At 43.2% G+C, this 60948-nt stretch overlaps 1 long non-coding RNA gene and 2 pseudogenes across 2 annotated transcripts; 1 reads left to right on the plus strand and 2 right to left on the minus strand.

The window, feature by feature from the left end:
• Window positions 1–6979: 6979 nt before the first annotated feature.
• Window positions 6980–13238, minus strand: LOC707659 (uncharacterized). Its single transcript, XR_013406226.1, has 3 exons — window positions 10285–13238; window positions 8482–8598; window positions 6980–7797 (listed from the first exon to the last, which is right to left on the minus strand). It is a non-coding gene; the product is annotated as an uncharacterized LOC707659 (long non-coding RNA).
• Window positions 13239–14877: 1639 nt separating this feature from the next.
• LOC114673006 (leucine-rich repeat-containing protein 37A2 pseudogene) lies at window positions 14878–16156 on the plus strand (annotated as a pseudogene).
• Window positions 16157–25173: 9017 nt separating this feature from the next.
• LOC144329447 (keratin, type I cytoskeletal 18 pseudogene) lies at window positions 25174–53951 on the minus strand (annotated as a pseudogene). Its single transcript, XR_013406224.1, has 2 exons — window positions 53880–53951; window positions 25174–27388 (listed from the first exon to the last, which is right to left on the minus strand). The product of XR_013406224.1 is annotated as a keratin, type I cytoskeletal 18 pseudogene (transcript).
• Window positions 53952–60948: the final 6997 nt, after the last annotated feature.

The following is a 60948-nucleotide window of genomic DNA, read 5'->3' on the forward strand; positions in this document are numbered from 1 at the left end:
CCCCAGACTGATCATCCCACCCACCACCGCTACTCCTCTCTGCTGGGGGTGGCCCAAACCTGGCCTCTCAGGGGCTCACTCCTTCCTACCTGCCCTCCAGTGCATCTGGGGTGCTGGTGACGTCCTGAGAGAGACACAGAGAGAGGCCATTAGTTCGACTGCAGACCATGGAGAGCAGCTGGCCTAGGAGGGGCTTGACTGCCCTGTACAGCATCACTGCATGTTTTTAAAAAGTCCCATAGAAGACCTTTCCGCTTGGTGAGGGAGTGCCATGGTGTCCTGCGTTCTCCTCTCTAGACTGCATGCTTCCCGAGGGCAGCTGGGGTCTTGTTCAGCTCTGAACCTCCAGCATCTGGCACAGTGACCAGCTCACCATAGGCCTCCATGGCTGCTTAGGGGGTAGGTGGAGGCGGGAGGGAGGCAGGAGGAAGGGAGGAGCAGCAGAAGGGAAGGAGGGACTCATGGATAAATGGATGTGACCCACAAAGGGACAAAGGGACAGATGAATGAGCGAACAAATGAGCCAGGCATGGCCTGCCTCACGTCATCGGGCCTGGAAGCAGCTGCCGCCCATCCTCCCATGTTCATGCGCTTTGTTTCGCATGTGGGTGTGGAAGAAGCAGAGGGAGGAAACTGAGGGACCCCCCCATCTCATCTGTGGGCTCCTCCAAAATGGGCTTGTGTCTCCTCCTCTCTTGGATCTTCCTTGCTCCTTTGCTCCCCCAAACCTGAGGCTAGGCCACACCTGGCCTTCAACTGCCCCTTATTACCTCCCAGGACTCTTCTTACCTGGGACTGTGCTAGGGCAGGAAGGGCAGTGTGGCCTGGACACAGGGGCCAGGGAAGAGGAAAGAGTGGCCTCTCCCAGCCTCCTCCTCCCCCCAGCTTTCTTCCCCCAGCCCTCCTCCTCCCCAGCCCTCCTCCCCACCTCTCCTGAGGGGGCCCATCCTGCCCTCCAGGCTACAGTTTCAGCACTCATGACTGAACTGGGCCTCAGGATGGAACTCAGGACGGCACTGGAACTGGAACAGGCTGAGATGTGCGGCTTCCCACAGGGTCTCAACCAGGCCGGGGTCCCTCCAGCAGAGTTGCTTCTGCCGCTGGGAAAGCTTCAGCAACAGCAGGTCACACTGCCCTGTGCTGGGGCCACCGCGGTGCCCAATCCTGGGAATGGCATCAGGACCTCCCACCCCATCAGGTTAGAGAGGGCGAGAGGAGGGAGATGGGCGAGGCTTGGGGGGGGCGTGGGGCACGTGAAGGGGAGGGGGCCTTCTCGGGGGCTTCATTTACTACCCTTCTGGGTGGCAGGCTGACCCCATGGGGGTCCTGTCCCCATTTTACAGATTAGGAAACCAGAGTTCATGGAACAAGGGTTGCTGCGGGACCTTAAACCCAAGTTTTCCGGATTCCGGTCTCTGCTCTTCTTATCCACCCTGTTTCCCAAACTTGCCCAGTTAGAAAAATCATCTGGGGTGCTTATTAAAAATACACTTTCCCAGGATTCATGTTGGGCAATTCTGAGTCTATTGGTCTGGAATTGAGCCTGGGAATCTGTATATTTACCACATTCCCTGACTAGCTTTTGTGATCCAAGAAGTTTGGGAAATAGCGCACACTATATTGGTCACTGCCTGGCCAGGAGAGCCACATTCCTAAGAGGAGGCTGGTAGATGGGATGTGGACGTTGAGCAGATACCCAGCCAAGGTCCCCTGACATCCCTCTCTCCCTTACACTGTGTTGCTGCCCAGGTAATCCCATACCAATCTCACATGTTTCCGTACTTCCCAGATAGATCTTTAACCATCTGACCACTTGGTGCCTGGTACAAATAGATGTCTGGGGAGGGAAAGGGAGGAAAGGAAAGGGAAGGAAGGAAGGACTGATGGATGGTTAGATGAAGGTGAAGGAGCTGGATTCCCATCAGGCCATCAATCCCAGACTTCTTGTTCTCCTAGATCCAAAGTTCATTGATTCTGGAGCAAAGCTGCCAAATTCTAAGACTGACTTTCTAGCTGTGCGATTGCCTTGGTTTTTCTCTTCTGGAAATTGGGGACAGTGATATTTTCTACCTCCTAGGGTTGCTAGGAGGATTATATGAAATGGACTAACCACATGTAGGCCTACCTTCCTGCTAACTGGAGTTTCCCAAACTTCTCTCATTTTGCAATATGCTTTACTCTCCAACTAAGCGGAGTCTCCCCTTTGTCCAGATGAGGAAATGAAGGTTTCATGAGCAGGCCGCGACTGGCTCGGTCATTCAACATATCAACAGCAGGGTGGGAATTGGAATTAGAGCTCGCCTTCCCTCTTCCCCGAAGCTGTGAGATGGCGCTGCTGCTTCAAAATGTTTGCTGTCCTATACCCTGGTGCCCCAGTGTGGGTGGAATATACATCATTCCAGGACCTCCTGCCCATGAAAGAAGTAACCCATTCTGGGGCATCCTGACCGCATAGCCAGGGTAAAAGAGCAAAGGTGGGCTGTGTGTGGTGGATCACACCTGTAATCCCAGCACTTTGTGTGGCCAAAGCAGGTGAATTTCTTGAGTCCAGAAGTTTGAGACCAGCCTGGGTGACACAGCGAAACCCCATCTCTACTAAAAATACAAAAAGTAGCCGTGCATGGTGGCACAAGCCGTAGTCCCAGCTACTTAGGGGGCTGAGGTAGGAGGATAGCCTGAGCCTGAGAGGCAGAGGCTGCAGTGAGCTAAGATCGTGTCACTGCACTCCAGCCTGAGCAACAGAGTGAGACCCTGCATAAAAAAAAAAGAAAAAAAAAAAAAGAAAAGCTCTTAGAGCTCCTGCTTGGATGTAGCACTTGCCACTGTTGCTCAGGTGCCACTGGCCAAGGCAAGTCCTGTGGTCAAGCCAGGAGTGGTCAGAGAGGCCCACATCCCTCTGAGCCAAGGGCACAGCTCTCCTGTTTGGAGCCACCTGCCTTAGCCAGGACATCTGGCTGGATGCCACACCCTCTTTGTATGCCCCAGAAGTCGGAAGCCTCACCAGAGGGTATGCGGCCTGGCCAGGCCCCAGGTGCCCTCAGAAATCACTCGTAGATTCCAGACCCATCAGGTCCAGTCAACCCATCATGGAGCATATATCTGAAACCCCCAAGCAGAGATAGGTGCTATCTGGCCCAGTCTGGAGTTGGGCTCCTCTCCCAGACAGTGACGGTAGTAACCCGTTAATAATTAATCTGGGGGCAAATCGATACATTTCCAGTCCACCAGGTCTATACCGAAACCCTTCCCTACAGCCTGGCAGGAAACCCTCAGAGCTTGACCCTTGACGGGTCCAGAGCAGGACAGGATGTCAACCCCAGCTGAGGAGGCCACGCCTTGACTGGCTTCCAGTGTGGAGGGCAGCTGGGGGGCTGCGACTTCTGCTCACATATTTCCTGTGTTTCGGAAACTAGACCTCCCTGGTAGCAGCTGATTGACTGACAGAGGGGAGAACAAGCAGGGAGTGATGGAAATTTTGGTCAATGAGGCTGCATATCCTTCAAGACCTGCCTCAAATGCCATTTTAATAGCTATTATTATATCATTATAGCTACATAATATTTCATATGACATATGATATATAACACATTATTTTACTTTAAATCTGGGATACATGTGCAGAACATGCAGGTTTGTTACATAGGTACACATGTGCCATGGTGGTTTGCTGCACCTATCAACCTGTCATCTAGGTTTTAAGCTAAGCCGCATGCATTAGGTATTTGTCCTATTGCTCTCCCTCCCCTTGTCCCCTACCTCCCAACAAGCCCCAGTATGTGATGTTCCCCTCCCTGTGTCCTTGTGTTCTCATTGTTCAACTCTCACTTATGAGAACATGCAGTGTTTGGTTTTCTGTTCCGATGTTAGTTTGCTGAGAATGATAGTTTCCAGCTTCATCCATGTCCCTGCAAAGGACATGAACTCATTCTTTTTTATGGCTGCTTATTATTATTATTTTTGAGACAGAGTCTTGCTGTGTGGTCCAGGCTGGTGTGCAGTGGTGTGACCTCGGCTCACTGCAACTTCTGCTTCCCAGGTTCAAGCAATTCTCCTGCCTCAGCCTCCCAAGTAGCAGGACTACAGGTCCCCGCCACCATGCCCAGCTGATTTTTGTATTTTTAGTAGAGATGGGGTTTCACTTTATTGGCCAGGCTGGTCTCAAACTCTGACCTCAAGTGATCTGCCCACCTCGGCCTCCCAAGTGCTGGGATTACAGGCGTGAGCCACTGTGCCCAGCCCAAGCTGTACTCTTGCCTGGGACTCCACTATAATGTGGAGTGAAGGCTCAAAGTTGGTTTGTCTAACTAAAGGCGTCATCCTTGATTATGACCTCTGACATCTGGAGAGTACCAGAATTCCCTAGGCTGCCCTTGGGGGGCCTAGGGAACCTTGTCTCTACAAAAAAATATATAATCATTAACCAGGCATGGTGGTGTGCACTTGCGATCTTCTTCCTTTGCGGTACAAACTTTTATTGCCTACTCAATTGCCTACTGGCCAACTGGCCAGGAACATGCACCCCGGTGTTTCAATCTCCAAACGCTAACATTTTGCCTAACAACCAAACTATTCAGGTTCCTTTAGTAATCCCTATTTCCTCCTCCTCCACACACACCAGGTGGGCTGTACACTTCATTCTCTTCAGCAGGGCGAAACATCTCTGCTACACTCGGCACCAGGATAGCCAGTTGGCCCTTTCTTAGGACCCCACATTTTCCGCCTCATAATACTAACAGTTGGCCCATGTGTACTCACCTTCCTATCCCACTTTCTCTCTTGTCCTGGCAACCACCCAGAAACACATTAATACCATCACTCTCTTCTCCCAGGTCTGATATCAGCGCCTCAAGGAAAACAGCTCCGGGCAGGGTGTGCTGGCTCACGCCTGTAATCCCAACACTTTGGGAGGCCAAGGCAGGCAGATCACCTGAGGTCAGGAGTTCAAGACCAGCCTGGCCAACATGGTGAAACCCTGTCTCTACTAAAAATACAAAAAATTGCCAGGCGTGGTGGTAGGTACCTACAGGCTGGAGGCTGGAGAATCACTTGAACCCACTGGGGCAGATGTTGCAGTGAGCCAAGATTGTGTCATTACACTCCAGCCTGGGCAATGAGGGCAAGACTCCATCTCAAAAAAAAAAAAAAAAAAAAAAAGGAAACAATGATGAAGTTGAACACCCACTGCTTCAAAACCCAAACCTGAGTACAGCGCCCTATTCAGCAAGAAGCAGCCAGCCAATCAACAATGCCCCTCTTCCTTTGAAAGTAAAAGGCAAGAATGTTAGTCCAAACTGCACCATCTTGTAAGCTCCCTGCTATTTTGCAGACCTTGGTCAAAGTGAAACATTTCACAGGGGGTTGGGCCATGAGAAAACATCCTGCCTAACCAACTGACCACAAGGCAAAGGCCCAACTAAACAAACATCCCTATCATGTCTTGCTGGACAAAGGTCCAAGGAACACCATGATGATATCCTGCTGGAACAAGGGCCAGAACAGCCGCATCATGGGAACGAATATCTCATCAATATCCTGCTGGGCAGCAAGCCATACTGCCCAGACCCCTCCCACCCATACCTACAAATTGCCCCAGCCTGTAAGCAGTAGTGGACTCTGGCATTAGGCTGGTCCCACACTTCTGTAGGTTTTATGCTGGATGTAAAGCCTGCATTTGCGTTGAGCTGCCTTCTTTCTGTGTCTTTCTTTAGCCCTCGCCTTCCCTTCCAAACCTAACAGCAGTAACACATGGTACAGGTTTGTAGCCTAGGAGCCGTAGGCCATACCACATAGCCTAGGTGTGCTGTGGGCTACACCACCCAGGTTTGTGTAAGTATACACTGTGATGTTAGTGCAAGGTGAAATCACCTAATGATACATTTCTCAAGCTCCTCCTCATATGGCAAGCAACGCATGACTGTATATGAAAGCTCTTAAATACGGATTAAGTTTCTAAATCTCTAAAAGAAAAAAGTCATTATTTACTACATATGGAATTTTTTTTTTTTTTTTTTTTTCCGAGACAGAGTTTCACTCTTGTTGTCCAAGCTAGAGTGCAATGGCGGGATCTTGGCTCACTGCAACTTCTGCCTCCCGGGTTCAAGCAATTCTTCTGCCTCAGCCTCCCAATTAGCTGTGATTACAGGCGCCTGCCACCAAGCCCAGCTAATTTTTTTTGTATTTTTTGTAGAAATGGGGTTTCACCATGTTAGCCAGGCTGGTCTCAAACTCCTGACCTCAGGTGATCTGCCCGCCTCAGTCTCCCAAAATGCTGGGATTACAGGTGTGAGCCACCATGCCTGGCTGGAATGTTTTCTTAAAACATTCATTTCAGTGGGAACGTAATTTGGGGCTAGAGTCTTTTATTTAACTTTCACCCCAAAGTTGCAAGGTGTTTCAAGGTTTTTCCCTGTAAAATAATTATTTTAATTCAATTTAAATAAAACCCATCAAGGAAACTTTAACCTTTTAGAAGTCTAGCTTCCTGTGAAATGTGAGAGGAAGTCAACACTGATCTCAGAAATCTGATTACAACAATAGATCTACCCCTTAATGAGGCGAGTCTTGAATCTCTTCCACTTCAAACCGTTAATCTGCACTATGTGCCTATGCTAGGCACTGGAGTAAGAGGAAGCACCTTCTTGGAGTTCACATGCTATTGATTATGCCAGACAATGAGCAATAAAATAGGTAAGAATGGCTGTGGGGGAAGTCAGCTGGGTTCTAGTTACAGTCGTATTTCAGGAAATTATTTAATATGCTGACTTTAACAACCTAAGCCTCTTGTCCATGTGTGCACACAGGGTAGACCTCTGAAGAGTGGTGCTGTAATTTCTAGGGTAATGGCCATGTTAAGTCAAGGCAGGATGACAGTTCAGCCTCATCCAAGAATAGTGCAAAGGGCTCTTCACTCAGATTACAGCCTTCTCTCCCAGACTGAATTGCTCACCCCACTGTGAACCCCCTAAATTTGAGACAGGTCTCAGTTAATTTAGAGAGTTTATTTTGCCAAGGTTGAGGATGCACCCGTGACAGCCTCAGGGAAGTCTTGACAAAATATGCCCAAGGTCATCAGGGCACAGCTTGGTTTTACACATTTAGGGAGACATCATGAGACATCAGTCAATATATGTAAGAAGTACATTGCTTCATCTGGAAAGGTGGGACAACTTGAAGCAAAGGCAGGAAGACTTAAGTGGGGAGGAAGCTTCCAGGTCACAGATGGCTGACACACAAACGGTTCCATTCTTTTGAGTTTCTGATCAGCCTTTGCAAAGGAGGCAATTCAGATAAGCATCTATCTCAGTGGGCAGAGGAGTGACTGAATCGAATGGGAGGCAGGGTGCCCTAAGCAGTTCCCAGCTTGATTTTTCCTTTGTGATTTTGGGGGCCACAGATATTTTCCTTTCGCATTTCCCCCCTTTTCTTTTTAAAAATCTGTTGGAGAAAGCATTTTATAAGAAAATAAGTCTCTGGTCTCAGGTTTCATTTGATCTCTCATGGCTAGGATGGTTTATTACTTGATAAGTAGGTCCCAAAAGCTCATTTTTAGCAGGCTGTGAAGTCTCATGTCCTGTGAAGAGAAAATAGTGGGGAGGAAGAGAGGAAAAACAACAACAAACAAAAGAACAATCCTGGAAAAATTGATATAGGCCACATTACTCTGAAGTCCATGGTTTAGTAGGCAGGGATGAAAGTGGTTTATGTATGTAAACAGGTTGCTGTTATTTTCTTCTGAAGTTTAAGTTGTCTGACTTCAGTTCACAGGATTTTAAGAAAGCACAGCTTAGTTTCCAGTGACTCCAAATTAGGAAAAATGGAAAAAAGAAGGAAAAAAATTGAAAACATTATTTTGGAGACTTGTAACCAAGACAAATTAAATTTGGTGCAAGCTGTAGAAAGTAATCCAAATTGAAAAACAAATAGGCAAGACTAGAATCTAACAACAGGTATACAATCATTTGGAAACAAAAGTTTTTCTCCAGTTTCCCATTTTACTAAAGACAAATCATGGTAGGATTCATTAGCTTATTATACCTGGTCTATATATTTGTATACAATGCAGCAAGAATAATTATTGTTTTTTTTTTTTTGCATAGGCTTTTAAATTGCCTTTGATGGAACTTTGTTCCATAAGAGAAATCTAAGACTTTTTAAAGTCCAGCCCAGCCATGGATTGTGCCATCAAATACTCATGAGCTGGGTGAAATTTCCTCTCCTCTTGAGGTTCTAAGATAAACCTGGGGCTTCTGTGCCTGTCAGAAAGTGACATTCTTTACTTACCACAGGTCAGAAACCCTGTTCAGGGACTGTGTACACAAAATATGAGGCTAGTTTTCCAGGTTTGATTCCTTAAAGGAAAGCACACCATTCCAGTCAAAGCCTTGGTAAACTAACCAATTTCTCCAGTTGCATCCTGTTACAAGTGAAAACAGACTCTTAGTGCACTTATGCAAATAACTATATTGCCATAAGAATACTCACAAGTAGTTTCCAATTCTGGAGAAATCAGGTAGAGAGAAACAAATATGCTCCAAATTTTGTTGATAAGAGTATACAAAATTGTTAAAAGCTTTCATTATCTCAAAAGAAGTTAAGACTCTGAAAAACAAAACAAGGGATCAGTAAACATATTAAAGAGTCAGAAAGATTGGTTAAATCTATGCAGCTAATTCCTGTTCTCTCATGTAGTTCATCAGTATCAACTCATGAACATTTTAGCTCTCCATGAGTCCTGAAAGTTTTCCCTCTGTTCTAATGTCACAGTCTCCAAAGTTATCAGAAACCTGCATTCAAGAGCACCAGTTGGAGGCTGGGTGTGGTGGCTCATGCCTGTAATCCCAGCACTTTGGGAGGCTAAGGTGGGCAGATCATGAGGTCAGGAGATCAAGACCATCCTGGCTAATGCGGTGAAACCCCATCTCTACTAAAAATACAAAAAATTAGCTGGGCATAGTGGCAGGCACCTGTAGTCCCAGGTACTCGGGAGGCTGAAGCAGGAGAATGGCGTGAACCCGGGAGGCAGAGTTTGCAGTGAGCCAAGATCGCACCACTGCACTCCAGCCTGGGCAACACAGCAAGACTCCATTTCAAAAAAACAAACAAAAAAAAAGCACCTGTTGGAGATTTATAGCTGATTATAAGACCACCTTCTAAAGAGGACCAAAACAAGATAACAATTGTCCATGGATGAAAAAAAAGTTTTAAGGTAGCCATAGTTAAAAGACATAATTGACAAGGAAATTTGTTATCTCTGTGGCACATAATAATTGTAATATAACAATTATGATTATTATTGATAATGTACACTAAGTTATATCAGAATTACAGGAGTTTCCCATAATTTTGGAACACATACCAATAACATATTTATACATATACAGCCCAAAGAAAACCCAACACCACTTCATATTTGACAATGCCTCCTGTATAATTTTTTATACCAAATAAGCCAAATTATGTCTTTTTGGGCTTTAGGGAAGCTAATATCTTAAAGGATTAATTAGGTTAGAAAAATATATAATTCATAATTTGATTTTAGAAAGTTTGTCAAATATAAAAGGTTTAAAACACCTGATATTACAAAATAGGATCACAGGTCATTGTAAAGTCATGTATTTAATCAAAGTGATAATTCAAGGATTAGAAAAACACACACACACAAACTGGTCGGGTACAGTGGCTCATGCTTGTAATTCTAGCACTTTGAGAGCCCGAGGCAGGTGGATCACCTGAGGTCAGGAGTTTGAGACCAGACTAGCCATCATGGTGAAACCCCATCTCTAGTAAAAATACAAAAATTAGCTGGGTGTGGTGGCTGGTGCCAGTAATCCCAGCTACTCAGGAAGCTGAGGCAGGAGAATCACTTGAACCCAGGAGACAAAGGTTGCAGTGAGCCAAGATTGTGCCATTGCACTCCAACCTGGGTGACAAGAGCGAAACTCGGTCTCAAAAAAAAAGCAAAAACTTTCATTCTTTGAGGAGACAACTTTTTAAACAAAAAAGCCCTAATAAAAATAGCATGAAGCCAATTACATTTGTTTTCAAAATTTTACAAACAATCTATACAATTTAATCTTGATTATAAAATATAACTTCCATAAGCCTTTTATAATCTTTATAACCTTTATAATAGAGTTGGCTAATGTTTCTAGAAAACCTTGTTAATCTGACACAGGGGTCCATATACTGATTTTGCATCAATGTGCCTTTGACATTAATTAATTTACAAAGAAACTGAACTTATTTTATCTTTGAAAATTGGCCCTTACAATCTTACATGCCCACCTCTTCTGCCTCAGGAACTGACTGAGATTTTGATGAGACTTTGATTCCATTCCTGGACACAGATTCAACTGGAGAGCTGCCCCTGGGGCCAGAGGAGTTCACTGCTGCATACCAGGATCTGAATGACAAGCTGACTCAGCAAGAAAGGCTCCCAAAGGTGGTTCCAATGCTAGACTGGGACCAGAACCAGGCCCTAGCTCAGCCTCTTCACCTCAAAAGTAAGGTTCAAACTGTAGATCGAGATCAGGCTGCAGATCATCAGGCATATGAAATACTTGTTCCACCTCTAGACAGTCAGAATTCAAAAGCAACCAAGTTTATTGTGTTGATGAAAAGAGTCAAACTCTGTAAAATATTTGAAGAGGTTTATTCTGAGCCAAATCTGAGTGATCAGGGTCTGTGACACAGCCCACAGGAGGTCCTAAGAACATGTGCCCAAGGTGGTTGGGATACAGTTTGGTTTTATATATTTTAGGAAGGCATGAGACATCAATCAAATACATTTAAGAAATACATTGGTTTGGTTCAGAAAGGTGGGACAACCCAAAGTGGGGGCTTCCAGGCTACAGGAAGGGTGCCTGGCTCTTAGCTGGTTCTCTCCTGGATCTGGAAAGAAAGGAAGGAAAACAAAGGGGGCAAGGGGATTCTCTATAGCATGTGGATTTTTCCCACAAGAGACTTTGCAGGGCAATTTCAAGGTATGGCAAGGAAATATATTTTGGGTTAAATATTTTTTCCTTGTTTCATAATGTTATGCCAGAGTCAGATTGAAAAGTAAGTCACGATCTATAGGGTCAAATAAAACCCATCTGATGGGAATTTATGGTTTGTAGGGCATGCCTCCCTTAGACCCCTTAGGTAGGAATTTGGGCAAGATAAAAACTCAGAGCTTAGTCCTCAATTGTTTTGCCCAAGAACCTGAAGAAAGATCTAGCTCAGCATTGGAGGCTTGCTAAGGTTGTTGGAACTCCACGCTGATTTGTATCAAAACCTCAGCATCAGAAACAAATTTTGCAGGCTGAGTATTTAGATTCAGGTACGGATATGAGTGACCATGGCTCGTGACACAGCCCTCGGGGGGTCCTGATAACATGTGTCTGAAAGATTCTCCCTGGGGCCTGAAAGCCTCGGGAGATGAACAGCTCCTCCCTTCTCAGGCCCAGTCCCAAGGTGCAAGGCCACTTGTGCCAGCACCGTGTGCCAGCAAGATAGCAGAAGCAGGAAGGGGGCTTGCCAGAAAACATGTACCCCTGCAGATCGAGAAGGAGGCCACCCGGGTACCACGTAGCAGTTATATCAGACTGGGACACTTCTTGTTTATAGGAGACTATAAAACCCCAGCCCTGTCCTCACTTGGGGCTGTCGCCATTTTAGGCCTCAGCCAGGCTGCACCCAGGCACTCATTACCTTGTGTTGTTTGTTGATGCGCTCTCGGGGTTCAAACCAACACAAGAACCTTACAGTGCCCAAGGTGGTTGGGGTACAGTTTGGTTTTATGTATTTTAGAGAGGCATGAGGCATCAATCGAATACATTTAAGAAATACAATGGTTTGGTTCAGAAAGGCAGGACAACTCAAAGTGGGGGCTTCCAGGCTACAGGTAAATTTAAACATTTTCTGGTTGACAATTGGTTGAGTTTATCTGAAGACCTAGGATCAATGGAAAGGAATGTTCAGGTTAAGATAAAAGATTGTGGAGACAATGTTTTGTTGTGCAGAGGAATCTCTCAGCAGACTTCAGGGGGAAAGCAGGTTATAAATATTTCTTATCAGACCTAAAAGGGTGTCTGGCTTTTAGTTTATTCTCTCCTGGATCTGGAAAAAAAAGGAAGGAAAACAAAGGTGAAAGGGGATTGATTCTCTATAGAATGTGGATTTTTCCCACTTGAGACGTGGCAGGGCAATTTCAAGGTATGGCCAGGAAATATATTTTGGGCTAAATATTTTTTCCTTGTGTCAGAGTCAGATTGAAAAGTAAGTCATGATATATAGGGTCAAATAAAACCCATCTGGTGAGAATTTATGGTTTGTAGGGCATGAGACCCTAGACCCCTTAGGTAGGAATTTGGGCAAGATAAAAAATCAGAGCTTAGTCATCAACTGTATCCGGGCAGCCTGCCTCCAGAACTCCAGTGAACTCAGATAAGCCTCAAGGGCCCCCTGAGCAAGTTGGACTTTCTTAATTCCATCTAGAGCCTGAGACTCAAAACCCAGAGACCCTTGAAGAGATCCAGTCCTCTTAGCTCCAGCAAGAAGCCCCAGCACAGCTTCCACAAGCTCCCTGAGGAGGTAGAACCTTCTTTAACCCAGCAGGAGGCCCCAGCTCTGCCTTCTCAGTCCCTTGAGCGAGTCCAGTCTTCTTCTACAGAACAGGAGTCCCCAGCACAGCAGTTAACTCCCTCTGAAGAGATTGTAGCTCAGCCATCAATACATCATGAGGTAAATGTCCCATCGAAAAGTTGGAATGAAGCTTAGCACTCACGCTTGCCCAATGTCAAGCCAGGCTCAGACTGCCTCTCAGCCTCCAGAGCACCCCAAGGAAGTCAACTCTTCCTCAGCCCAATTAAAGGCCCCAGCTCAGACACCAGAGTTCCCTAAGGAGATGAAACCTTCTGCAACTCAGCAAGGGACCCCAGCTGAGCCGCCAGGTCCTCCTGTGGAGGTTCAACCTTCCCCCAGTGAGCAGGAGCAGCCAGTTTGGCCTTCTGAGTTTCCTAGGGGAGTTGAACCTTCTCAGACCCAGCAGGAGGCTCTAGCTTAGCCTCCAGAGTCTATGGAGAATGCAGCTCAAACTCCACCGAATCTTAGGGTGACAGTTCAACCTCCAGGCGAGGATCAAGCTCATTATAACTTGCCCAACATTACAATTAAACCTGCAGATGTGGATGTTACTATAACTTCACAGCCTACCAAGGAGACTGAATCTTCTCCAGCCCAGCAGGAGGCCCCAACCCAGTCTCCAGAGGAGGTGGAACCTTCTGCAATACAAGAGGAGGTTCCAACTGAGCCTCTATGTCCTCCTGTGGAGGCTGACCCTTCCCCCAGTGAGCAGGAACAGCTTAGCCCTCTGAGTCTTCTGGGGATGTTGAATATTCTCCAGCCAAGCAGAAGACCCCAGCTCAGCCTCCAGAACATCATGAAGTCAGTTTCACCTCTAGGTCACCATCAAGCTCAGCATTCTGATTTGCCCAATGTCACTGTTAAGCCTCCAGATATGCAGCTTACCATAGCAACAGAGCCTACTGCAGAGGTGGGAACTTCTCCAGTCTAGCAGGAGGGTACAGCTCAGCTCTCAGGGCCAGTTAATGATGTAGAACCTTACAGGGGCCCACCTCTGCCTCCAGAGTCATTGGAAGAGGCTAGGCCTTTATCAGTTCAACAGGAGACTTCAGTTCAGTCTCCAGAACCTATTAAGGATGAGAACCCCTCTGCAACCCAGCAGGAGGCTGCAGCTGAGCATCCATAGACCCCTGAGGTGGTTGAGTCTTCTCTAATCCAGCAGGAGGCCCCAACTCAGACTCCAGAACTCTCTCAAGAAGTTGTAGCTCAACCTCCAGAGCATCATGAGGTAACAGTTTCTCCTCTAAGTCATGATCAAGTTCAGCCTCCAACATTGCACAATGTCACTGTTAAACCTGTGGATCACATGGTTACCATGACTTGAGATTTCACTAATCAGGTTGAAATTTTAACCCAACACGGGGCCCCAGCTCAGCCTTTAATGTCCCCTGAGCAGTTTCAACGTTTGAAAGACCAGCAGCAGAGATTATAATTCAGCAGCTAAATACCCTTGAAAATGATGAACTTCCTCCAGTCCATCAAGAGCCCACAATTCAGCCTCCAACTGAGCTCTCCTCAGACTTTGAAGGTTCCTTGAAAGGTGGGATGATATTTTCACCTCTAGATCTTTCTTCAACATTCAAAAGTAATTCAACTTTGCCTAATACCACAGTTAAAAATGTGAATATGGAGCTTCCCATACCTTCAGCAGTCACTGGAGGTTGAAACTTCTCCAGTCCAGCAGGACAACCCTCCTATTCCCACTGAGCAGGCTGACTTTTCTCTAGCCCAGCCTGATCTCCCTTCCCCATCTCTATATTCTCCTGAAAAGATTGAACCTCCAGTCCAGTAAGAGGCCACAGCTCAGACTCCAGGTCACCCTAAGAAGGTAGAACCTTCTCCAGTACAGCAAGAGTTCCAAGCTGAGTCACCAGAGCCCCCTAAGGAGGTTGAACCATCTGCAACCCAGTAGGAAGCCTCAGATCATCCTCCAAAGTCCACTGAAGAGGTCAGTCCTCCACCGCAGCAGGAGATACCAGCTCAGCCATCAGAGCCACCTGAGAAGGTCGAACCATCTCCAGTCCTACAGCAACCCCCAACTCAGCTTTTAGAGCCAGCTGAAGAGGTAGAATCCTCTCCAGCCTAGCAGGCAGGCCCTGCTCAGTCTTCAGAGCCCCCTATGGTGATAGAAACCTCTCTGACCCAGCAGATGGCCCCATCTTTGCCTCCAGAGTTCCCTCAGGAGTTGGACCATATCTAACTCAGCAGAAGGCTCCAGCTCAGATTCCAGAGCCCCCTGTGGAGGCAGAAACTTCTCCAACCCTGCAGGAGGCACAGTTCAGACTCCAGAGTCCCCTAAGGACATAGAACTTTCAAGCCAGCAGATGGTACCAGCTCAGCTTCCACAGCCACCTAAGGAGGTTGCTGCTCAACCTCCAGCTCACTATGAGGTGACTGTTCCAACACAAGGTCAGGATGAAGCTCAGCACTCAATATTGCCCAGTGTCACAGTTCAACCTTTGGATCTGGGGCTTACCATCAATCCAGAATCCATGACAGAGGTTGAACTTTCTCCAACCATGCAGGAGACCCCAACTCAGCCTCCTAAGAAAATTGTACCCCAACTTCCAATATATCAAGAGGTAGCAGTTGCGACACTAGGTCAGGATCAAGCTCAGCATTCAGTGTCACCCAGCATTACAGTTCAACCTTTGCACCTGGGACTTACCATAACTCCAGAACCCAGTACAGAGGTTGAACATCCTACACCCCTGAAGAAGACTATAGTTCCTCCAAACCACCCTAAGGTGACATTTCCACATCCAGACCATGTTCAGACTCAGTATTCAAACCTGACTCAAGCCACAGTTCAACCTTTTGACCGGGGGTTTACCATCACTCCAGAATCCACTACAGAGATTGAACCTTCTACAGCTCTGACGACTACATTTTCTCCTCCAAAACATCCTGAGGTGACACTTCCACCTTCAGACAAGGGTCAGGCTCAGCATTCAAACCTGACTCAACTCACAGTTCAACCTTTGGATCTGGGCCTTACCATCACTCCTGAATCCACTACAAAGGTTGAAACTTCTACAGCCCTGACGATTACAGCTCCTCCTCCAAAACACCCTGAGGTGACATTTCCGTCTCCAGACAAAGGTCAGGCTCAGCATTCAAGCCTGACTCAAGTCACAGTTCAACCCCTGGACCTGGAGCTTACCATAACTACAGAACCTACTAGAGGTTAAACCGTCTCCAACCATAGAGGAGACCTCAACTCAGCCTCCAGACCTGGGGCTCGCTACAGAGATTGGACATTCTACAGCCCCTCATCCAGACCAAGTTCTAACTCAGCATCGAAACCTGATTGAAGTCACAGGTCTACCTGCTGAACTAGAACCTACTCAGGATTCATGGGTGCAGGCTGAAAGTTATGCTCAAAATAAGGCTTCAACTGCACAAGAGGGAACTGACTCAACAGCTCAAGTTTGAGGATTCTACAGCAACTCTTTTCCACGAAACAAATGATATGATTTTTTAAAATTAATTTTTGTATATATATATATTAGTTTTTTTGTAAAGATGGGGGTCTCGCTTTGTTGTCCAGGCTGATCTTGAACTCCTGAGGCTCAAGTGATCTGTCTGCCTTGGCCTCCTGAAGTGGTGGGATTACTGGCACAAGCCACCACGCCTGGCTCAAGCGCCTCTAGATTCACAGTAGACACTGCACTAGCTGATCCTTCCCATTTCTGGTTCAGGTCCTTCATTTCATACGTTAAGGTGTGCTGACTCCCAGTCCATGGCCTTTTTGATATCTTTATGGGAGTAGAATGTGGCAAGATTTTTATTAGCCTCAAAGACTCTCAAAGTTTAAGAAGTATTGCCCTAAATGATTTTTTTAAAATATCCCTTATTAGAAGAGGAAAACCCACTATTTTTGTAGAAGCCTTTTGCTGTAGAACAATGGGATGGAATAAAGGTAGCTCACAAAATAAGGGAATATTTCTAATCTTATTTTTTCTCTCCAAATTATTGTATACAGGTCCAGACAGATAGGCATTGTTTCCTTTCTATTAACTGAGGAGACAGGATGACAGGACTGGGGCATGTCATCACTGTCCTAAATGTACTGAAATCTTAACAACTTTAGCTGAAAAAAAGGCCAAAGCAGGCTGTGAAAATATATTTAAATGACAAACTTCAAAATGATCTATGCTAGAATCCCAAGGCAGGCAGGGAAAACTGATTCCTTGGAGGAAGGTAGTCAAAGAAATAAGCAAAGTGACCTAGACCCTCATCCAATTATGTGTGATGTACTTGGGGAGGGAGTAACCCCTTTCCTTTATTCATCTATGTATGTCCATGAGCCACGAGAACACACCTCTCCACATGAAGTTCCTCAATACAAGACCTCTGGCTGCATCACATAAACCCTCTTACAGGGACAAAGTCTAGAGAATCTGAAATGGTGAGCCTATATCTTAATTAAAGCCCTGAGAATAACATTGAAGAAGATTGCCTAGTAATGAGGAACAATGGAAGAAGCAAGGAGCCTGGAATCAGGCAGACCTGGGTTTGAATTTGGCTCTGTCAGTTTCTGGTGAAGTGACTTGAATAATGAACATGACCCTTTCTGGGTAGCATTTACAGCACAAGGGCATTTGGGAAATAAATGAAAGACAATGTATATAGCACCTAGCAGGGGGCTGGACACAGTGCCGGTGCTCAGCCATCATGATGTCACATGTACACTGGCCAGTGAGCGTAAACCCTTGGGATGTCCAGAGGTGGTAAAGCCAGGAGTTCCAGAAGTGTGGGATTCTCAGAAGGAAATGGAGCTCTCTTCTCTAAAGGTCCTGTTCAAGTTAGAAAGTAAGATACAATGCACACAAAGCCAAATTGTCATCATTCAGCTCCTATTACAGGGGAATGAAGAGCTTCATAGAAAATTACTTGCAAAGCTTGTAAGTGGTTTTGCCACTTATTAGCCATGTGAACCCAAGCAAATTACCCAGCATCTCTGAGTTTCAACTTCCTCATCTACAAAATAGGAATGATAATAGTATCCACATCACAAGAGTTATTGGAAAAATGAAAATGAGATCTCATAGGAGGTAACATGTATTGAGCATTTACCATAGGCCAAGCACTATTCTAAGAACTTCGGACATGTTATCCTGTTGGAGGCCACACAAATGTTTCTTATGATTAGGCATAATTGAAGTCTGTCAGTAACAACATGAACCTGTGATCAGTTAAGCAGCTGACCAATCATTACCTCCTCCTCCTTGATCTTGTTATCCAATAAATACAAAGGGCTGTAGAAGCTCAGGCGCTGCCTTTGCTCACTAGAAGCAGGGAGCTCTCTTCTTCTTCCCCATGCTAGCCTTTCCTTAAAACAGTTTATTTTGTCTTAAGTTTTCATTTCTACGTTCATCCCTTCGTTCAGTCTTGCAATGACAGTCTCAGGCAGTAAGAGTAAGTGCTGTAATGATGATCTCAAGCACTTGACAGTAGTAACTGCTATAATGATGGTCTCAAGCAGTAACAGTAGTAACTTCTGTAATGATGGTCTCAAGTAGTAGCAGTGGCCGCCGGCCACAAGTGGCACCCAAACAGGGATATCAGGGGAAAAAAGAGACCTGAAGAGACCCAAAGGGACCTGAAGAAACCTGCAAGGATAAATAGAGATAGAGACAAATAGAGATAGGTATAGATGAGTAGGTAGAGATGAGATGAGAAGGGAGAGTTGAGAAGGGAGAGTTGAGAAGGGAGAGATGAGAAGGGAGAGATGAGTAGAAAAAGAAAGGGACTTGCAGGAACTTGCAGAAACTAACAGGTACCATAGGAACAGACAGGGATAAAGACTAGCAAACACTAGCAATATAAGGTCAGTGCCCTAAAGAGGTACAAAAGTAGAGACTAGTAGAGACTAGCAATGACTAGCAGAGATTCTCAGGGACAGATAGGGTCCTATAGGGACTTGAAAGAGGACGGTCTGCTGGAGGAAAAAAAAAAAAAAAAAACCCTAAAGCCCAGAGGAAAAAAAAAAAACTAAAAACCAACCAGAACAAGAAGTCTGCCAGCAGCAACATAAGATCAGTGCTCTAAAAAGGTACTGGTCAGTGCCCTAGAGGTACAAAGAATGGGAAATTTTTGAATCAGGGTAACATGAGGAAGAATTTGGTTATTTTCTCTTTTTTGTTTGGAGTTTGGTATGTACCATCTTTTTGTTATTTCAGGGTCTGAGATAATTTTTGCCCCACCTACAGCACCTATCAAAAGTGGTGAATAGGAGAGGGAGGATGGAAATTGACTTGTACCATCTTCTTTTGTGGCTACAGAAAGGCTAACTTTAGCTTTGGCTTTCACGGATTGTAAACATGTGCTGGCACCTGTGAGCTGTGCAGACGACTTGGGAGGTTTTCCCACAACTTGTCAAGATGTGGGAACTGAGCTTCATTGCTCTGCAGTATTGACTCAGGTAATGGCTAATTTGGTAGCTGACAGATCTAAAGGAAGCCAAGGGTCAAGCCCTAAAGTGGGAAAGTGTTATAAGTGCAGAAAAATTGAACCTTTCAAAAAAGAACACCATCAGACCTCTGGGCAGAAGGGATTTTATAATGCAGCTTCCCACCCCACAACAGAAAAAATGCCAGGACTTTGCCCTCATTGCAATAAAGGAGATCATTTGGGCTAATCAATGCCACTCAAAATTTCATCAAAACAGCACCCCCATCAGGAAGCAAAAAGGGGGCCTGGACCTGGACACCTCAAACTATGAGGGCATTCCCTGTCCAGGCCACAACTCCGTTTCAGGGGTGGGTTTCTGGAGGCATATTGACCCCCTCTCCCCAGGAACACCTGGAAACACAGCATTAGATCTCCCAGCTAGAGAACAAATTACATTAATTGAAAGAAACAAACTCACTAAGATTCCCATTGGTATCTGGGGACCTCTGCCAACAAGATACATGGGATTGATTTTGGTAAAAGCTGTCTTAACTTACAGGCCCAGGAGTTGTTGATTCTGATTGTGAAGGAGAGATTCAGGTAGTGGTAATGTCACAAGATCTTTGGGTTTTTCAGCTGGGAGAATCTGTTGCTCAACTGTTGCTTATTCCCTGTATATTGTACCCTTCTCTACGTAAGAAGAAGAGAGGTCAGGGATTTGGAAGTGCAACTAGGAGAGATATTTAGCTATCACAACCCATAGCATCTAGTGGTCCCACCTGTACAGTGCAAATTGAAGGTTTAAGGATTGCTTTTTGCTATACTGTTGTACAAAAAGGATAAGCCTCAATTTTCATTCTCTGTGCCTTCTGTTAATCAGAAAGAGCCTAGTTCTCATTATCAGTGGAAAGTTTTACCCCGCAGTAATTAACCAAAGAGGCAGAAGCTGAGTTGCAGCTTGTAGAACAAATGCTTAGCAATGGCATGCCTCCTGGCTACAGCCACAAAAGTTTTCTCGCTTCTGTTTCGCTAGATTTACTGATGTGGGGTTGGAGGTATGCTTGTGCCTTTACAGAAGATGAACAAACCATGTGGGTGCCCTCAAGGTGTCTTGGACCATGGAACAGGAGACTGGAGGGACCCATGGATCCCAACCATGGACCTGGTTCCCCAGTACAAGCCATGAGCCCATTGAATTTGAATGTGAAGACAGAACAAGAACCGACCGGAGTCACACTGACATCAACCCCCATAATATGGGGACAGATCAAGAAAACCACACAGGAAGCTCAGAAACTGCTGGAGCACCAGGGTTTCACCTTTTGCTGGAACTCAGAGGTACAATCAATGTTTAACAGACCAATGCTTTCTGACTGAGCTCCTCTCTACCCTGAATACAAGAGACCCTAATAGTTAGGCAGGAATATCATCACCCCATTCAGCATGAAGAAGTTGCAGAAGATGGACCTTCGTCCCTCTGCAACCCTTAGGATTAAAGGTCCTCTTGTAAAAGGGAAGGGGGACATATGTAAGAAGCATTCAGACCAGAACAACTCCATTTTGAATAAGGGCTAAGAAAAATGAAGGTGGATCACCAACTGGTAATTAAGGCTCAGCCTGCAATTAACTTGCTCAATTAATTTAAAAACAAAAAGGGTGAGACGTTGGAGGCCACACAAATGTTTCTTATGATTAGGCATAATTGAAGCCTGTTAATAACAATATGAACCTGTGCTCAATTAAGCAGCTGACCAATCATTACCTCCTCCTCCTTGCTGTTGTTACCCAATAAATACAAAGGGCTACAGAAGCTCAGGGGCTGCCTTTGCTCACTAGAAGCAGGGAGCTCTCCTTCCCCGTGCTAGCCTTTCCTTGAAACAGTTTTGTCTTAAGTAGCCTTTCCTTAATACAGTTTATTTTATCTTAAGTTTTCATTTCTACATTCCTCCCTTAGTTCAGTCTTGTAATGAGGGTCTCAGGCAGTAACAGTAACTGCTGTAATGATGGTCTTAAGCAGTAACAGTGGTAACTGTTGCAATGATGGTCTCAAGTAGTAGCAGTGGCAGTCGGCCACATTATCTCACTTGTATAAGTATGCCTAGAATATAAATAGCACCTAATAAATGTAAGTATTGAAAAAATGTTATGGGGCAGAGGAAGAAATGCTAAGCTTCTGTGAGAAGGGAGTACAGCTTGTTACACAGGTGAGAAGAATAAGCTGCAGCTGAGAGAAGAAAAGCATGAGTTTCCGGGTGCGACACTCTCAAGACTTTTCAACCATTACAAATTTAAACAGCCACCCTAAATCACCCCAAAGGACAGACCCGAGTTGTTCTTTTCATCTTTAATGTTTACGCCTCTCTGAATCAGAGAAGAAGCTGCCAGGATTCCAGTATATACCAAAACGTGATGACAATACCCTCAACTGTGCAAACTTTTGCGCATTCACTGCTATGTAAAGGAAGCTGATGTCAGTAGACTGTGGGGGCAACAAGGCGTGTTTGTGACCGAAGCTCAATTTGCCATCACAGTGTGGCCACACCTACCTCACTAATATTCTAATATTGGGATAAATAATTCAATAGGGATAAAGCCTGGATTTTCCTCTTGTTCTCTCTTGGTGGTTACATTCTTGGGATGATATTGATGTGCCACAGACAAACCAGCAGGTGACTGTGCTCTATCTGAATAAGGTATAGCCTTTCTACATTGCAGAGTCATTCAGTTTCTAAAATTATGGAGCTTTGTACTGTTAGAACCAATGAAGTGACTGATAATTTTTAAAAAACCATCAGTCTGGACCTGTGTAGCTAAATGAAAGTGAAGCATTTTAAAGTCAGGGAAAAAATATACACAATACTTAACATTTAGGATTATCAGCCACTGCTGGTTTTCCATAAACCATTTCATTCCTCATTTCAACTGTAAGAGATATGATTACTGCTCCCATTCAGAGGGGATCTTGATTGTTAGCTCCTTAGTCCTCCTTGCTTGGCATCCTGAAAACAAATGCCCCTTCTCCCACTGGAAAACCTCCCACTGCAAAACCAGTGCCAATGTGAGAGGATAGCTTGAGGCCAGTAGTTTGAGACCAGCCTGGGCTACATACAGAAACCCCTTCTCCACAAAAAAGTTTGTTTCTTTGTTTTTGCTTTTTTGAGACAGAGTCTCACTCTTGCTCAGGCTGCAGTGCAGTGGTGGGATCTCAGCTCACTGCAACCTCCACCTCCTGGATTCAAGCAATTCTCCTGCCTCAGCCTCCCGAGTAGTTGGGATTACAGGTGCGTGCCACCACGCCCAGTTAATTTTTTGTATTTTTAGTAAAGACAGGGTTTCACCATGTTAGCCAGGATGGTCTCAATCTCCTGACCTCGTGATCCGCCTGCCTCAGCCTCCCAAAGTGCTGGGATTACAGGCATGAGTCCCCGTGCCCAACCTTATTTTCATTTTTTTGAGACAGGGTCTCACTCTGTCACCCAGGCTGGAGTGCAGTGGTGTGATCTCGGCTCACTACAACCTCTGCCTCTTGGGTTCAAGCAATTCTCATGCCTCAGCCTCCCAAGTAGCTGGGATTACAGGTATGCACCACCATGCCCAGCTAATTTTTGTATTTTTAGCAGAGACAGGGTTTCACCATGTTGGCCAGACTGGTCTCAAACTCCTGACCTCAGGTGATCAGCCACAAGGTTTTTTGAGACGTGTCACCCAGGATGGTGAACTCCTGAGCTCAAGAAATCTGCCATCTTGACCTTCCAAAGTTCTGGGATCACAGGCATGTACCACTGCGCCCAGCCCTAGCAGTGCTGTTTTTACCACCTAAACACCAGTTTCAATTGTCACAAAGAAATTATGCCACTGTTTCTTTGCTGCTCGGATTCAGAATCGTTTTGCACATGTGCGTTTTCAACTGCCCCTGCTAACAGGGGAGCTCCTCACAGGTAGAAGTCCGTTCTGTTAATTTCCTCGTGTGCTTTACTCCTAGTGCCTTAACTAGTGTTCTGCATGCAACTAATGCTCAGTGCATCAAAAGACACTAGTGTTTGAAAGACTCAATTAGAGACTTCTCTTCAGTAATTTGCCAAGCACTTACAGAATGCCATTTATATACAAATCTTTCTTACCCTCCCATCTGAAAAGGTATGGCTGATGGTCCATTATCTCTCAGAAAAATGTATTATAGCTCCAGATGGCAGAATGACCAAGAAGTTTCATCTTCTTGGTCATTCTTAATAAACAAGTCAGTGTTTATTAAGAACCCACTGTATGCACAGCATCACACCAGGCTGGCAAGAAACAAAATAATCCTGAGCAATCATCCTTGGTGGAAAAAAGACTTGAATCATAATTGTAACAATCTAAAATCCAAACATCATCTTTTAGTGTGTCTTATACTTCATTAATTTTTTGAATTGTTAAACACTGTGACTTGGCCAGGCGTGGTGGCTCACGCCTGTAATCCCAGTACTTTGGGAGGCCGAGATGGGCAGATCGCTGGAGGTCAGAAGTTTGAGACCAGCCTGGCCAACATTTAGTAGAGACAGGGGAAACCTGTCTCTACTAAAAATACAAAAATTAGCCAGGCATGATGGTAGGCACCTGTAATCCCAGTTACTAGGGAAGCTGAGGCAAGAGAATCACTTGAACCAAGGAGGCAGAGGTTGCAGTGAGCTGAGATCACACCATTGCACTCCAGTCTGGGTTACAGAGCGAGACTCTGTCTCAAAAAACAAAAACAAGCAAAAAAAAATTGTGACTTGATTGCTTACTCTGGAGAAGCAAAAACTACATAGGCACATTTTGAAACACTTGGGGAAATTTACTGCAAAGCAAGGATGAAGCATTGAGAATTAAACATCTGCAAAGTGGGAAATGATGTGAATTCTAACAACAGGCTTAGAAAGCTAACATCTCTAGAAAACAAACCTCTAAAAAACAAAACACAAAAAGCTAAAGCACACTTCACTTAGTGGAATATATTATGACACAGAAAAGTCCAGTATGTTCTACAGCCATGTTCAGGAAACGGTCCGGTTAAGACTAAAGGGCAGGGACAATGGGTTCTGAGAAATCAAATGTGCAAACCAACACACTTTCAGACAGACTCAGGCAAACAGTCCATCTAACCCTAAATATATGTTAACAAATTCCTTCAAATCACTGCTCAGACTAGGGACAAAAACATTTTAACGCACCTGACACCAGAACCACGCACAAACTCGGCACAATGGCAACTGCCTGCAGGCAGCTTTGAAATGTTGCCCTCCCTACAAATGGCCTAAATTCTAATAATCTGTCCCTATCTGATCAGAAACACATTTCCACCATGTGAATTTCCACCTTTCTGTCTCAGACCAGCCCAATCAGGTTATTTTCACCTCTCCCTAGTCCCCTTCAATTTAACTACTTCTTCTTCAGGTTTTTGTGTTACCTGATTCTTCTGTCTAGGTCTAGTCTCTGTGACAATGCACAAAGTCCCTGTCATTTCCAGTTGGTTTCTTCCTCATTAATCTTTTTCAGGTGCCCCCTAAAAAAGATGATGCTCAGATATCTGAACTCCAGCCCCCACAATCTGTCAAGGGCAGGCCGACACCCACCGCAAACGTGGCTTACGTTAGCAGTGAAGGTTTGAGACAGAAGCTCTTCTCGCTGTCTCTCCTGCTGCTCCCTTGCATAGCACTGGTACTGGAAGTTTCTGAGCGCAGTCTACAGTTGCTGGACATCATACTTTAACTGCTCAACCCAACTGCAATTGATGGAGAGAGAGATTAAATTCCAGGAACTCAGGGCAGCAGAGTCTGAGGGGGCCTGGCTTTGTACTGACAAAAGACAGCATTTCCTTACTTCTCCCTACACCACCCCCACACTATCCCCCACCCACCACGAAATCTGACTTTGATCAATGATGTTGAAAGTAAAGAAGTAGCCTGTGGTTAAAGTGAGATGGTAGCACATGAGATTCTGGCAGCTTGACTTCAGAATCTGCTGCTCTCTGATTCTGAATGCATGGCAGGGAACAGGGGACAGGAAGCAGGTTCGCTGACCTCTTCCTGCCCTTCTATGGGTTATATCATTCTCCTGGAAAAAGCCCAAGGGCATCTTTGAGGTAAAGCATCCATGAAGCTTCATAAAACTTTCGGAAATGGGAGCTGGGGGTGGAGGTGGCAACAGCGGTTTCATTTTAATTTCATGGTGGAGTATCAAACATTAGATCAGTATTTCATTATAGATGGACCAACTGAAGTGATTTTTCTTTTCAACCCAAGAAGAACCCAGCAGCAACCAAAGAGCAGAACAAAACTCCATGGCAGCATTAGGCTTCAGGTGGCCATGGGTCTTGTCAGAGAAACAGAAGTGGAGGCAAAATTTCAAAATGACACAAACAGGTAAGGGGTCACAAGGCTTCTAAGTCACAAACCTCACAGGCTATTTATTTTGAGGGGGCATCATCCAGATAGAATTGCACCCTTCGGGGGGAATTTTTCTTTGTATAGTCTTAGTTTTTCAACAGGTACATGGGTTTTCAGAATATTCTATCATCTCCCCACTGGGAGAAAAGCCTCTCTTAATGGGTCTCGGGTATCAGAGCCATGTCAGAGGTCAGCACTCACAGTTTGACATTCTGCCTTTTGTTAGGGGGCTCCTTGCTGGACAAAATCTCCAGACTTCTAGACGGCTGAATATCTTGCCTGGTCTATGCTTGCTTGGATTTTGTTTTCTACTACTGTACAAAAAACAAAAAAGAATAATTGCTGGAAAAGAGATAGTGAATTTAAATTACAATGATAAAGATTGTTTTCAATATCCAATAAACTAGAAAATACACATTTCAAGAGAAAAATGTATATACTAATGAATAGAAAATTCAAGTTATGCTATAAATGTTGTTTGGAAAAAAAAGTACATATATATAACTGTTAATGCCATAACAATGCCAGTATGTTTTTTCTTTTTTTTCTTTTTTTTTAACATCTGAACTTGTTATTGGCCTCCTGTTCCCCAAAGGGTCCCCTGCTTCTGTTGGCTTAATGTCTCAGAACTTTGGCATTGTAGGTCTCAGACACCACTTTGCCATCCAATATCCGGCAGGTGGTGGTCTTTTGGATGGTTTGCATGGAGTTGCTGCTGTCCAGGGCATCGCAAACATTGAAGTCCTCGCTGTCTTCCAGCAGGTGGCGGTAGGTGGTGATCTCAGCCTCCAGCTTGACCTTGATGTTCAGCAGGGCCTCATACTCCTGGGCCTAGTGCTGTCCCTCTGCTCAGGTCTGTGCCAGCTCCGACTCCAGGTGCAGCAGGATCCCGTTGAGCTGCTCCATCTGCAGGGTATAGCAGCTCCCTCAGGCTGTTCTCCAAGCTGGCCTTCAGATTTCTCATGGAGTCCAGGTCAATCTCCAAGGACTAGACTGTATGTCTCAGCTCCATGAGCGTCATCTCAGCAGCTCCAACCTCGGCAGACTGCGTGGTGACCACTGCAGTGCTCTCCTCAATCTGCTGAGATCAGTACTTGCCCAGCTCCTCTCAGTTCTTTGGAACCAGCTCGTCATATTGGACCCGATGTCTGCCATGATCTTGGCGAGGTCGTGAGATTTGGGAGCATCTACCTCCATGGTCAACCCAGAGCTAGCAATCTGGGCTTATAGGCTCTTTACCTCCTCTTCATGGTTCTTCTTCATGAAGAGCAGCTCCTCTTTGAGAGCCTCGATCTCTGCTTCCAGCTGCAGCTGAGTGACATTGGTGTTATCAATGACCTTGTGGAGCCCATGGATGTCGCTCTCCACAAACTGGCGCATGGCCAGCTCTGTCTCATACTTGACCCTAAAGTCATCACCAGCAAGACAGGCATTGTCGATCTGCAGAACAATGTGGGGATTGTCCACAGTATTTGCAAAGATCTGAGCCCTCAGGTCCTCGATGGTCTTGAAGTCATGGCTCCAGTCTCTGACCGGGGGTCCCTTCTTCTCCAGGTGCTCCTGGATTTTGCTCTCCAGTTTTCAGTTCTTGGTCTCCAGGCTCCTCATTCTGTCCAGGTAGGAGGCCAGGTGGTCGTTCAGACTTCGCATGGTTTCCTTCTCATTCTGGATGACTCCCATTCCTGCCAGACCCCCGGCCATCACCGCGGGCAGGCCCCCGGACCCCGTGCTGCCCTGGAAGCTGGTGGAGCAGGACATGGAGATCCGGGAACCAGAGCCCCTGACGCCTGCATAGACGCTGGCCACACTGCTGACCAGCTGGGTGCCTGGACAGAGCCCAGGGACTGGTAGTTGGTGGAGAAGGTAGAGCAAGTGGTGAAGTTCATGCTGTCCGGGGAGGAGAGCAAGAGGACAGGACTCAGGTTTTGATGGCCAATTTTTTTTTAAAGCTGAAGATAAATCTGTAGAAATAAATTTTCTACCTTTAGAAAATAAACATTTAAATGTTGTCCAAATAAATACCTTAAGCTAAATTTTCTGATACAGGTCTCTTTCCTTTGAGATTGTTCTCACACATGGATTATAAATACCTAGTAAAAAGACTGCAGATTAATTCCCTATAATAATGAGGTTTTTTTGTCTGTTAAAAAAAAAAAAAAAAAAGCATAGGCGGGGCACGGTGGCTCATGCCTGTAATCCCAGCACTTTGAGAGTTCGAGGTGGGTGGATCACGAGGTCAGGAGTTTGAGACGAGCCTGTCCAATATGGTGAAACCCTGTCTTCACTAAAAAATACAAAAATTAGCAAGGCGTGGTCATGCATGCCTGTACTGTCAGCTACTCAGGAGGTTGAGGCAGGAGAATTGCTTGAACCCAGGAGGCAGAGGTGGCAGTGAGCCGAGATCGTGCCACTGCATTCCAGCCTGGGTGACAGAGTAAGGCTCTGTCTCAAAAAAAAAAAAAAAAAAAAAAAAGCACAAAGGAAGGGGAAGATTAGTATGTGAAACATACAGAGAAGAGTTTGCTTAAGGCTTTCTGTAAGAATGAGTGGGCTAAACAATGTTGACATCCCCAAAATAAAACCAAATATCAACAGGAAAGGCCCAGGAAAGAATTCACAGACGTAAAGAGATATGATAAATACGGTCATTTTTGGCCGGGTGTGGTTGCTCACACCTGTAATCCCAGCACTTTAGGAGGCTGAGGCGGGTGGATAATGAGGTCAGGAGTTCGAGACCATCCTGGCTAACACAGTGAAACCTTGTCTCTACTAAAAAAAAAAATTACAAAAAATTAGCTGGGTGTGGTGGTACGTGCCTGTAGTCCCAGCTACTCGGGAGGCTGAGGCAGGAGAATTGCTTGAACCCAGGAGGTGGAGGTTGCAGTGAGCTGAGATTGTGCCACTGCACTCCAGCCTGGGCAACAGAGGAAGATTCTGCCTCAAAAATACATATATATATATAAACATATATATAAATATATATAAAAATATATAAACATATATATGTAGTCAATTTTCCTTATCCCTTTTGATAAGACAGTCAAAATGACCTCTTTCCATTTCTAATCATGTAACAATGAGATTGTTGAGGAGGCAAAGTCCGATGAGCAAAGAAACTAAACTGTGCACAGAAGAAAGCATCCAAACTGCCTCTTGCCCCATAAAAAAGTGACAGCAGTGACACTGCCCCTTCCTAGGCCGTTGTGCCCACAGTGAACAAAGACAATTGAGATTAGAACAAGGTGGGGGGCCGGGCACACTGGCTCACGCCTGTAATCCTAGCACTTTGGGAGGCCAAAGCATGTGGATCATCTAAGGTCAGGAGTTCAAGACCAGCCTGGCCAATGTCATGAAACCCTGTCTCTCTTAAAAATACAAAAATTAGCCAGGCGTGGTGGTGGGTGCCTATATTCCCAGCTACTCTGGAGGCTGAGGCAGGACAATCACTTGAACCTGGGAGATGGAGATTGCAGTGAGCCGGGATATAGCACCATTGCACTCCAGCCTAGGCAACAAGAGTGAAACTACATCTCAAAACAAACAAACAAACAAAAAAAAAAAAAAAAAAAAAAAAAAAACAAGGTGGGGCACAGAACCAAGAGTAGAGCTGCTTTTGAAGCTGTGAAAGAAGATGTGAGAGCCGGGCGCGGTGGCTCAAGCCTGTAATCCCAGCACTTTGGGAGGCTGAGATGGGCGGATCACGAGGTCAGGAGATCGAGACCATCCTGGCTATCACGGTGAAACCCCGTCTCTACTAAAAATACAAAAAATTAGCCGGGCGCGGTGGCAGGCGCCTGTAGTCCCAGCTACTCGGGAGGCTGAGGCACGAGAATGGCATGAACCCGGGAGGTGGAGCTTGCAGTGAGCTGAGATCCGGCCACTGTACTCCAGCCTGGGCGGCAGAGCGAGACTCCGTCTCAAAAAAAAAAAAAAAAAAAAGAAAGAAGATGTGAGAGAACAGGAGGAATGGGCCTGGCAGGAGGTCAGCAGTCAGGTGGGAAGGCAGCCCCCACAGGTGGTATTCATATAACTGACTCAAAAAAAAAAGCTTCCCTTGAATGAAACAAACAAACAAACAAACAAAAACCATAATGCTTCTCAAAAGAAACCATGGTGTGGGAACTAATTAATATTGCTGTTCATTTCTGAATAATCCTCCTGAAAAGCCACAGTACTCAGCTCAGAAGAAATGGCCAATTCCAGTAAAATATCTCTGAACTTTATTTTTTTTATTTTTTTAAATTTTTCTTTTGAGACGGAGTTTCACTCTTGTTGCCCAGGCTGGAGTGCAATGGCGCAATTTCTGTTGGGGTGATCAGACCCAACACCAGGCCATGGGGGCTACAAAGTCCAGCAGAGTCAAAGAAATGAGAAAAGACAAGAGTACATAAGGTGGGTCCAGGGGGCCAACGCTGGTACAGAGGCTGCGAAGGCCCCAAGCTCTGGGAGCCCACACTATTGGTGATCAAACACAGCTGCAGGTGGTGAGGATGTGTGGATGTGGGGGTAAACAGGTGAGGGTGTGAGGACGTGGGGATAGAAAGGTAGCAGTGCATCAAGCATAGCTGTGATGGTTTAGTATTTTCTTTGATGCATATAGAATATGCTCTGCTGCTTGAGATAATGGATAACATGTTTATGAGCCTGGGAGAGCAACCAACAAGTCTGTGCACATTCCAGAGGCCACCAAGGGTTTTATGCCCTGAGCCCTGGATTCCATCCAAGCCACGAGGGGTTTTATGCCCTGGGCTTAGATTTGTGGTGTGGCAGAGCAGACTTCCACCCTTTGGCACAGAGCTTGGTGTTCCAAAGGCCATGAGGTTTCAGACCCTGAACCCCAGACATCTTCCAAGACGCTTTTATATTATGACAGACAAGCCAATCCTGCCTCAGCTCTTCTACCAACATGTCTCCCTTTTCTTTTTCACAAAACCGCCACAGCTATTATTGCTCGTTCTTGGTGGCAGCTTTCTCTCCAGAGGCGGCTTCCGCATTTGCAGACTACATAAAGACAAACAACACAGATTAAAAGCACAATCATTATTAAAATCACAGAGCCCCCAAGTGTCTTGATCCACTTTAGTGGGTTAATAGCTGCTAATCTGTCTGCAGCTCCTTCAAGCACTTCAGTTCCTGGCATTAGTGTCATATGTGACTGAGAGGCTTGAAATATTTTTTCCTTCAATTTTGCAAGATCTAAAGATAAATTTCCAGTATGATCTTTTAAATGTCTCTTAACTTTTTCCCACACATGCTCTGTTTTATTATACAGATGGGGAGTAATGTAAAAATCAGAGGTATTTCAATCACATTGCTTTTCAACTTTACTTTTTAAACTTATAATACAATCTCCCATTCAAATCACTGTCTGATGGAGATCATTAATTGGGTTAACTATTTTTTTACTTATTTGAGTTTGAGAGTTCCATAATTTTGTGGAATTATTTTGCCACTTACTGACAAATGTAACAGTTTGTACAGATGAATGCAGAGCCACACTAGCTATTGCGGTAGTAGTAGTAACAGCAATGAGGTCAATTATAGCAACTATAAATCTTTTTGACTGGGATAAAAGCTTTTTAAGGTTTTCAGTTACTATATGAATGGATGGAGATGCCTTCCACTGTCTAAAGACATAGGGATCCAGACTCCTTCCCTGGCTTTAATTATTAGGATAGTCTGATTTTTATTAAAAGTTGAATTAATGCAGGTAAACAAATGACATTTGGGGCATGAAATAACGTGTGTATTTATATTAAGAGTAACATTTCCTATTGCCAGCACAAAAGGTGGCCAAACACAACTTTGAATCCAAAAAGTCCTGTTGGAAAGAAAAGAAAGAGCATATTTATTTTTACCTCCCTCCCCTTTATACTTGTTATATTTACCCTCCCAAATTTTTATTGAACTTTGAGCCATAGCTAATAATTCAGAATGTTCCTGTCCTATGGCAGGAGATATTATTTTTGGACTGGGGTGATAATGCCAGTAGGACTCTATATGATAAGGACCTAAGCTTTTGTCTGAATATATTGTGCATGATTTAATTGCCAATGATTCCATCGGTTTATTACATTTGTTCTACAAGAAGGCCTTCTGGTGCTATTTTTTTTTTTTAAAGATCCTCTTAGGGGACTAATTAATGATGATTCCATAGGAATTATTTTGTAGTACCTCAGCCTTACTTGCTATACAATCTTCCCAAGTTTAAGCATCCACACCTTTAAACTAAACTCTATTTTGTTTATATTTGAACTTATTTGGATGGAACTGCAGGGTTTTAGGATGGGAATGATTATATTTTAAACTACACCCCAAAATCATATGCAAAGCAGCCCATGATTTATTTTTTCAGGTACTACTGCCACCCAGGCCTGTGTGTCAATCTGTAAACAGCCAACAGCAGGTCCCAGGTATATTGGGGGATATTTATATTCTATGGATATATTTATTTTTATCCCTTCTTCATTCAGATGCACTGGCCCTCGGCTATCTATGGGCTCAGGCAGCCAGGTACTGTCATTGGTGTACACCTCAATAACACGGTCCATCCAACTCACAGACCTAATTAAAGGAGGAAATGGGACATATGCCCAATAAGTGAAGTTTTGAGTTGCTCCAAAATATTGAGGCTTACCGCCATGGTGAGTGTCACCAGCATGGCCACCATCAGGTTACTAGTTGTTTTTAGTTTGTTCTGTGCTTTCAAGTTGTCTGTTGCCATCTGCACCAACTTCTTGATTTGTCCCTATTTTGGAGAATTTGCATGATAACTATTCTTGTTTTTTTTCTTCATCTTTGAGATATATATTTGTGCCATCACTCATATTGGGAGTTCTGGCTCTTCCCAGAGTCCTCTCTTCCTGCTGTAGCTCATAATAGATCTTCAAATGTTTGGTGGGCACCCATACGGACAACCTGATTGTTACCTGGAGAGACACAAACAAATCCTCTTCCCCATATAATTATCTGCCCTTTGATTAAGTTTCATTAAAGGGCCAGGGAGGTCAGTATGTCCTCTTATATGAGTGTTATAGAAAGGGGAATGCCTTTGTTGTACTGCTTGCTGTAAAGAATAAAATAAAAGATTAAGTTGGTCATTAGTAACATTTTGAATTAAGGTACATTCAGTATTTTGCGTGGCTTGCACTACATAGCTGAATCAGAAACAATGTTTACTGGCAGTGTAAAAGTTTTTAACACTGTTACCACAGCCATAAGTTCAGGCCTTTGAGCAGAAGCAAAGTCAGTTTGAAAAACGTGTTGTTGAGGTCCCACAAATGAGGTCTTTTTATTACTAGATCCATCAGTAAAAACAGTAATGGCCCCTTCAGTAGGGGTTTTTTGAATAATGGAAGGCAATATCCATGATGTTAATTTAAGAAATTGGAATATTTTGGATTTAGGATAATGATGATCAAGAACATCAATAAAACCTGCCAAATCAACTTGCCATTCCTGGAAATTAATATAAGCCTGCTGAATTTGTTGTTTGCTTAATGGAACTATAATTTGATTTAGATCATATCCCATTAACTTTGTTGTGCGCAGCCTTACTTGTCCTACTTGCCTATCACAGGAAGAGGGAGGAAATGAGCCAGATCAGTAATCAACAGTGCTTCAGTCAAGAAAGGCAATTTTTCTGATGCCAAGATGTAACTGATTTAAATTGACAGCATCACTGAACTGTAAAATTTGTATGTGGCACTTTAGGCCTCATATTTTGGCATGGTTTCTAATATCTTAACTACTACTAATAACACTGATAGGCAGTATTATTATGGGTGCTTACCATATCCAAGATACTCTGCCAAGTCAATAACCCTATGAGGAAAGTACCATTATTGTCCTCATTTTATAAATAAGATGACTAAAACCCAGAAAGGTTATGTAACTTGTTCAAGGTCGCACAGCAAGTGATAAACCTCGAACTGGACCCAGCCAATCCCACGTTCTGTTCTATGACCCAATATGCTAAGCACTGACCTGTACTATGAAAAGTCAAAGGGCAAGGGAGATATGATCCTTGTCCTTGAGAAACAACATGATTAGGAATGACAGGCTGGGTAGACATGAACAATCCCTGGGAAGATTATGAGAAAAGCAATACACATAAGTGTTAACAAACAGAAAGAGGGGCAGCTCTGCACAGTGCTGTCACTGGCAAGCAGACAGAGGGGTGGAGTTGAGAAAGAAAAACCAGCTAAGTTTTGTGGATGGAGAGAGTTCTGAGCATCACTTTGAAGAAGGAAGACATCATTTGGTGGAGGAAGATAGAAGAAAACGATATGCAAAAAGGCATACAAAACATGTTATGTGTATTGCAAGCAGGGTGGGCTGCTTGAAAGAGAGTTGGGTCAGTGGGAGAGGAGAAGGAAGCAAATCGTTGGAGGAAACCGTTCAGAGAAAGGCCTGAAAGACAGCGACCTCCCGTTTGGTAAACATCTTTCCCTGGCAATATGAAGGAACTGCCATCTCATTTGGAAATGCAACACTGTACCCTGGATCTGAGTAGCACTCTCTGGAGGCTTCCCAGGGCCTGGCCAACGTCACCCTCAAGACCCTTCCTTGTGGTTCTCCATGATCAGTCCTCGGGATACTGCTTATACTGGCCCCACCATCCACCTCCTGGTGCTCATGGTGGAGGTCTCCGCAAGTTAGAGCCCACGTGAAGGGTGCCTGCTGGGCTCTCACATCATCTCCAACCATGGAGGAAAGGTCAGCAACCACTCTACACCGTGAGCACTGCAAACCACGACCCCAAATTTACTAATGCCCGTCAGGCACCCAACTTTGGCTTCAGCTTGTGCCTAGTCTTTTCCACAGCTTCCCTGTGGCCTATAGGAATGCCCTAGGGCACCAGAAGAAGCTGGGCAAGCTGTCAAATGACTCCCTGGAGTGCTCCTAGGCAAGACCTGTGGCTCTGAGAAGCAACTAGAAATCATTGCTAGAGTCTGAGACCAGACTGCTGCATCTGGAAGGTAAGTCCAGAATATTCTTGGATGATGCGGGGGTGTGGAGGTATGGGGGCTGATGTAGGATGCAGCCTGAGGTAGCTGACATCTGATCAGGGCTACCATGCGAACAGATGTAGGGGTCTGGATGGTAACAGGGATGGAAAAGAGAATTAGGACCCTAAGGAAGTCCTGACTTAGGCTGTGAGGTAAATTTTCAATGGTGACTTAACAGAAAAATCAGAGAGTTGGTAACATTATCAACAGGAAGAGTGACATAATAAAAAGGGGGGAGACAAAGAATAGCCATGATCACTCTGAAGAATGAGGAGGAGGAATGGCGTGTCCCACCCGCCATTACGACTTATAAAGCAATAGCAATGAAAAGAATATGGCGGCAGTGCAGGTACAGACGGACAAGGAAAGGCAGATCTTACGCCTGACCCAAGATGAAAGAAAGAGCCCAGACAGAGCCCCGCGTATTTGAGAGCTTTTGAAAGAAGGGACTACAGGCCCGGCGCGGTGACTCACGCCTGTAATCCCAGCACTTGGGGAGGCCGAGGCGGGCAGATCACGAGGTCAGGAGTTCGAGAGCAGCCTAACCAACATGGTGAAACCCCATCTCTACTAAAAATACAAAAAATTAGCCAGGCATGGTGGCGTGCACCTGTAATCCCAGCCACTCGGGAGGCTGAGGCAAGAGAATCACTTGAACCCGGGTGGCGGAGGTTGCAGTGAGCCAAGATGATACCACTGCACACCAACCTGGGCAACAGAGCCAGACTTTGTCTCAAAAAAAAAAAAAAGACAAAACCCAAAAACCACCCGCCCCCCCCAAAACCCACAAACCACAAAGGAAAAGATTGACACATCTGACTACCTTAAAAACAAACAAACAAACAAACAAAAACTTCTGTACACCAAAGCCACAAAATAAACAAATAAATGAATAACACAGACTGGAGGATCTCTGCAGCAGATAACAAAGGACTGATGTGCAGAAAATATATAAAGGGTTGTTACAAGTCAATAGGAAAAGTCAAACAAGGCAGTTTTTTTTGTTTGTGTTTTTGTTTTTAATGGAGAAAGGGCAAATGATAGAAAAGAAAACCCAAATGGTCAATAAATACACAAAATGACACGCAACCAGGAAAACACAAATGAGAAGCAATGAGATCACATTTATCCTGTCAAACTGACATATATGTTAAAGTTTGAGGACATAAGGAAACTGGAACTCTCATACCCAGCTGGTAGGATTATAAATTGGTAAAAGGACTGGGCACAGTGGCTCACGCCTGTAATCCCAGCACTTTGGGAGGCTGAGGCAGGCAGATCACAAGGTCAGGAGATCGAGACCATCCTGGTTAACATGGTGAAACCCCGTCTCTACTAAAAATACAAAAAATTAGCTGGGTATGGTGGTGGGCGCCTGTAGTCCCAGCTATTCTGGAGGCTGAGGCAGGAGAATGCTGTGAACCTGGGAGGTGGAGCTTGCAGTGAGCAGAGATCGCGCTACTGCACTCCAGCCTGAGTGACAGAGCAAGACTCCGTCTCAAAAAAAAAATCAATAAGTAAAAGATACAAATAAATTGGTAAAACACTTTAAATACTTTCTGACAATAACTAGTAGAATAAAGCATGTGTCCATCCTATGACCCAGCACTTAAAGGAATATGTCCTAGAGAGGTTCTGGCATACACTGAGATGTACATGACACAGATGTTCATCAAAGCACTTTTGTGCAGGCCCATAATCCACTGACTTTTCCCATCCAATCTCTATTTGCTTTGAACCAATTAGAGAAGATGTAACCCATAATGCAATTCCAATCACTACATTTCATGCTATGAAAAGATATATGTGAAACAACAAAGCAAGTATGAATGGCATGATAGGAACTACTAATATGCCAAGTGGAAAATCTGTTTCAAACTGAACTGGGAATTCCAACAACACAACATGCTGGAAGTCAATAAGAAACATTGGAGGCCAGGCGCTGTGGCTCATGGCTGTAATCCCAGCACATTGGGAGGCTGAGGCGGGTGGATCATTTGAGGTCAGGAGTTGGAGACCACCCTGGCCAACATATAGTGAAACCCCATCTCAACTAAAAATACAAAATTAGCTGGGCATGCTGGTGCACGCCTGTAGTCCCAGCTACTTGGGAAGATGAGGCAGGAGAATCTCTTGAACCCAGGAGGCGAAGGTTGCAGTGAGCCTTGATCACGCCACTGTACTCCAGCCTGGGTGACAGAGCGAGACTCTGTCTCTCAAAAAAAAAAGAAAAGAAAAGAAAAAGAAAAAGAAACAGGTGATGCACAAGCATGACTTGTTGGGAGTGTGGCCATTAGAAAATAGAAGACTTGCTGGGCACAGTGGCTCACACCTGTAATCCCAGCACTTTGGGATGCCAAGGCGGGTGAATCACCTGAGGTCAGGAGTTTGAGGCCAGACTGACTGTCTCTACTAAAAATACAAACATTAGCCGTGCGTGGTGGTGTGTGCCTGTAATCCCAGCTACTTGGGAGGCTGAGGCAGGAGAATTGCTTGAACGTGAGAGATGGAGGTTGCAGTGAGCCGAGATCATGCCACTGTACTCCAGCCTGGGCAACAAGAGCGAGACTCTGTCTCAAAAACAAAAAAAAAAAAAAAAAAAAAAAGAAGAAGAAGAAAGTCTTAGCCCTCTCTAGCATGGGGTCCATGGTGGGCTTGGGTGATAACAAAGCAGAGAACTAGTAGCAAATAAGCCAGAGTCACTGTTGCTGTCTTAAAAAAGGTTTATAGAAGCTCTAGGAAGAATTTAAAAATGGAACTGCTTTTTAAAAGTTCATGAAACTATTCACCCCTCCTCAACCTGTAATACACATCTACTTTGCATCCAGGTTGCCTCTTATCACTGTGAGCATGAAACAGGGTTTGGGAGTTAAGAGATCTGGGTTGAAGGTTTAGTTCTACCACAGACAAGCTGGGGGACACTGAGAAAGTCATTTAACTCCTTGGTGCTTCCCTCTTTCAACTATAAAATAGGGATATTAATAATAACAATTATTTAAAGGGTTACAAATCTAAATGAAATATGCAAATGCTGTGTAACCTACATACCATCACATCAGTTTGTTGTTACTTTACTTAAAAGTAGTGGCAACAGGCCGGGCGTGGTGGCTCAAGCCTGTAATCCCAGCACTTTGGGAGGCCGAGACAGGCGGATCACGAGGTCAGGAGATCGAGACCATCCTGGCTAACACGGTGAAACCCCATCTCTACTAAAAAAAATACAAAAAACTAGCCGGGCGAGGTGGCGGGCGCCCGTAGTCCCAGCTACTCGGGAGGCTGAGCCAGGAGAATGGCGTAAACCCAGGAGGCGGAGCTTGCAGTGAGCTGAGATCCGGCCACTGCACTCCAACCTGGGCGACAGAGCAAGACTCCGTCTCAAAAAAAAAAAAAAAAAAAAAAAAAGTAGTGGCAACAATCTGGTCATTTTCACTTCACCCACTTTGCCTCTACATTTAGCTCATCAAAGGGCAAAACCTGTAAAGGAAAAAAATAGTCTTGAGATAAGGTTCTTAAACCCAGCTGCTCATCAAAAGCACCTGCAGGGCTTGTTAAATGTAGAGCTTCTTAAGACAGAATCTCATTTTGTAGCCCAGGCTGGAGTGCAGTGGCGTAATCTCGGCTCACTGCAACCTCCGACTCCTGGGTTCAAGCAATTATCTTGCCTCAGCCTCCCCAGTAGCTGAGATTACAGGTGCCTGCCACCACACCCAGCTAATTTTTGTATTTTTAGTAGAGATGGGGTTTCACCGTATTGTCAGGCTGGTCTTGAACTCCCAACCTCAAATGATCAGCCTGCCTCAGCCTCCCAAAGTGCTGGTATCACAGGCATGAGCCACTGAGCCCAGCCCTAAATGTAGAGCTTCTTGTGCCCCGGACATACTGAGTCAGATTCTCTAGAGAAAAGATCCAGGACAGGGGACTGATCTTGGACTACACAGGGGACAAATGTGAGCCCCTTTACAATCATGGGGATCTCAAAAATAGAAGCTTGGCTACTAGCTCCTCTATAAAGTTCATCTAAATGAAATATTTAAGTGTAAAATGTTTATTTTTTCATTTTTAAATTTTCATTCATTCATTGTTCAGGTAAGTTCAGAAGTTTTCAAATAACTTTAAAATGTTACACTGAGACTATAATCCTAGGTGGCAACAATCAGTCCTCTCTAAACATGGCACAACTCACAACACTTGCTACTGTCTCACACTCAGTCAATTTCAAATACCTATGCTACCACCAGGCCCCAGCTCCTACATTCTTTGCTCCCTCCTTCTGAACCAAATGGGAGTTACAAGAAAATCCAGTGGGAGTTCTATCTACTGGTTTGGGAAGATTCAGTGAGAAAGGAAAAACTGCATTTTAAACTGTTTAAATCCAAAGATATTACACTACATGAGAAGATATTACTCTTTGTTCTCTTTTCCAAGTGTTTAAGCACCATTACTTTGAATTCTGGTGGTAAATTTTAAATGAACTTTCTAAAGATTTTCTTTAATAAAATAGATTTCTTATAAAACACTTTTTATTTTGTGTTCTTATTTTCAGATTTCATCCCACTTTAAAATACCAATGCTTCTCATGGAAGAACAAAGAGATTCCACTAACTCACAGACACCTGTGCTCCATGTAACTATCAGCAAGTATAGCTGCATGGACACACAATAGTTGCTTGATTCTTTATTTTCACAGTCTGAGACTTTTCACTTGTTAATCATTAAAATAAAAAAATAGAAATTCGTTTTTTGTTTTTTGAGACGGAGTTTCGCTCTTCTTGCCCTGGATGGAGTGCAATGGCACAATCTCGGCTCACTGCAACCTCCGCCTCCCATTCTCCTGCCTCAGCCTCCCGAGTAGCTGAGATTACAGGCATGCACCACCAGGACCAGCTAATTTTGTACTGTAGAGATGGGGTGTCTCCATGTTGGTCTGCTGGTTTCGAACTCCCGACCTCAGGTAATCCACCTGCCTCAGCCTCCCAAAGTGCTGGGATTACAGGCCTGAGCCAACGCACCTGGCCAACAAATTGAAATTCTAAGTTAAATTGCTCAGTTCTCTATTAAGCCTCCACTGTACCTTTAACTTCATAATTACCACAGTCATTATACTGTATTAAATGTTACATGTCTCCTTATTAGAAATAAGCATCTGGAGGGCAGAAGTTATATCTTATTCATTCTTAAAGACTTGGTACAGATCTGACTTTTTTTCTTTTTTTTTTTTTGAGACAGAGTCTTGCACTGTCACCCAGGTGGCTCACTGCAACCTCCGCCTCCTGAGTTCAAGTGATTCTCATGCCTCGGCTTTCAAGTAGCTGGGATTACAGGCATGCACCAACATGCCTGGCTAATTTTTGTATTTTTAGGAGAGACAGGATTTCGCCATGTTGGCCAGGCTGGTAATCCGCCCACCTCAGCCTCTCAAAGTGCTGGGATTACAGTCGTGAGCCACCACGCCCGACCCAGCTCTGGCACATTCTAAGTACAATAAACAAATGCAGAATACAAAACAAGAAAAGCAACAATAGAGAATACATAAATGCACAGTAATTACTATCCTTTAGGAATTTACAGTCTACTGAGGGTAAAAGAGACACATCGACAAAAATTATACAAGATAGAACATTTAAAATGCCACAGGAGAGAAATATAAAGTATAAGAAGAAATCAGGGAGGAAATTATAGCATAAGATATATGTTACAGTATTTTCTTTTTCCCTGGACACTGATTTCCATCTCTAAATAATTGGCAAAAGTTCTTACCACTCAGTTTTAACCTCAGGTTTCTAGTGAATTTATACTCATCATGAAAAATACATATTACGACTTCAAGTGCCCTAAGAAAATATATCATATTCAGAATTATCTCCACTTTTTCTGGCCCAGTATATTTCAATTCTGTAGCCCTAGTATTCACCACCACTATCATATCTCCCCAGGATAGAGAAGTGAGCTAGCACCCACAGCTTAGGTGCGTTAAGGCGTATTGGTTAAAAGCACAGGTTTCGGCACCATGATTCTACCACTTATTTGCTATAAGATCTTGGGCAAATTATTGCTCAGAATGTTAATTTCCTCACCTATAAAATGGGAATATCTACCTCAAAGAGGATTAAATTAGATAATCCATGTGCAAGCACTCACTAAACAATAAATGATAGCTATAATAAAGGATTAACACTAAATATAGTGAACAGGGGCTTGCTAGTCAAACACATGCATAAACTGACTATATACTGTGCTTCATAGTTCACTTTTTTGTTTGTTTGTTTGTTTGTTTGTTTGAGACGGAGTCTCGCTCTGTCGCCCAGGCTGGAGTGCAGTGGCCGGATCTCAGCTCACTGCAAGCTCCGCCTCCCGGGTTCACGCCATTCTCCTGCCTCAGCCTCCTGAGTAGCTGGGACTACAGGCGCCCGCCACCTCGCCCAGCTAGTTTTTTGTATTTTTTAGTAGAGACGGGCTTTCACCGTGTTAGCCAGGATGGTCTCGATCTCCTGACCTCGTGATCCGCCCGTCTCGGCCTCCCAAAGTGCTGGGATTACAGGCTTGAGCCACAGCGCCCGGCCACTCACTTGTTTTATCAACCTTCATAGTTATACCTCCCTTTCCATTTCCAATGCTATTACTCTTTCAAGCCTTTATCTACACTCATACCCAGATAACGTTCTAAATGGTTTTCCATCTCCATCCTCAGACATTTATTGACCAGACTATTATTTTATTTCCACCACAAATGCCTGGCTGGGGTACTGAAAAGAGCTTTAGATTTCAAATCAAAGAATTTGGGTTTGGGTTTCAGCAGTATCACTAAAACATTGTGGAATGCTAAAAATAAATTTCTCAACTGTATAAATGAGTTTTAGATTAAATTATCTTCAATCTCTTTTTTTTTAAAGAAAGGGTCTCACTTTGTCACTCATGCTGGAGTGCAGTGGCATGATCTCAGCTCACTGCAGCCTTGACTTTCTGAGCTCAAGCGATCATCCTACCTCAGTCCCCAAGGTAGCTGGGACTACAGGCATGCGCTAGGGTGCCCAGCTAATTTTTTTTTTTTTTGTATATTTAGTAGAGACAGGGTTTTGCCATGTTGCCCAGGCTGATCTCGAACTCCTGAGTTCAAACAATCCACCCACATTGGCCTCCCAAAGTGCTAGAATTACAGGCATGAGCCACCATGTCCGGCCTTCAGTATCTCTTCCTGCTCTAAGGCTATACCTCCCTTCTGATCAAAAATTGCCTTTGGCTTACAAAATGCAATTCCGCACTGGAGGAGCATTAAACCTTCCACATTCAGTGTGGCATGAGTTTTGCAGGCAGAAGGACTAAGATCTTAATCCTGATTCTCTAGTTTACTGGTTGCTTATCCTTGAACTATTGAACTTCTCTAAGCCTCAGTTTCTTCCACAAAATGGGAATAACAGTAATTCTCTCAGGGGCTTATTATAAGATTTTAGTGAGATATTTGTTAAGTGCTTAGCACACAGTAAACAATAAATAAGTATGAGATTTGTGCCTATTCTAATATTTCCCATTTCTGCCTTCTAGTTATAGGTGTGTGTGTATGTGTGTGTGTGTGTGTGTGTGTGTGTGTGTGTTGAGACATGGTCTCACTCTGTCACCCAGGCTGGAGCACACTGACATGGACAGGGTTCCCTGCCGCCTCAACTTCCTGGCCTCAAGTGATCCTCCCACCTAAGCTGCCCAAGTAGCTAGGGCTAAGGGTGCACACCACCATGCCAGGCTAATTTTTTTTTTTTGTAAAGACAGGGTCTCACTATTGTAGCCCAGGCTTGTCTCAAACTCCTGAGATCAAGAGATCTTCCCGCCTCAGCCTCCCACATTTTTGTTTTTTTAAGATGGATTCTTGCTCTGTCACCCAGGCTGGAGTGCAATGGCACGACCTCAGCTCACTGCAACCTCCACCTCCAGAGTTCAAGCCATTCTCCTGCCTCAGCCTCCCAACTAGCTGGGATTACAGGTGCCCATGACCACGCCCAGCTAATTTTTGTATTTTTAGTAAAGATGGGGATTCACCATGTTGCCAGGTTGGTCTCAAACTCCTGACTAATGATCCACCTGCCTCGGCCTCCAAGGGAGGTGGAGGTGTTGGGATTACAGGCGTGAGCCACAGCGCCCAGCCTAGTTACAGTTTTTAAACTGTTCCTGAAGACCTAGAACTCTGCTTCAATCCGAACAACTGAGTGGGCTGGGTGCGGTGGCTCACGCCTATAATCCCAGCACTTTGGGAGGCTGAGGCAGTGGATCACCTGAGGTCAGGAGTTCGAGACTAGCCTGGCCAACATGGTGAAACCCCATCTCTACTAAAAAATACAAAAATTAGCTGGGCGTGGTGGCTCATGCCTGTAATCCCAGCTACTCGGGAGGCTGAGGCAGGAGAATCACTTGAACCCAGGAGGCGGAGGTTGCAGTGAGCCGAGATCGTGCCATTGCACTCCAGCCTGGGTGACAAGAACAAAACTCCATCTCAAAAAAAAAAAAAAAAAAAAAAAAAAAAAAAAAAATGTGCGGGTTTCCCCTCTCTTTCATATAGTGAAGTTCAACATTAAAAAAATTTTTGAGGTAGTTTCTTCTGTCAAAGAATGCATGAAATCCACTATACCATGGACACAATCGGCTCCAATTAGCTATGCCTACTCTTTGTCAACTGCAATTACTGTGTATACATCAGTATCTCCTATCTTTGGAAATATCTATTCCTCTCTCCTCAGGACTTCTTACTGAAGTCATCCCTAGTCACTCTTCTTTTGAACCCGTTTAGCATTTTATTTTTATTATTTTATTATTTTTATTATTTAGAGACAAGGTCTTGCCCTGTTGCCCAGGCTGGAGTGCAGTGGCATAATCATAGCTCACTGTAACCTTCAAATCCTAGACACAAGCAATCTTTTTACCTCAGCCCCCCAAGTAGCTAGAACTATAGGTGTATGCTAACCTTACCTGGCTAATTTTTAAATGGGGTCTCATTTTGTTGCCCAGGCTCAAACTCCCAGGCTCAATTGATCCTTCTGCTTTAACCTTTTTGAGTAGCTAGGACTACAGGCACATGCCACTGGAACTGCAACTTCTTTTCTGATTCTTATTTTTTCTTGACTTAACTCACATTTAAGGTATTTTCATTTATCCTTTAAATGTGATTATCTCTGTACTAGGAAACAAGTAGTCCCTTTCTATACAGCATGCAAGTTCCCCATTCTCATTCCCTCTCCTCTCCTGCAATCCCTTTCATCCTTATATTTATTTTAATTTTTGTAGAGACAGGGTCTCGCTGTGTTACCTAGGCTAGTCTTGAACTCCTGTCCTCAAGCGATCCTCCTGCTTTGGTCTCCCACAGTGCTGGGACTGCAGGTGTAAGCCACTACGTCCGGCCCTTTCCTTTTCTATTTTATCCCTAAAACCTAACCTCTTACTGTCAACAGCCAATTCTGACTAATCTTGTTTATTATCTGGGCCTCCTCTCTATTGTCTATATTTATTCCATTAAAAAGGTCTGAGCCCATACCTTATTAAATCTGGTTCGTAAATAACTAAAATTATGCTTGCCTTTGGCAACTGTATAAAGACTCCAAGGCCCGTTTAATTAGCAGAAAACAGAGATTACAGCTACATGCTCCTTCAGCTACACCAGCTGTGTGTATAACTCAGCCTTTCTGACAGTCCATACTGTGCTTTGTGATTTGGGGGAGCTTCATGTTTGCTATCCTACCACCTACCTATTCCTATTTTCAGTATCAGCTTTTCCTGAGAAGGGAAAAGGTATAAATATTGATTTCAAAGTCAGGCATATGTTTGAATGGCAGAGACTCAGTAGCTGTATAATCTTTCCAAAACTCTTAATTTATAAAATGAGCATACTAATACCTATTTCATTAAATGAGACAATGCAAAACATCTAGACTCTAGATCAGTATTTGACACATAATAAATATTAAGCGTTATTTCCTTTGTACAAAGGAAAACATGAATTGACAAGGAAAAGTAAGGCCAGGCACGGTGGCTCACGTTTGTAATCCCAGCACTTTGGGAGGCCAAGGCGGGCCAATCACTTGAGGTCAGGAGTTCAAGACCAGCCTGGCCAACATGGTGAAACCCTATCTCTACCAAAAATATAAAAAATTAGCTGGGTGTTCTGGTATGCGCCTGTAATCCCAGCTACTTGGGAGGCTGAGCCAGGAGAATCACTTGAATCTGGGAGGCAGAGGTTGCAGTGAGCCAAGATGGTGCCACAGCACTCCAGCCTGGGCAACAAGAGTGAAACTCCATCTCAAAAAAATAAAGAAAGAAAGAAAAGGAAAAGTGAGACAGAAAAACAACTTAGCTTCTGCAACGTCTATTCAGAAAAATGTATCTATGTCACTAATAAAAATATTTTATCAAAGAATGGTTTTTCTTAAGAAATTAGTAAAATATTGTTATTGATTGATTGAGACAGGTCTTGCATAATTTATTTATAGAGACAGGTCTAGCTGTGTTGCCCAGGCTGGAGTGCAGGAAGTGCAGTGGCCCATCGCAGCTCACTACAACCTCCAGCACCAGGGCTCAAGCAATTCTCTCGCCTCAGCCTCCCAAGTAGCTAGAACTACAGGTATGTGCCATTGCACCTGGCTAATTTTTCCATTTCTGTTAAGACAGATCTTGTTATGTTGTCCAGGCTGGTCTTGAATTCCAGTCCTCAAGCTACCCTCCTGCCTCAGCTTCCCAAAGTGCTGGGATTACAGGTGTGAGCCACCACACCAGGCCAGAAGTTAGTGCAATATTAATTAGTATCGAATTTAACCATAAGGCCTAAATTGTAACATTACATGTTTCTATTATATTGCATAGAATTCAAATCTAATTTTCTGCCTGTAATCCTAGCACTTTGCAAGGCTGAGGTGGGAAGATTACGTGAGGCCAGGAGTTTGAGACCAGCTTGGGCAACATAGTAAGACCTCATCTCTAATGGAAAAAAACATCTAATTTTCATTTAGTCATAAAATGTAGTCTAAATATTGTTGAGACTTACCTAATGCAGGCCTTACTCTACTATAGTCACCATTTATTTCCTAACTGAAACAAGACTGGGAAGGAGGTGTACATAAATAAAACCAAAGAAATGCCCCAACCCTACTCTGCTTTCACTCTGCCTACTCTAGGTCTTTTCTAAAACAATTATATATTTTGAATAGTAATATAAGCACATGATATCAAATTTTTAAAATATAGTAAAATGCAACTCATTTTCTCTTCAGAGAGTCTATCTGTACACAAATTTTTATCTTCATGGTCAAGCAAATACAAACATAAATATACAGGCACACTCCTGTACACCCACAGAATGCACCATTTTAATATTTCACAATAAAATGCCTCAGTTTTTTTGTTTTTTTTTTGAGACGGAGTCCCGCTCTGCCGCCCAGGCTGGAGTGCAGTGGCCGGATCTCAGCTCACTGCAAGCTCCGCCTCCCGGGTTTACGCCATTCTCCTGCCTCAGCCTCCCAAGTAGCTGGGACTACAGGCGCCCACCACCTCGCCCGGCTAGTTTTTTTTTTTTTAATTTTTCAGTAGAGACGGGGTTTCCCCGTGTTAGCCAGGATGGTCTCGATCTCCTGACCTTGTGATCCGCCCGTCTCGGCCTCCCAAAGTGCTGGGATTACAGGCTTGAGCCACCACGCCCGGCCAAAATGCCTCAGTTTTACTACCCAAGCTATAGAGAATGTTCATCTCTCCTAAAACATTTTTTCGGCTAATGATTTTATAAAGTAAAATTTTTACATTTATTTATTTCAATTCCAAAACATAATACAAAGTTCTTAAAAAGATGTGTGAGATGTCTGGAGATATATTCCAAATGAAACTAACAAAACTTTGAAAAATCTGCTTCGGTATCAACAAAAGGAAGTATATGTTATTACACAGGAAGTAACTGTGTTGTTATATTAATTATTTAGTAACCAGGAAGAAATGCTTAAAAATTTTATATCCTAAAAATTTTGTTAATTGCATGAATAGGGCCAGGCATGGTGGCTCACGCCTGTAATCACAGCACTTTGGGAGGCTGAGGTGGGCAGATCACGAAGTCAGCAGTTCAAGACCAGACTGACCAACATGGTGAAACCCTGTCTTTACTAAAAATACAAAAATTAACCAGGAGTGGTGGCGGGCGCCTGTAATCCCAGCTACTCAGGAGCCTGAGGCAGGAGATCTGCTTGAACCCGGGAGGCAGAGGTTGCCGTGAGCCAAGATCGCGCCATTGCACTCTAGCCTAGGCAACAGAGCAAGACTCCATCTCAAAAAAAAAAAAAAAAAAAATTTCATGACTAGCCCAGGCATGGTGGATCACACCTGTAATCCCAGCACTGTGGGAATCCAAGGTGGGAGGATCGCGTGAGCCCAGGAATTTGAGACCAGTTTGGGCAACATAGTGAGACCTTGTCTCTACAAAAAGTTTCTTAAAAATTAGTCAGGCATAGTGGTGTGCACCTGTAGTCCCCACTACTCAGGAGTCTAAGGCAGGAGGATCACTAGAGCCCAGGAGATCAAGGCTGCAGCGAGCTATGATTACACCACTGCACTCCAGCCGGGGCAAGAAAGCAAGACTGTCTCAAAAAAAAAAAAAAAAAAAAAAAAAAAATTGCTGGATTCAAGAATACATCCATTTTAATTTTTAAGTAATCTAAATTGTTCTCTGTAGTGGCGTTCACCAATTTATATTCTCTCAGCTATGATGTAAGTACCTATTTTCCCATAATCTTACCAAGCTAACATTTTATAGTTTAATATGCACATCTCTTACTATGAGACTGGTTCAGAATATTTTCATATGTTTGAAGGCCATCTGCGGCCGGGCGTGGTGGCTCATGCCTGTAATCCTAGCACTTTGGAAGGCTGAAGTGGGTGGATTAACTGAGGTCAGGAGTTCAAGACCAGCTTGGCCAACATGGTGAAACCCCATCTCTACTAAAAATACAAAAAAATTAGCCAGGTGTGGTGGCTCACGCCTGTAATCCCAGCAACTCACAAGGCTGAGGCAGGAAAATCACTTGAACCTGAAAACTGGAGGTTGCAGTGAGCTGAGATTGCACCATTGCACTCCAGCCTGGGCGACAGAGCAAGACTCCATCTCAAAAAAATAAATAATAAAAAGTAAAGGCCATCTGTATTACCTTTCTGTACACGGCATTCATATCATTTCCCCTTTTCTATTATATTTAGGTCTTTCTCAAACTGATAAATACCTGAAGGAAAGTTGTTCTTTGCCTATAATGAGATATTACAGATATTTTTCCCAATCTATTTGTTTGTTGACTTTGTTATGATGAAATATAACCAAATTTATCCTTTCCTTTTTTTAGACAGACTTGCTCTGTTGCCCAGGCTGGAGTACAGTGGTGGGATCATAGCTCACTGCAACTTCAAACTCCTGGAGTCAAGCGATCCTCTCTCCTCAGCCTTCCAAATAGCTAGGAATACAGCTGCATGCCACCACACCCGGCTAATCTGTTTTTTAAATATTTTGTAGAGATGAGGTCTCATTGTTGCCCAAGCTGGCCTTGAACTCCTGGCCTCAAGTGATCCACCCACCTTGGCTTCCCAAAGTCCTGGGATTACAAGTGTGAGCCACTGTGACTGGCCTTATCCTTTTCTTAACCCATTTATGCCCAAGGTTGCAATTTTTTTAATTTTTGCAATCAGACCTTGGCAATGACCTTGAACAGTAGGCCATGAATAACTCCCACATGCTTAGCATTCCAATAATGGAACACTAGGCATATTTGTCCATGTCTTATGGCTTCTAAGTTTTGGGTTCAGCTTAGAAAAGTTTTTCTTATTCAAATATTATTTTTAAGATAATAATTCTACCATAATTCATCATAATAATTTTATAATTTCATTTTTTACATTTAAACCTTTGATTTATCTGGAATCTGTTTGGGGTAAGGAACAACAATGGGGATCCAACTGTTTAAATTCTGGGTTGTCATTCAGTTGTTCCAACACCACTACTGAGTAACTGAGGCTCTTTTTAGATGTTTGACTTTTTAGAAGTTAGACTCAGAAGTAGAGATGACTAATGAGCTTAGAATTAGTGAAACCAACACCAAAATTAGGAATTTAGGGGCCCTAAAACACGTATAACATTAAAAGCACAGATCCCAAAGTCCAACATCTATCACATAGAAAGCATATTAACCAGTACTGTTAGTCTTGGAAGACCTAAGGATGGATTATCTCTAATTCAGTTAAAATAACTATGTCCTATACAATACGTATTAATAATAAGCATTTATATGGCACTTTTACAGTTTGTATAATGTGAGTTCACTTACTTTGTCTTCATAATTACTCTTTAAGAAGATCGGCAGAGATTTTAATTTCCATTTATTGCTGAGGAAAATAATTCAGTGGTGGCACCTTGTCCCTTTACTTATAGGAAATGGTAGTGCCAAACTCAAACCCAGATCTTCTATTTCCAAATATTCACACACTGCTTTTATATCCTGCACCAAGTACTTTTATGAAAAAATTAATGAGACTCCCTACTTACAAGGAGGTTGAAACGATTTTTCAATTAAATATTCAGACTGATCACATACTTAATTCTAAGCATGAAAGGAGTACACAGAAGTAGGAAACATCCTTGGCTTCAAGGAAACTTCAAAGGTCTACAGCAGTTTAAACAAACATGGCTTGGGAGACTGGAAAATAAACTTGAAGGTCAGGAACCATCTTATCTACTCTCTCCATGTCTTATGGTATTTACTGTTGGTATAACTAGAATGTAGTGTTAGGTCAGTAAATATTTGTTGGTTGTGTAAATGTACTGATCGAACCTTCTACACAGGGTGAGATATGAAATAATATCAGACACCATTTATTTTTTCCCAGAGGCTAAACTTTTGTCTGTGACCAAAGAATCAGCCAAATCATCAAACAGCTCTTGGACAATGTAACAAAGAAAGTTCAGGCACCACTTCTGGGCTATACCCACTGACTAAATGTATTTCACAGAAAAATAAAAAACTTTGAACTACATTTCATTTCAAAGCTGCCAAAAGGTTATAAAACAATTTCCAGAACTGAATCCAGTCCAACTGCTAAAAAATACAACTATCATTCACTCTTGCTTTATTTTGAATTTTTACTTCTATAATAAGTAATTGTTCATAATATTTCTCATTAGTTGTACTTTCTTTGTGTTGTTTCCTTCAGATATCTTGTCAACATATATTTTCTTCAGGTCTTTTATTTTTTAATACTAACAATCACTTATCTGCCACATATGATAATTTTTTTTAAACTTCTGAAATATTTTAGCAAATACTAAGGGAGAACAAAACATTAATATAAAAATAAAAGTACAAAAATAAACTCAGTTTACAAAGTTCAATTTGTATCCTGCCACAGATAACTTCACTCCAGAGTCTGCACGCCCTATTCTCCCATCTATCCAGTGACAAGATACCGGCATTGGAGCCTCAAGGACTGCAACTTTTGTTGGCAAAAGCCTTGCATGGGTCAAGATAATTTTTAAACCTTTGATAAAGAAAGCCCAAAGAGACCAGGCTTAAAATGTTAGTGGACGGTTGCATGATAGATATGTTAAGAGTCCTAAACTCAAATACAAAGGAAAGTTGACAATAAACTAGTCAATGCAAAGAGCTTACAAAAGCATAAGCCCAGAAATTACATGCAATGCCTTGTCTTTAAAATACCAAGGAGGCGGCCGGGCATGGTGGCTCACGCCTGTAATACCAGCACTTTGGGAGGCCGAGGTGGGTGGATCACGAGGTCAGGAGTTTGGGACCAGCCTGGCCAACATGGTGACACTCCATCTCTACTAAAAACACAAAAATTAGCCAGGTGTGGTGGCATGCGCCTATAGTCACCTGCTTGGGAGGTGGAGGCAGGAGAATGGCTTGAACCTGGGAGGCGGAGACTGCAGTGAGCCAAGATCGCGCCATTACATTACAGTCTGGGTGACAGAGTGAGACTCCGTCTCGAACAAAACAAAACAAAACAAAAAAACAAGAAGGCATGACTGTTTACACCAGAGTGACAGGGCTTTCTTAAGTGGTTATTTATAGCAAAGGTTTAGTACAGTCAAAGAAATCTGTCATAAATTGCTTCCATATGCTATAAATGTGGATATATTCTAGGTAAAATTATGTGGGTGCTACAGAAGGAGACACGCAAGAGAAACCAGCACAATGCCTGCACACTGTTGAATCTGACACTAGGAAATAAACAGCCAGTTATGAAACAAACAAATTCAATTCTTAATGTTGGAAACAGAATAAGGCTCCATTCTTTTTGGAGAAAAAAGACACTAACCATTTAAAACAGATGGACTTCAACACTAAGAATGTGAATATACTTAACGTACAGAACTGTACATTTAAAAATGGTTAAGATGGTAAATTTTATGCTATGTGTTTTGGAAAGGGGGAATTTTTTTTTTTTTTTTTTTTTTTTTTAAACAGAGACAGGGCCTTGTGCTCTGTCACCCAGGCTGGAGTGCAATGGCCCAATCATAGCTCACTGCATCCCTCAACTCCTGGGCTCAAGTGATCCTCCCACCTCAACCTCCCTAGTAGCTGAGACTTCATGTGTGTGCCACCAAGCCCAGCCAATTTTTTAATTTTTGTTTTTGTAGAGATGGGGTCTTGCTATATTACCCAGGCTGGTCTCAACTCCTGGCCTCAAGTAATCCTTCTGTCTCAGCTTCCCAACGCGCTGGGATTACAGGTGCTAGCCACTGCACCTGGCTATGTTATGTGTTTTTTAACAATTAAAAAGAAAAAAGAAACTTCAAATGAGCTTTAAATTTCCCTTATATTTTTAAATGAATAGATTCATGTGTTATTGAGTACTTAATATATATACACCTGTTACCATGGAGATGGAGGTAAAATATAGAGAAAACCTAATTCCTCTTTTCAAGAAGCTCAAAGCTTAAAGAGAACCAACATTCTAAACTGTTCTTTTTTATTTCTTTTTTTTGAGACAGGGTCTCACTCTGTCACCCAGGCTAGAGCGCAGTGGTACAATCACAGCTCACTGCAGCTTCAACCTTCTGGGCTCAAGCAATCCTCCCACCTCAAGGCTCCTGAGTAACTCGGACCACAGGCATGCACCACCATGCCCAACTAATTTTTGGTGGGGGGGTGTAAGAGAAGACAGAGATGGGGTCTCGCTATGTTGCCTAGGCTGGTCTGGAACTCCTGAGCTCAGGTGATCCTCCTGCCTCAGCCTCCCAAAGTGCTAAGATTACAGGCATGAGCCACAGCACCCTGCCTAAAATCTCCTTAAAAAAAAAAAAAAAATTGATAATAATTTTGGATCACTCAAAGTAGGTGAGTAGCCACTTACCTATGCTTTCTTAAATACATTATCTATCTCTTCCCCCTCTTTTCCTCTCTGCAAGTTCTAGTTGTACGTTAAAGTCTCTGATGCTTAAAATGAAAAATTCTAGGATTCAAACAGATTTGCTAGCCACTATGAAATGGCCCCACCTTGTGTGTCTGAACAAAGAGAGTAAAAACAATGCTCCTGGGCGTCCTGGAATAGAAGAGGTATTTCAAATTGGAGGGAAAAGCAAATCTAGTCTTCTGTCCTTCTTCTAAAGCAATCACCTCCATTCAGTTCAACCCAACACTTACCCTATGCAAACCACTGGGACAAATTCTATCAAAAAGCCATCTCTATTTCAGTCTTCATTATCTTCTCCCTCCTGGGGTCTTACAAAATCTGTGGTCTAGCCGGGTGCGGTGGCTCACGCCTGTAATCCCGCCACTTTGGGAGTCTGAGGCGGGCAGATCACGAGGTCAGGAGTTCGAGACCAGCCTGACAAACATGGTGAAACCCCATCTCTACTAAAAACACAAAAATTAGCCAGGCGTGGTGGCACACGCCTGTAATCCCAGCTACTCAGGAGGCCAAGGCAGGAGAATTGTTTGAACCGGGAGGCAGAGGTTGCAGTGAGCCAAGATTGCACCATTGCACTCCAGCCTGGGCAACAGAGCGAGACTCCGTCTCAAAACAAACAAACAAACACCAATCTGTGGCCTATACCATACAAATTGCTCTTAATCAGAGTATTCTTTGTATTGTTTGCAAAGAACTCCTGTGCCACTGGAAAACGAGTTTAAAGGTAATCGAATCTTTCTAACTCCCCAAAAGAATAGGTTAATGCTTAGTGATGAATAGTCCATCAAAATATACTTATTGAGCATCTCCCATTTGTCATCACTGAATTTGCAGAAGTAGAATTTAAAAAGTAAAGGTTTTAATAACGAAAATGTCCTGTATTTCAAGCCCTATCCTCTTGGTTTCTCTCTCTCTTTAATTAATTAATTTTTTTCTTTTTTTTTAAATAGAGATCGGGTCTTGCTATGTCACCCACGCTGGTCTTGAACACCTGGCCTCAAACAATCCTCCTGCCTCAGCCTCCCAAATTGCTAGGACTACAGGCATGAACCACTACACCTGTCCTTGTTCCTCTCAACACACTCGAATTGATCAGATCTCAGCATTCAAACTGTCAAAATCCATTTCCAAAATTCAAAGAATTCGTCAACAGTAGCACACTTCTCCCCAAAGATACCCTTATACAATAAGCTCCCCCATGACCAGATATAGAGACACAATGATTCCCATAATTTCAGAGGCGGCATTCACATCACATCTGCAAAGAACAAAGAGCAGCTCTTGAATCCGAGAGAGCTAAAAACCGAATGCAGTTGCTTGGTTTCCAACTAGCAAGAACTCAGAAGCTGAAATAATCCAAATGACAGGTATAGTTAAACAGTGTAACAAATGCAATGGAATCTTTAAGCCATACATTTTCCAGACCTTGATAGGGACCTGAGAAATAACCTCTCTGCTTAGAGAGCCCTTAAAAACCCCTGCTTTCATTTTATGTTTCATGGGGGTTAATTTTTCTTTCTACCACTACATAGATTTCTTATTGCAGTGCAAAAGAGCCAAGGCAATCACCAGCTTCAGGGAGAATTTAAAAGGATAAAAATTAAACTCTGCTACTGGATGATTCTCTTTATAATACTGAAGCCACAATACATTACGAAATAGTACAAAGAAAGCATACTCTGATGTTTTGCATCCCTTTCACTCTGCATCCCTTTCACTCCACCCACCCATCACCTCCACCAAAAAAACAAACAAAAAATTTAAAACAGGTTGAGCCACACACAGTATGTTTGACTTGAAAGTTTTGATGACACAGCAGCTTACTCTTGCAAATTATGGCAAATATAGAAGCTTAACAGTGACTTAAAATACAGTTATAGGAAAAATAGACTAAGGATAGAAAGGCAGGGAAGCAGGAAAACCCAAGCACCTTTTTAAAAAGACAACAAATGTATTCAGGTACAAGATCTGCATCAGAAACAGTTTTCTTTCTTTTTCTCTGGTAAATGTAAAGACTTACCCTGAAAAGATTTTCCCAATCCCTGGCCCAGCTTCCACCCATGTTTCTGGAGTAAGCAGTGTCCAGTATTATCCTGACAGACAAAACAGAGAGACAAACCAAAAATATTCCAATAGTATATTCTTCCCTGCCTAGTGACATTTAAACATATGATGAGCAAGAGATAATTCTACATATATGCATGCAAAAAGGTGCTAATAATAGGGTAAATGTGCCAAATAAGAGGGACACTAATGTAAAAAGAAAAGCTGGCTAGTGTTTTACATGGGAAGACCATATAGGATAAAGGTACTTTCTGATGGTATACTGGGCAACTTTTGTACATAACACTTTAAAATGGAGAAAAAGGGGAAAGGGAAAAGGGGAATAATAAATTTTTGAAGTTTTAAAATAACATTAAAAAGCATAAAATAGGCCAGGCACGGTGGCTTACACCCGTAATCTCAGCACTTTGGGAGGCCAAGGTGGGCAGATCACCTGAGGTCAGGAGTTCAAGACCAGCCTGACCAACATGGTGAAATCCTGTCTCTACAAAAATACAAAAATTAGCCGAGCATGATGGTGGGTGCCTATAATCCCAGCTACTCAGGAGGCTGGGGCACAAGAATTGCTGGAACCCCAGAGGCGGAGGTTGCAGTGAGCCAAGATCGTGCTATTGCACTCCAGTCTGGGCGACACAGCAAGACTCTGTCTCACATTAAAAAAAAAACATAAAATCAAAGTACATATACAGTGAAATCCTGTCTCTACAAAAATACAAAAATTAGCCGAGCATGATGGTGGGTGCCTATAATCCCAGCTACTCAGGAGGCTGGGGCACAAGAATTGCTGGAACCCCAGAGGCGGAGGTTGCAGTGAGCCAAGATCGTGCTATTGCACTCCAGTCTGGGCGACACAGCAAGACTCTGTCTCACATTAAAAAAAAAACATAAAATCAAAGTACATATACAGTCATATCTACCACCTAAACAGCACCACTTTAAGATTCTATTTTAAAGAAAATATGCATTGTGTTTAGTTGTTTTATGTGTCAGGCTTTCATGATACAAAGTAAGTTGTAAGTGTAAGACTGTCCCACCACTAGAAATGAAAAAACAATCAGAGCAAAATCCAGGCTAGACTTGATTGGTTTAAAAAAAATAAAGTGTGTCTCTCTCTATATATAGTATATATATATATACACACACACACATATATATATTATATATATATATTTATATAATCCCAGCTACTTGGGAGGCTGAGAAAGAGAATTGCTTGGCCCTGGGGGGCAGAGGTTGCAATGAGGCAAGATGTCGCCACTGCACTCCAGCCTGGGCAACAGATCGAGACTCCCTCTCCATAAATGAATAAATAAATAGAGTCATTAGTGCATGCAGTGGGGAGAAACCAACACACATAATGTCTCATCTTCCCAGGAGCACACTGGAAAAGGTATTTCAATGTAAACTACATGAAAAAAATGCTAAAAACAACAATTAAACGTCAGCTTTTGTTTAAGGGGTCAAGGTACCGGAAACATCTGCAGTCCTTTGTCCAATTCTTTGCTTTTTACAGTTATTGTGAAGTACCAAGACAAGGCTAAAATAAGCACTAACCGTGTCAGAAAAAATGGTGCTATACATTCAAAGGAAAAGATTGAAAATTTCTAAACACAAAATATTCTATAGGTATTAAAATGTAATTTATAGTATTAATCTAGAAATGATTAAAAGTCTCAATATAAGTAATGTTAGCAGAAAACAAAGGTAAACCATTTGAAAATAATCTCATATTTCCTGAAATCAATTTATAAAGCTGATTAAACCACACATTTCTGCATTAAAACCAAATGTTGCACATTAAATTGTTTGTCTTATATCTCCATATTCAACAATAAAATGTTCTTTGGAGTCACTGAGGAAAGTAAACATTGTTTTACTGTTATCTTCTCTAACTAGAAGTTAGAAGGAGATTAAGCCTTTCACTTGTTCAGTTTTGTTTTGTTTTTAAGGGAAAATTTCCTTCTTTAAGTTTATTATAGCATACAACCTGGAGAACTGGGCTAAGCAGCTGATTATTTCATTGATGGGGGAAAATCAGGACACTTTTTTTTTTTTTTTTTTTTTGATACAGGGTGTTGCTCTGTTGCCCGAGCTGGTGTACAGTGGTACAATTATAGCTAACTGCAGCCTTGACCTTCCGGGCTCAAGCAATCCTCCCACCTCAGCCGCATGAGTAGCTGGGATTATAGGCACACACGGCCTTCGCTGGCTACTTTTTAAATTTTTGTAGAGATGAGGTTTCATTATGTTGCCCAGGATGATCTAGAACTCCTGGGCTCAAGCGATTCTCCCTCCTCAGCCTCCCAAAGTGCTGGGATTACAGGGATGAGCCCAGGGTATTTTTAAAAAAACAAAAACTGGAGGCAAACTCTAATGAAAAATGTACTTCTAAAACAAAATATATATTGTTTTAAATATACATATATATACACACACACACACAAAATCATTACGGTGCACGAAAGTTTGCTGCAAGTTATTTTTGCTACATATGAACTGAAAGAATTAGAAACACTACTGATCCCAAGCACTGACTTCCACATTCCTACACATCACAAAAACTTAATGTAACACTACTGCTGCTGTGGCTTCTTCCCTTCTTACCTCCCAAATGAACTGCCAGGAAAAGCACTCCCTTACCCAGTGCTCAGCGTCTATTTACAACTTTCTTACCCCTCCCAAAAAGAAAAGATTAAAAGTCTCAATATAAGTAATGTTTGCAGAAAACAAAGGTAAACAGGCCCTTATTTTACCACTATGAAAACACAGTTACCTGTGCAGAAAATCCTTATTTCATATCATAATTCCTGCAACTGAATAATTCTAGAAGGGACAAGGATAGCAGAATGACTCTAAGAGTATATGGTTGACTAAATTATTGTTTAATCTCTATTTTTTTTTTTTTTTTGAGACTGAGTCTTGCTGTATCACCCAGGCTGGAGTGCAGTGACTCACTGCAAACTCCACCTCCCAGGTTCACGTCACTCTCCTGCCTCAGCCTCCCAAGTAGCTGGGATTACAGGTGCCCACCACTACGCCGAGCCAATTTTTGTATTTTTAGTAGAGAAGACATTTCACCAAGTTGGCCAGGCTGGTCTCGAACTCCTGATCTCAACTGATCCGCCCACCTCGGCCTCCCAAAGTGCTGGTATTACAGGCGTGAGCCACCTGCCTGGCCTTGTTTAATCTCTTAATAGACCCATGTTGTAACTATATTTGGCACCAAGATTTAAGTATTAAACAATGCTGACAAAAATTGTTCCCTCCCTCCCATTTTGTTGTTGTTGTTATGTTTTGTTTTGTTTTGTTTTAAGAAAACTCAATCTTTGGCTAAGTGGAGATGAGACATTATGCTGACTGTGTTATATTATGAGCGCACTAAAATAAACATACAGATGAAGCAGTATGCTATTTCCAAAAGCAGTCCAAGTGGAGTGAGAGTATTTCCATACGAACCTGGCTTTCAAAACTGGGCTGTCAAAAGAACAGTTAAATGTAACACAAAGTAAGAAACTGTCCAATCACAGTTGATTGATGGTCTTTTTTTTTAATCTTGTTTTCAATTCACTGCTTGCAAGTAATGTATGTATTAAAGAAGAGTGAAAGCATAAGTAAATTCACGAGTCAAGGCCAGCTGAGAGATTCAAGGAGAAGCATGTTGTGACTGACAACAGTGAAAGGAAAAGCAAATTTTAAAGGGAGAAGGAGGAAAAAAGAAAAAAAATAAGGTTATATACATTAGCATCATTTAAAACCACTCAAGAGGATGGCTGTCATCTTCTCAGAAAAAAAATGGTAGTGGCATTTCTCTTCAAAAACTTTAGGTTAAAACTGTTATTTAATTAAATCTACTTTCTCAGGGACTATAATAAAATATTTAACAGGCCACTCTAAGTCTTTCCAATCATAACAAAGGCAACAGAAACAACAGACACTTCTCCCAGAATCCCCTCCCCTCGTCAACCTCCTAGGGCAAGTGGATTACCAACACAGAAAACCTGGACCTTTCTTATCATTTCAAAACTACCTGCTTTTGGAGGAAAAGAGGCAGCTCTGTGACTCTGCAGGAAGGGCTAGTATTTAGTATAGTCCCCTTTCCCACCAATAAAAGAAAAAAGGTTGGCCGGGCACGGTGGCTCACGCCTGTAATCCCAGCACTTTGGGAGGCTGAGGCGGGCGGATCACGAGGTCAGGAGATCAAGACCATCCTGGCTAACACGGTGAAACCCCGTCTCTACTAAAAATACAAAAAATTAGCCGGGGATAAGTGGTGGGTGCCGGTAGTCCCAGCTACTCGGGAGGCTGAGGCAGGAGAATGGCGTGAATATGGGAGGCGGAGCTTGCAGTGAGCTGAGATCGGGGCACTGCACTCCAGCCTGGGCTACAGAGCAAGACTCTGTCTCGAAAAAAAAAAAAAGAAAAGAAAAAGCAAAGAAAAAAGATTTTATAAACACTTGTCAAAAGTCCAATAGGCTTAAGGCAAGGTTTTATAAATATTCATCAAAAATCAAAGAGGCTTAAGGATGATGGGTAACACAAGAAGGCACATCAAAATAACTTATAACAATAAGTAAAAACAAACCAGACTTGTTTACCTCTGAAATGATCAAAACTTCTCTGAGAAAGAACAAGAAACTCAATAACCAGTCTGTGAGAAACAAGCAATCTATTCTCTCTGCTTAGTACTGTGATTTTTTCAATTATTTCCATGGATGCTTTTTTTTTTTCTTTTTTTTGTGGGATGAATTCTCACTGTCACCCAGGCTGGAGTGCAGTGGTGCAATCTCAGCTTACTGCAACCTCCGCCTCTTGAGTAGCTGTGACTAGAGGCATGTGCCATCATGCCCAGCCAATCTTTTTTTTTGTATTTTCAGTACAGAGGGGGTTTTCCCCATGTCGGCCAGGCTGGTCTTGAACTCCTGATCTCAAGTGATCCGCCCGCTCAGCCTCCCAAAGTGTTGGGATTACAGGTCTAAGCCACCGCGACTAGTCCATGGATGCTACGTTTTTATTTTTATTTTTTGAGATGGAGTCTCGCTCTGTTGCCCAGGCTGGAGTGCAGTGGTGTGATCTCAGCTCACTACAGCCTCCGCCTCCCGAGTTCATGCGATTCTCCTGCCTCAGCCTCCTGAGACCCTGGGATTACAGGCACATGCCACCACGCCTGGCTAATTTTTGTATTTTTAGTAGAGACAGGGTTTCACCATGTTGGTCAGTCTGGTCTTGAACTCCTGACCTCGTGATCCACCTGCCTCGGCCTCCCAAAGTGCTGGGATTACAGGCCTGAGCCACTGTGCCCGGCCCATGGATGCTATTTATAGCACTAAGTTGGTACAAGTAGCTTATGGCTCAGACATGTAATCTAGACAGAACAAGGGCAATGAATACTAAATTTCTTTCTGGTTTTTTTTTGTTTTGTTTTGTTTTTGAGACAGGGTCTTGCTCTGTCACCCAGGCTGGGGTGCAGCGGCATGGTCACACAGCTCCTGCATCCTTGACCTGCCGTGCTCCCATGCCCAACCAATTTATTTCTAAAGTAGTAATTATTTTGAAAATTTTTTTTTAAAAGTAACTCTTTACTTAATTTCAGTTACTATAATAATGACTAAAAATCTTTTGGCTTTTTTTAAATAAAATAAAATTTGGGGTTTAATTATAATCTCATAGAACCAAAAATAAATTATAGAAACTTTTTAAAAACTATCGGCCGGGCGCGGTGGCTCACACCTGTAATCCCTGCACTTTGGGAGGCTGAGGTAGGCGGATCACCTGAGGTCAGGAGTTCGAGACCAGCCTGGCCAACATATAGTGAAACCCTGTCTCTACTAAAAATACAAAAATTAACTGGGCATAGTGGTGCACGCCTGTAGTCCCAGCTACATGGGAAGCTGAGGCAGGAGAATCGCTTGAACCCAGAAGAAAGAGGTTGCAGCGAGCTGAAATCATGCCACTGCACTCTAGCCTGGGCGACAGAGCAAGACTCCGTCTCTCAAAAGAAGCGTGCACACACACACACACACACACACACACACACAACTCGTGGTTTACAACTAACAAAGATGCATTATACAAGTAGGTTGCTTATAATTTTTTTTCTTCTCAAGAGTCAACTTGATATAATTTAAATGTACATGGAAGAATTGCAAAGGAATCCTACTTTTAATTAATAAGGCAACTGAATTTTGACAAAGGGTAATACACAAAAAGCTGGTTTTCTACATAATTCAGAGTTCTCACAAACCACCTATTTGTTTTCTCTCTTTGCTCAAGACCCTAAACTGGTGGCTATGTGGCCTGTTCTTTGGTTGGAAATGAAGTTCTTCTAATTGGGAGGCTGAGGCATGAGAATCGCTTGAACCTGGGAGGTGGAGGTTGCAGTGAGCTGAGATCGCACCACTGCACTCCAGCCTGAGCAACAGATTGACACTCTGGCTCAAGAAAAAAAAAAAAAAGTTTTTTTTTAAAAAAAAGAACATTATTTAAAATTTTACTCCCAAATAATCAGGCAACAAAAATAAGATCCCTCTTATCTTGTGTGTCCTACTTCTTTTTCTTGTCTTACATATTTGTTTATTCTCCCAGATCCTGTGTCCTACTTCTATCTAATACAATATAGGCTATGAAGCTCCTCCTCCTCCTTCCTAAACTGCCACATCACAAATAATGCATATATTTATGTGTTTCAGAAGTAAATTTTCATTAGAAGTATAATTATTAATATACATTTCTGAACATCCATTTATTTATTTAAAAAATTAAATATCCAGCCTGAGTACTAGGTACTATTTGCTATTTTAAGTGGAGAAAGTAGCACTATTTAATAAATAAGGCATATATCAATTCTCCTATTCACTGAGGTTATTCAACAATGATTACTCAATTAGACTGCCTCTGATAGTGTTCTCCCTATGATATGTGTTAGAAAAAAATCCTGGACATTGTGAGAGGTAAAACAGCATTAGCCTCACGTGCCACAGGAATAAATTTTCCAAAAATCTTTCAGTGTAGCCCCCTCTAAGAAGGCT

This window comes from Macaca mulatta, chromosome 16 (genome assembly GCF_049350105.2).
Source record: "Macaca mulatta isolate MMU2019108-1 chromosome 16, T2T-MMU8v2.0, whole genome shotgun sequence".
Classification (NCBI taxonomy): Eukaryota; Metazoa; Chordata; class Mammalia; order Primates; family Cercopithecidae; genus Macaca; species Macaca mulatta.